General features: G+C 46.1%; 1 protein-coding gene across 1 annotated transcript; it reads right to left on the bottom strand.

Annotated features, from left to right (window-relative positions):
• Window positions 1–13,582: 13,582 nt before the first annotated feature.
• Window positions 13,583–51,098, bottom strand: CATSPERG (cation channel sperm associated auxiliary subunit gamma). The gene is made up of 28 exons (XM_080644179.1): window positions 50,827–51,098; window positions 50,686–50,739; window positions 43,994–44,138; window positions 43,569–43,695; window positions 43,317–43,389; window positions 41,771–41,926; window positions 37,705–37,876; window positions 35,819–35,956; window positions 34,522–34,581; window positions 34,174–34,293; window positions 33,600–33,650; window positions 33,375–33,504; window positions 32,763–32,874; window positions 31,618–31,776; window positions 31,414–31,526; window positions 30,456–30,669; window positions 30,051–30,113; window positions 29,740–29,938; window positions 29,506–29,624; window positions 29,289–29,369; window positions 29,143–29,199; window positions 16,925–17,081; window positions 16,664–16,727; window positions 16,449–16,544; window positions 15,947–16,033; window positions 14,292–14,384; window positions 14,101–14,200; window positions 13,583–14,011 (listed from the first exon to the last, which is right to left on the bottom strand). The coding sequence occupies exons 1-28, from the start codon at window positions 51,073–51,075 to the stop codon at window positions 13,748–13,750; spliced, it is 3,453 nt and encodes a 1,150-aa protein (XP_080500305.1). The 5' UTR covers window positions 51,076–51,098; the 3' UTR covers window positions 13,583–13,747.
• Between the last annotated feature and the right edge of the window lie 2,557 nt (window positions 51,099–53,655).

Here is a 53,655-nt window from a genome sequence, read left to right as displayed (position 1 = left end):
AACTCCCTTTAACATTTCTTGTAGGGCAAGTCTTTTGGTAAAGAACACCTCACCTTTTGTTTATCTAGAAATGTTTTAATTTCATTCCTTGGTTGTTGTTTTTTTTCTTTTTTAAAATGATGTTTTATTTTTAAATTACAGTTGACAAAGCATATTATACTAGAGGCCTGATGCACGAAGATTCATGCAAGAATGGGCCTTCCTTGCCCTGGCTGCTGGCAGCATTCACTCTGGCCAGAGCCGCCTTTCCGCTCCGGCCCAGAGCCGCCTTTCCACCTTCCCATGCTGCCCAGAGGCCTGGAGCAGCTGGGGTGGCCCCATCTTTGTTGGGTTAATTTGCATACTCACTCCTGATTGGCTGGTGGGTGTCGCGAAGGTACAGTCAATGAGCATGTTACTCTTTTATTAGGTAGATTAATTTCAGTTGTACAAAATAGTCATTAGGCATTTATAGAACTTATGAAGTGATCACCTCAATATGTCTATTACCTCATCTGACACCATACAAAGTTATTACAATACTATTGACTATATTCCCTGTGCTGTACTTTACATCCTCTAACTGTTTTTATAACTGGTGATTTGCACATATTAATCCATCCCCTTTTTCGCCCATCCCCCCAACACCTCTCTCATCTGGCAACCATCAAAATGTTCTCTGTGTTTATGAGTTTGTTTTATTTGTTCCTTTATTTTAGCTGCCACATGTAAGTGAAATTATACAGTATTTATCTTTCTCTAGCTGACTTATTTCACCTACTAAGTGTATCAGATGTATCATTATGTATCATCCTATATAGTAAAGAGGTAATATGCTAATTGGTCCTAACGGTGTCCAAGTCACGACCAGTCAACCGGTTGCGCACACACAGGAGCTGGTGGGCGTGGATGGGGGCGGGGACTTCTGCCCCCAGTGGAGGCACGCCCAGGCCTGCCCAGTGCTAATATACTGCCCAGTGCTGAGGTGAAGCTGCCTGCCTGCATCCCTGGCCAGGAATGTGACACTGCCTGCCTGTGTCCCCGCCCAGCACTGAGGTGAAGCTGCCTGCCTGTGTCCCTGACCTGGGACGTGGTGCTGCCTGCATGCATCCCCGCCCAGTGCTGAGGTGAAGCTGCCTGTGGATTGGAGAGGGTACATGTCAGGCTGAGGGACCCCCCTGCACAAATTTTGTGCACTGGGCCTCTAGTTATGGTATATAATACCCTCTAGGTCAGCCGTGGGCAAACTACAGCCCGCGGGCCGGATCCGGCCCTTTTGGCTGTTCTATCTGGCCCGCGGAGCCGAAAGAGCGGAGGGTTCTCTTGCTCTCCCCTCCGCTCCTTTACTTTGAATTTATATTAGTTCACACAAACACTCCATCCATGCTTTTGTTCCAGCCCTCCGGTCCAGTTTAAGAACCCATTGTGGCCCTCGAGTCAAAAAGTTTGCCCACCCCTGCTCTAGGTTCATAAATGCTGTTGCAGATGACAAGATTTCATTCTTATTTAGGGCTGAGTAATATTCCATTGTGTATATGTCCATTCATCTATCAGTGGACATATAGGTTGTTTCTATATCTTGGCTATTGTAAAAATGCTGCAATGAACATAGGAATGCATGTATCTTTTCAAATTCGTGTTTCTGGTTTCTTTGGATAAATACCCAGAAGTGGAATTGCTGAGTCCTTCTTAGTCTCCTGTTATAGCCTTTTAAAAAATAATTCTTTATTGTTGAAATATTACATATGTACACTTTTTTCCCATATAGACCTCCTCCAGCCCACCCCATCTCCCCTTCCTGTCCCAGGGTTTCAGCATCCTATTGTCTGTGTCCATGGGTTATGCATTCAAGGTCTTTGGTTGATTACCTCCCATCCACTCACCCGCGCCCACCATCCCTCTGAGATTCCACACTCTGTTCCATGCCTCCATGTCTCTGGGTCCAATCCATTCATCAGTTTATTTTGTTACTTAGATTTCACATATGAGTGCGATAATGGGATACTTGTCTTTCTCTGACTGACTTATTTCACTTAGCATGATTCTCTCCAGGTCCATCCATGCTGTCTCAAGGGTAAGAGATTCGTCTTTTATACTGCTGCATAGTATTCCATGGTGTAAATGTACCACAGCTATTTTATCCACTCATCTACTGATGGGCACTTGGGCTGTTTCTAGATTTTAGCTATTGTAAATTGTGCTGCTATGATAATAGGGGTACATAGATTTTTTCTGATTGGTGCTTCGGGTTTTTTAGGATATATTCCTAGAAGTGGGATCACTGGGTCATATGGCAGATCCATATTTAATTTTTTTGAGTAAATTCCATACTGTTTTCCATAATGGCTACACCAGTCTGCATTCCCACCAGCAGTGTACTAGAGTTCCCTTTTCTCCACATCCTCGCCAGCACTTGTCATTTGTTGATTTGTCAATGGTAGCCAACCTGATAGGTGTGAGATGGTACCTCATTGTCGTTTTGATTTGCATCTCTCTGATGACCAGTGACTTTGAGCATTTTTTCAAATGTCTCTTTGGAGAAGTGTCTATTTAGGTCCTTTGCTCATTTTTTAATCAGATTGTTTGTCTTCCTTTTGTTAAGTTGTATGAATTCCTTATATATTTTGGACATTAGCCCTTTATCAGATGTTTCATTGCCAAATACGTTCTCCCATACAATGGGCTCCCTTTCATTTTGTTGATGTTTCTTTTGCTGTGCAGAAGCTTTTTATTTTGTTGTAGTCCCATTTGTTTATTTTCTCCTTAGTTTCCTTTGCCCTAGGAGTTGTATCTGTAAACATATTGCTATTGAGAGATGTCTGTGATTTTGCTGCCTATGGTTTCTTGTAGGATTTTTATGGTTTCCCAACTTACATTTAAGTCTTTTATCCATTTTGAGTTTATTCTTGTGTATGGTGTAAGTTGGTCCAGTTTCATTTTTTTGCATGTATCTGTCCTATTTTCCCAACACCATTTCTTAAAGAGACTCTCTTGACTCCATGGTATGTTCTTGCCTCCTTTGCCAAATACTAGTTGAGCATAATGGCTTGAGTCAATTTCTGGGTTCTCTGTTCTGTTCGATTGATTTATATGCCTGTTCTTGTGCCAGTACCAGGCTGTTTTGAATACTGTGGCTTTGTAGTATACCTTGAAATCTGGTATTGTGATTCTTCCAACCTTGTTCTTCTTTCTCAAGATTGCTGCAGCTCTTCAGGGTCTTTTTTGATTCCATGTAAGTTTTTGGAGTATTTGTTATAGGTCTGTGAAATATGCCATTGGTATTGTAATAGGGATTGCATTGAATCTGTAGATTGCTTTGGGTAGTATGGACATTTTAAACATGTTGATTCTACCATACCATGAACACAGTATATTCTTCTACTTGTTCCTATCTTCTTCTGTTTTTTCAATGTCTTGTAGTTTTCCAAGTACAGGTCTTTTGCTTTCTTGGTTAAGTTTATTCCTAAGTATCTCAATTTTTTTGTTGCAATGGTAAATGGGATTGTTTGTTTAGTTTCTCTTTCTGAGAATTCATTATTAGTGTATAACAAAGCCATTGATTTTTGGGTGCTGATTTTGTATCCTGCTACATTGCCAAATTCATTTATAAAATGTAGTCGTTTTTTTGTGAGCCTTTAGGGTTTTCTATGTACAATATAATGTCACCAGCAAATAATGAGAGTTTAACTTCCTCCTTTCCAATTTGGATGCCTTTTATTTTCATCTTCTTGTCTGATTGCTGTGGCTAGGACTTCCAGTACTATCTATACTAATAAAAGGGTAATATGCAAATGGTTGGGATGCCCTCATGCGTAACGACTGATCAGCTGGAGGTTGTGTGCGCAGCAGGTGCAGGTGGGCAGGGACTTGCAGCGTTGGGGACGGGGGCAGGGCATGGCGGAGGCCTCTCCATGCCTGCTTCGGGGGTCTGCAGGCCTCCCCGGCTCCGGCCTACCTCTTTGGGTCAATCCATCGAGGAGCCCTGGATGGGTGGGCGGGGCCTACCTCTTTGGGGCGATGGATTGCGGGGCACCCACACTGTGACAGGGTGCAGGCCAGGCTGGGGAGACCCCCCCACCCCAAGTGCACAAATTTCGTGCACTGGGCCACTAGTGTTGAATAAGCGTGGTGAAAGTGGACATCCGTGTCTTATTCCTGTTCTTAGGGGAAATGCTTTTAGTTTATGCCCATTGAGTATGTTGTTGCCTGTAGGTTTGTCATATATGATTTTTGTCATGTTGAAATATGCTCCCTCTATTCCCACTTTGCTGAGAGTTTTTATCAAAAATAGGTGTTGGATTTTGTCGAATGCTTTTTCTGCATCAGTTGATATGATCATGTGAATTTTTTTGATTATGTGATTTTTGTCTTTCAATTTGTTTATTGATTTGAGAATATTGTACCAACCTTGCATCCCTGGAGTAAATCCCACTTGATCATGGTGTATGATCTTTTTAATATATTGCTGGATGTGTTTGCTAATATTTTGTTGAGGATTTTAGCAACCATATTCATCAGGGATATTAGCCTGTAATTCTCTTTCAGGGATATTAGCCTATAGTGTCTTTATCTGGTTTTGGAATTAGGGGAGTGCCGGCCTCATAAAAAGAGCTTGTAAGTGTTCCTTCCTCTTGGATTTTTTGGAATAGTTTGAGGAGTATACGTGTTAGTTCTCTTTGAATGTTTGGTAAAACTCCCCTGTGAAGCCATCCAGACCTGGGCTTTTGTTTGGTGGGAGTTTTTTTGTTTGTTTGTTTGTTTTTACTGCTTCTATTTCATAAGTTGTTATTGGCCTATTCAGGTTTTCTGATTCTTCCTAATTGAGTTTTGGGAGATTATATTTTTCTAGGAATTTGTCCATTTTATCCACATTGTCTAGCTTGTTGGCATAGAGTTGTTCATAGTATTTTCTTACAATCCTTTGTATTTCTGTGGCGTCAGTGGTTACTTCTTCACTTTTGTTTCTGATTTTATTTATTTGGGTCCTCTCTCTTTGTTTCTTGATGAATCTCGCTAATGGTTTATCAATCTTATTTATCCTTTTAAAGAACCAGCTCTTGGTTTCATTGATTTTTTTGTATTTTTTTTTTTTTAGTCTCTATGTTATTTATTTCTGCTCTAATCTTTATTATTTCCTTCTTTCTACTTACTCTGGGCTTTTCTTGTTGTTCTCTTTCTAGTTCTTTAAGTTGTAGGGTTAAATAGTTTATTGCTGATTTTTCTTTCTTTCTTTCCTTTTTTTTTTTTTTTTTTTTTGAGGTATGCTTGTAGTACTGTGACCTCCCCTCTCAGGACTACTTTTGCTGTGTTCCAGAGATTTTTGGTTGTTGTATGCTCATTTTCATTTGTTTCCAGGGAGTTTTTTTAAATTTCTTTCTTGATCTTATTGGTAACCCAATCATTGTTTAATAACATGCTATTTAGCCTCCATGTGTTTGAATGTTTTTGGGTGTTTTTACTGTAGTTGATTTCTAATTTCATTCCACTGTGATCTGATTTCAATTTTCTTGAACTTGTAAGAGACTTGTTTTATGCCCTAACATGTGGTCTATCTTTATGAATGATCCATGTGTACTTTAGAAGAATGTATATTCTACAGCTTTGGGATGAAATGTTGTATAAATGTCAATTAAATCCATCTGATCCAGTATGTCCTTTAGAGTCTCTGTTTCCTTATTAAGTTTTTGTCTGGAAGATCTGTCCAGTGAAGTCAGAGGGGTGTTAAAGTCCCCTACTATGACTGTATTGTTATCTATCTCTCCCTTAACATCCTCTAGAAGGTTTTTTTAAAAATATATTTAGGTGCTCCTATATAGGGTGCATAAATGTTTACCAGGGTTATATCCTCTTGTTGGATTGATCCCTTTAGTATTATGTAGTGACCTTTGTTGTCTCTTGTAATGGCCTTCATTTTGTAGTCTATTTTTTTTTTGGATATGAGTATTGCTACTCCAGCATTTTTTTCTTTTCCATTTGCATGGAAAAATTTTTTCCATCTCTTAACTCTCCTCCTGTGTTTGTCTTTTGTTCTGAGTTGGGTCTCTTGTAGACAGCATATAGTTGTGTCATGTTTTTGTATTCATTTAGCTACCCTATACCTTTTGATTGGATCATTTAATCCATTTACATTTAGGGTTATTATTTATGTTTTCAAATATATTTTTATTGATTTCAGAGAGGAAGGGAGAGGAAGAGAGAGATAGAAACATCAATGATAAGAGGGAATCATTGATTAGCTGCCTGCTGCACGTTGGGCCAAGCCCGCAACCTAGGCATGTGCGCTTGACCAGAATCAGACCTGGGACCCTTGGGTCCACAGGCTGACACTCTATTCACTGAGCTAAACCAGCTAGGGCTAGGGTTATTATTGAGAAGTACTTATTTATTGCCACTTTAATTATGTATGGCTAGGTGTCTCTCTCTGTTTCTTCTTCTCGTTGCAGCATTTTTTTTTTTTTTTAGCATTTTCTGTAATGCTGGCCTGGTGGTGATGTACTCCTTTAGCCTTTTTTGTGTCTGGGAAGCTCTTTATTTGACCATCTATTTTGAATGATAGCCTTGCTGCATATGGTAATCTTGGTTTCAGGTCCTTGCTTTCCATAATAGTGAGTACTTAATGCCATTCCCTCTGGCCTGTATAGTTCTGATGAAAAATCAGGTGTCAGCCTATGGGAGCTCATTTGTAGGTAACAGTTTGCTTTTCTCTTGCTGCCTTTAAGATTCTCTCTTTGTCTTTCATTTTTGGCATTTTTATTATAGGCCTGTTTGGGTTCTTCTTGCATGGGGTTCTCTGTGCCTCCTGAACTTGTGTTACATTTTCCTTTACTAGATTATGGAAGTTTTCTGCCACTATTTTTTCAAACATGTTCTCTATCTCTTTCTCCCTTTCTGCCTCTTCTGGCACACCTGCTATTTGAATATTGTTACATTTCAGGTTTTCCCACAGCTCTCTTAAGCTATCCTCCTTTTTCTAAAATTTTTTTTCTTTTTGGTTCTCTGATTGAATGATATTTTCAACTCTCTCTTCTAATTCACTGATTCAATCCTCAGCTTCCCTTAATCTGCTGTGTATTCCTTCCAATGTGTTCTTAATTTGTGTTATGTCATTCTTTATTTCAGACTGTTCTTTCTTCATAGTTACTATATCATTTTTCATGCTGTTGAGCATCTTTACCATCATTACTCTGAACTCTGTTTCAGATAAATTTCTTATATCTGCTTATTTATTTATTCTTCTGGAGAGTTCTCTAGTTCTTTCATTTGGATTTTTTCTTTGTCTCCTTATTTTGGCTGTCTGTTTGGGTTTGTGACTATGTATTAGGTAGATCCTGTATGCTTCTCAATCTCTAGTGCAGGATAGTGTTAAACACTGTTTCTTACTAAGTAGATCAGGCAAAGACTCAAAGGCTCTAGACTGCCTCTGCCCACAGACTGATAGGATTGTGACCTGAATTGCCTCCCCCCTGCCCCAGGCAATCGTTCTCAGGTGTGGTGAGAGTTTTTTTCAACAGGGTGGAGCAATTGCTTCTGCCTAGAGGCTAATTGTTATTTTTAGTTTTTTAAGTGGCCTCAGAGCAAGGTGTTTTCCAATGGGGTGTGTCAACTGTCTTCCCCCAAGGCAAGGCAACTGTCTATGTGGGAAAGATGTCCTCTGCTGCATGAGGGAATGACTCAGCCCAGCAAACTGGGGGTGTCTGCCTTCTGAGCTCTAACCCCTGAGTCCCCAATTTCTGCTCACACAGCTCCAGTTCACTTCACTCTCCCTCTGCCAGAGTATAAGGAGGGTGGCTCCAATTTTGTGTGTTGGCCCTTTAAGAGGGTGCCTGAATTTTCAGCCGTCACTTCCTGGCAGACAGTGAGATGTTATGTGGGTACCCTTTTCAGTTGTGGTGCTCTCTGCTGAGTGGCCCAGCTTGAGGATTAGACCCCAGAGTTCTCAGTGGCAACCCTCCATACCTGAGATATCTCTCCGGGACTTCAGTTTCTGTCTTTGGGTGCCCAGCCAGCCCTTTTGTGCCTCTGCCTCTCCTACCAGTCTCTATGTGGTCTCCACTTTCAGTCCTCAGATATCAGGGTTCTCTCCTGTGAGTTTTCTGTTGATTATTCAGGAAGTTTTCCTGTATTTTAGTTGTAATTCCAGTTTGTTCCTGGGAGCATGTCCGTGCAGCATCCACTTACTCTGCTGCCATTTTTAATGTCCTTAGCCTTTGCTTTAAAGTCTATTTTGTAGATATAAATATTGCTGCCCCAGCTTTTTTAAAATTGCCATTTTCCTGAAATATATTTTTCCATCCCTTTACTTTTAGTCTTTGTGTGTCTTTCAATCTGAAGTAAGTCTCTTGTAGACAGCATATGTAAGGAGCTTGTTTTCTTCTCCATTCAGCCACTTCATGTCTTTTGATTGGAGCATTTCACGTTTACATTTAAAGTAATTGTTGATAGGTATACAGTTATTGCCATTTTATTATTCATATTTCCTCCTCTGCCACCTCCATCTCTCCTTCTCCTCCTCCTCCTCCTCCTCCTCCTCCTCCTCCTCCTCCTTCTTCTGTTCCATCTTCTCCTTCTTCAAACATCCCTTTAACATTCCTTATAATACTGGTTTGGTGATGATGTAGTCCTTCAGCTTTTGTTTATCTGGGAACTTCTTTTTTTTTTTTTTTTTTTTAAATTTTTTTTTAAAATATATTTTATTGATTTTTTACAGAGAGGAAAGTAGAGGGATATAGAGCTAGAAACATCGATGAGAGAGAAACATCGATCAGCTGCCTCCTGCACACCTCCCACTGGGGATGTGCCCGCAACCAAGGTACATGCCCTTGACCGGAATCGAACCTGGGACCCTTCAGTCCGCAGGCCGACGCTCTATCCACTGAGCCAAACCGGTTTCGGCTATCTGGGAACTTCTTATCTCTCCCCTTAGAATATAAATAATAACCTTGCTGGTTAGTCCTTACTTTTCATCACTTTGAATATTTTGTGCCAATCCTTCTGTCCTGCAAAGTTTCTGTTGAGAAATCAGCTGACATTCTTATGGGAATTCCCATGTAGGTAATTAACAGCTTTTCCCTTGCTGCATTTAAGATTCTCTCTTTGTCTTTAGCCTTTGCCATTTTAATTATGATGTTTCTGGTTGTAGGCCTCTTTGGATTCATCTTGTTTGGGACTTGGCACTTCCTGGGCTTGTATATCTATTTCCTTCATCAGGTTAGGCAAGTTTTCCATCATTATTTCTTCAAATAGGTTTTTAATTCCTTGCTCTTTCTCTTCTCTTTCTGGTACTCTATGATGCAAATGTTGGTATGCTTGATGTTGTCACAGAGGCCCCTTAAATTATCCTCATTTTTTGGGATTCTTTTTCTTTTTGCTGTTTTCACTGGGTGTTTTCTGCTACCTTCTCTTCCAAATTGCAGATATTCACTATTGTTTTATCTAATTTATTGTTGTTGATTCCTTCTAATGTAGTCATCATTTCAGTTATTGTATTCTTAATTTCTGACTGGTTCTTTTTCATGTTTTCTATCTCTCTCTCTTTTTTCTTTTTTAATATTTTTATTGATTTCAAAGAGGAAGGGAGAGGGAGAAAGAGATAGAAACATCAATGATGAGAGAGAATCATTGATCAGCTTCCTTCTGCATGCCCCCTACTGGGGATCAAGCCCATAACCCCAGCATGTGCCCTTGACCAGAATCAAACCCGGGACCCTTCAGTGTACAGGCTGACAATCTATCCACCGAGCCAAACCAGCTAGGGCAGTGGTCGGCAAACTCATTAGTCAACAGAGCGAAATATCAACAGTACAACGATTGAAATCTCTTTTGAGAGCCAAATTTTTTAAACTTAAACTTCTTCTAACACCACTTCTTCAAAATAGACTTGCCCAGGCCGTGGTATTTTGTGGAAGAGCCACACTCAAGGGGTCAAAGAGTCGCATGTGGCTTGCGAGCCGCAGTTTGCCGACCACTGAGCTAGGGCATTCTATCTCTTTTTTATGTTTCTTATCTCTTTGTTAAAGTTCTCACTGAATTCATTGAGCAACCTTATAACCAATGTTTTGAACTCTGCATCTAATAGATTGCTTGTCTCCATTTTATTTAGTTCTTTTTTTAAAAAAAATATATTTTATTGATTTTTTGCAGAGTGGAAGATAGAGGCATAGAGAGTTAGAAACGTCGATGAGAGAGAAACATCTATCAGCTGCCCCCTGCACACCTCCCACTGGGGATGTGCCCGCAACCAAGGTACATGCCCTTGACTGGAATCGAACCTGGGACCCCTCAGTCCGCGGGCCGACGCTCTATCCACTGAGCCAAACCGGTCAGGGCTATTTAGTTATTTTTTTGGAGTTTTGTCCTGTTCTTTTATTTGGAACATATTTGTCTTCTCATTTTGGCTACCTCCCTGTTTTTATTTCTATGTATTATGTAGAGCTGCTATATCTCCCAGTCTTGGTAGAGTGGCCTTATGTAGTGGGGCCCAATGGCACAGTCTCCCTGGTCACCTGAGCAGGGTGCTCCAGGTATGTCCCTTGTGTGGGCTATGTGTGGCCTCCTGTTGTAGTTGAGTCTTGATTGCTGTTAGTATGTCAGTGTGAAGGACTGATCCTCAGACTAATTAGTTGTAAGGACTGGCCATGACTGTAGCAGAACAGCTGTTGTGCAGTGGCTGACCTCACAGAGCTGGATTTGCTCTAGTAGGGCTCTGATGCCTGGCAAGTCTGCCCTTTGGATATGTCATTTGTGGAAGTGGTTGAGTGGTGCTCTGGAGTGGTCTGAAACTGGCTACTGGGTGTGTTGGTTTTGGGGCATCTTAGGGAGGCTCTGGACAAGCCAAGGTCAGCAGCTGCCTTTGCTCTGCCTGGGGCTACCTGGTATGAACTTCAAAGTAGTTTGCAAATGGTTTCCATTTGTGCTGAACTTGGAGACATCTGGGAGAAGCTGTGCCATGAACTGAGGCTTGGGACTACTTAGCAAGAGGTATAGGGCACGCTGAAGCCAGATGCTACTAGTTTGGGGTTTGTGAACTTTTGAGAGATTTTAGGAAACTCTGCAGCATGAGCCAAGATGGGCAATTTGTATGGAAAAAGCCACTGGAAATGGCGTGGGTGGGCCCTAGTTGGGTGGGAGTGGGGTTCTCAGGGAACCACCAGAACTGGGTGAACAGTGTTAGCCAGGTTGATGGAGACTCAGATATGGTGCCTGCAGGGGGAGAGATCAGAAAAGTAACAGTGAACTCTACAGAAATTCTGGGAGAAAGCTGCCCCTCCAGCCTTTGCCCTGAAGCCAGACAATTCAGTTCTCCATATGTCCTTGTGCTTTTCTTTTCTTTTTTTTTTAAAATATATATATATTTTTATTTATTTCAGAGAGGAAGAAAGAGGGAGAGATTGAAACATCAATGATAAGAGAGAATCATTGATTGGCTGCCTCCTGCACACCCTCACTGGGGATTGAGCCTGCAACTTGGGCATGTGCCCTGACTCGGAAACAAACCGTGACCTCCTGGTTCATAGGTCAATGCTCAACCACTGAGCCATGCTGGCTGGGCTCCCTTGAGCTTTTTGAGCTGCTGCTCCAGTGTTGGAGCTCAGAGTGAGTAAGTCCATCTGCAAGTAAGTCCATGAGCGGGCCCTTTAAGAGGAATGCCTGGGATTCTAGGAGCTCTCTATCTCATTTAGCTGCAATCCCCTTTAGTTTTCACAGACTTCTCTTCCTGGCATTGTAACCCTGGGCTGGGGAACCTGGTGTGGTTATCCCTCCAGATTTTTAACTGCCACACATGGGTGTGGGACTACTCCATTCTGCATCTCCGCCCCTCTTACCACTCAAGTGGCTTCTTTTGTATATCCTTAATTATAGGAGTTCTGGTCAGCTAGACTTCAGGGGGTTCTGTAGTTTTGTTGTAATTTTGATGTTGTGGGGGAAAGCAAGTACAACATTTACCTCCTCTTTCATTTTTGTTTTCTTTCACAACTTAAAATATTTTATTCCAGTAACTACCTACTAGTGTCCATGGATTCTGGTTGAAATCACCCTGAATGGTCAAAACAGGATGTTATTTCATTACATTCTCCATAATTGAATCAATGCAATTAATTTTGTTGATAGATGAATTTGTACTGCTCACTATTATTTTATACTGCTTGACTATCCTTGACTTTCCTCCTGAGCCCCAGATCAGAGGTTCCTGCAGCCTCCTGGATAGCCTTTTCTAGAAGTCTCTCAGACCTCCTACACCCACCATGACCCCAAACTGGTCTCAGTGTCTCTCCAAAACCTGCTCTTTCTCCCTGGTCCTCATTTCAGGGACAGTTTCTTTGTCCCTCAAACCTAGGACAGAGTCCTGGACCTTTTCTTAAATTCTCCCTTGCTCCTATTTCTTACATGGGCCACCACCCCCACAGTGGGTTCACTAGGCCTCCTGAGCATCTCTCCCACCTGCCCCCTCCTCTCCTTTCTCAACCAGGCTTTGGTCCAGCACCATCCTCTTCTGCCCAGGTCCCTGGCCTACTGCCTCCTGGGATCTCTGTCTCCAGTCTTGAGCCATTCCCCACACGGAAACCAGAACATCTTTGTAATATCTGACCACATCCTTCAGCTTCTAAGTTCTGAGTGCTCCTCTGATAATTTTCAAGCTCGATATCATATCCTTAGTAGCCTTGCCTGCTCCTGGAGCTATCTCATCATGGACAAGCTGGTCTTGCTGTATTCTCTGGTGTCCCTTCAGAGTGTATGTCCCCTGGGCCTCTACTCCTAGAGTCAGGGAGGAAATGGGGGTGGTCAGAGGACTTCCAGAGTCACTTCACCTGCAAGCTCTGGGGAGGGGCTGTAATTGAGTCCACTGGGGAGACAGGAAGTGGAGTACAAAGGTGCATTTGCTTTTTGCCTTTCAGCTTCTTTCCCCACTTCTTGATAAGAAGAACTGCCATTACACATACTCATAGACAAGCATGAGATTAGGGTAAGACTGACTGCCCTCAGATACAGGAGTGTGCTCTAATTGGTTTAAGCCACTCAAAGTCGAATCCCTCTGGCAGTGTAAGAGGTAAAGTGGTGAGCTTATGACCCAACCCCATCCAATACAGTGACTGACAGCCGGGGCATGTTAGACTGCAGGCCTTTCTTCCTCTGGACAATAAGACACATGGATGTGTACACTCAGACTGTGAGGGGGGCTGGCCTGAGGCCAGAGACCACACTCAGAGGAGGTCAGAGGAAGGAAAGCTACAGAGAAATGGAGTGAGAATCCTGTGGATATTGAAGACTTCTAGATATTGAAGCCATACCTGAAACTTATCTTGACAAAACCCATATATTATCATTTTCATTTGGACTATTTGAGTGAATTTTTTGCTACTTATAACTAAAAAAAAAAAGATCCTAACCTCTCCAGAGTCCCCTCCTTGAGCTAAACACCAGGTAGGTGTTGACATCCGAAATATTTAACCACTGGTACTAAACCTGGGCACTGAACAATCAGAACAAACTTTAGGCCATAGCAATGGGCCTGGGTCATGGAGGACTCTCCTGGACTGTAGAGAGGTCATGGGCATCCTGGGGAGGGGCTGAGTTGGCAGGCACATAGAGAAGCTATTTACCAGCTGGCACAGAAGGACTTCAGAATTTTAATGACCTATGTGGCTATGTGGTCTGAAAGAGAAATGAAAATTCAAGCAAAACAGAGAGACAGGTTTGGGATGGTGACAGTTTGCATTTCAAAGATGGCCCAGGAAGGAAGGAATGAGAGTGGATGGGGCAGGTAAGCAGCCTAGGTCAGTGACTTCTTCACAACTTCCTCAGGATCAGCCTTGTTCTCTGCCACCTTGGAGCCGACTTTGGAGCCAACACTAGATTTGGTCTCAGATGTCCTGTTGAAGCCTATAGAAGAGGAGCTGTAGGTATAGTAGGAATCTGATGTGATGATGTTGTTGATCTTCCAGCGGAGGGTGTTGCAGATCTTCAACATAAGGGGCAGCAAGAGGCAGCAGATGATGTAGAGGATCACCAGGCCAAGAAACACACTGGTTGACACCTGCACGCACCACACAACAGGTGTGGATGGGCAGCCTGGTGGGGCCTCGTCCAACTTGCAGGGCAGCTCCTGAGCAGCCAGCCACTCACCATGAGGATGAAGAGGGCTCGCTTGGCATTGAGTGGAAGCCCGTGTAGATGCAGCAGGAAGATGAGCTGGTAGTCACAGTATGTGCTCTTGTCCACACCTCTGGTGGGGGAAGGGGTTAAGGATTGGGGAGGAGTCAGGCACCCCACAGGAAGGCACCCCTGATCCCACCTGGGCCACATGCCTGACTTACCTATTGCTCACCAACACCTTGAAGAAGAATTCTGGGGCGAAGATGCTATGGGGAATGGTGTCATGGCATGGGGAGTTCTCCAGACACAGCCACCTGTGGGCCCATGTTCAGGCATTTGTGCTGCAACATCATGCATAGCACGTGCCCACCCTTGATTTCTCCCTCTACCCCAAAAACTTTTAAGTGAGCACCAATTAGGTACAATCTTATAACTTCATACCTAATTCGTTCCTTCATTCATTCACTCAATAAGGCTGGCTGAACGCCTAGAAAGTGATAGGCCATTTGTTTACTCATTCATTTCCTCCTACCTTTCCATGTCCATTTGTCAATTCCTCTATTACCATGCATTCATCTAGATCAGGAGTGGGGAATGTCCAGCCCAAGGGCTGTATAAGGCCCGTGAAATCATTTGATCTGGCCCGGCCAAGGCATTAAGGGTGAGTTAAATTTTTGCCAAATGTAGCAGGCTAGTTTTTAAGTTGATAATTTTGTATGGCCTGAGAATGATGTTATAAATATCCAAATGGCCCTTGGCAGAAAAAAGGTTCCCCACCCCTGATCTAGATTATATATTGTACACCTTTTATGTACCAACTCCTCACTTACTCCTTACTACCTTCATTCCTTCATCCTACAAATACAGCTTGACCCTACAGTTTGTGGGACCTTAGGAGCCTTGCTGTGGACAGGGGCCTGAGATACCAAGGTGGGTGAGGCTTGCAGCAACTATTAGGTACAAAGTCACATCTTTATTAATTTACTCTTTCCTTTATTCATTTATTCAACAATCATAGGTTGAATGCTGACTAGGTGCAAGTTGGTTACTTTGTTCATTCACTCACTTGTCATTTGCTCATGGCATCATTTTCTTCCTTTCATTGAATAAAAAATAGTAATTGATCCATAGTTGGTTTTGCTCAGCGGTTAGAGCATCAGCCCATGGACTGAAGGGTCTTGGGTTCCATTCTTGTCAAGGGCATGGTTGTAGGCTCTATCCCTGGCCCTGGTCTGGGCATGTGTGGGAGGCAACCAATCAATATGTCTCTTTCATATCAATGTTTTTCTCTCTCTGCCTCTTCCCCTCCCTTCCACTCTCTCTAAAAATCAATGGAAAAAATATTCTTGAGTGAGGATTAACAACACAACAAAAAAAAGTAATTGAGCTCCTATATACTAACTTACTCCTCCATTGTTTAATTCATCATTAAGACCTCTACTCAAATGTCAATAATGCCTACCATGAATTAATTAACCTTGTTCATTGTCTCATTCCACAGATACTATGTTGAGTTTATTTGAATCTGGGCCTATATAGGAGACAGACCCCATAGGAGACAGGGCTGGGATGGGAAACACAGGCAGAGGGTCAAGGCTGGAATGGGGTAGCACAGAAGGATGGAAACCAAATGTCCCATCTAGAACTGCCAGAAAAATCCTCCTAGGTGAAGAGTCATCTGAACTAAGGCCTGAAGAAGAAGGAAGAGGGACTAGCACTGCAGACAGAGGGTCCAGCTTATGTAAAGATCAGCTCCATTTGAGGAACACAAAGGCAGTCAGTGTGGCTTGCTCTCCTAGAAGCAGAAGGGATGGATCGGCTGACAGATGATGGGCATGTGGGGGATAAAGGGCTGACAGCCAGGATATGCACTCACTCAATGCCCATGTTCTGGGACATGATGTTGAAAACCAAGTCGTTGGTGGTCGTTGAGTTATTGGTGGTCCAGATGAGGCTGTAGGTGCTGTGGAGGACCGCCGTAACCTCAGTAGAGGACCATGGAACCTCAGTGGGAGGGGTGGGGGTGGGGTTGGCCTGGGCTGCCGTAGCAGAGGGAGGCCAGCAATGTGAGCAGTGGTGGTGGCGGGGGGGGGGGGGGGGGTCGAGGTTGAAGCCTTTAGTGGGCGGGGGTGGGGTTGGGGTTGGGGTAGAGGTTGGAACCTTTGGTGGGAAGGGCACGGGGCCTCACATTGTGGAAGGGGCAAGCGTTTGTGGGACTTTAGGGGCCTTGCTGTGGACAGGGGCCTGAGATGCCAAAGTGGGTGAGGCTTGCAGCAAGAGCAAGGGTGAGATCTGTGGCTGGGAAGCCTGAGGGATCTGCAGGGAAAGGAAGGCCCAATTACGGGGGGGGGGGGGGGCCTGGGTCCCACAGGGATTACTTGTCCAGGGGGCTGTTGAAGCGGTAAATCTCCTCCTCACTGTATTCCTTGATGGTGTCCATGGTGGGCCCGCCGCCCACCACCTTCAGTACATAGCTGCCAGGAGCAGAGGTGCACACCAACTGGCCTCAGTTTCCTGAGCCCTGCATCATATCTACACCCCCAACTTTACCCCTTACCGCCTCCCATCAGCCCTGGATTGGATATGCCTTTACCTGCCCTGAAAACTGCCAGACTCTCCGGTCACCAAATCTTGGATCAAGAAGAAGGGGTGGAAGACTGTGGGGTTGGAGGGGGTTGAGGCCAGGAGGAGGAGAAATTAGCTTGGCTCGAGAAATGGAGGATGGTGAGGGGAGAAAAGAGAGAGAGGACCAAGGGGAAGAGCAGAGAGTGGGTGGAAGGTAAGGGGGCAGGGAGGGCAAAGTGGTGGGGGCAGAGGACAGTGAACAATGCAGAGGAGGAGACTGGACACGCACTGTCACGGAAGAGAAAGCAGGGCATCTCGGGGTCTATGTGAACGCAGTCAAAATAGTGTCTGTTCTGTAGGCGGTTGTACTCCAGGGTGTAGGTGATGTCAAAGGCCAGGCGCTTTCCAGGTGGACAGCCTATAAGCACTGGCACCACCAAGTTCCCCTGAGTGGGAGGAGAAAAGCCTCACTTGGGAAGTGGGAAGGGGAGGACACCCCTTCTCCCACACACACCATCACTACCTGCCAGGCTCACCCTCACCAGGGGGCAATCTGATTACTATTTTCCTTAAACCAATACTCTAATAACTGCAAATACTTATATAGCTTTTACTGTATGCAAAGCACTGGTGTTCTAAGCACTTTACATATTCAAATTTGATTCTCCAAACAGCTTTGCAAGATTGAGGATATCATACATTTTATTTATTTTTTAAATATATTTTGATCGATTTCAAAGAGGGAGGGAGAGGGAGAGAGATAGAAACATCAATGATGGGAGAGAATCATTGATCAGTTGCCTCCTGCATGCCCCCATCTGGGGATAGAGCCCCCAACCTGGGCATGTGCCTTGACTGGGCATTGAATTGTGACCTCCTGATTCATAGGTCAATGTTCAACCACTGAGCCATGCCGGCTGGGCAATAGTACATTTTAGAGATGGCAAAAGTGAGGCACAGAAAAGTCAAGCAACTTATTAACTATCCAAAGCCACATAGCTGTTAAGTGGTAGAGCTGGAACCCAAACTGGGCCATGTAGCTTCCAGCTGCCTCCAGGAAAACACATATAAAACAATAAAGCCTACACCTATGGAGCAGCTAACACCTAGTCAGACTTTATAGGGTTGAAGTTGGGCCTGAATTCTCAAACAATTGACCTGGTGGAGCATGGGGTATATGAGGAAAGTGCAGCCAGGTGGGACAGGGGTGAGGAAATCCCTGTGACATTGTCTACAGAATGAATGACCCCTGGCCCATTTCGGGGGTAAGTCTCAAGGGTTTCACCCAATTATCAAAGGGACATGGGCATCCAGAAACTGTGGTCTGGGCTTGACAGTGACTGTGGAGAGGAGTTAGCAGTCATAGTTTAAGCACTTCTTATGCTGGACTTGGGCCAAAGACTACACCTATCAGCCACTCACTTACTGGGAGTCTAATGGGCATCTTCAATTCAATATATCCACAACCCATCTCTACTAATGGTACCTCATCTCTCCATGTGCAGGCTAAAAGCCTTGGTCTCATCCTGGAAACCTTTCTCTCTCTCACCCCCATATCCAGTCCATTCAGATAGCCTATGTCCCTTGACTTCAAAATAGAGCCATTCTCTGCTCCCACCTTTCAGCTCCTTTGCCCCACACTTGCCTGCCTAACTTTGTTACCTCCCTGGCTCCCCCACCCCCCCGCCGCCAACATTGCCCATATGTCTTCCACATACAGTCAGAGGGACCCTGTGAACACTCGAGTCACTCCTCTACTTAGAGCCCTCCCCATTAGATGTCACATGATCTGCCCCATCACCACTTTGACCTCATTTCTCATCACTTTCCTCTTTGCTCACCCTAATCCAATCACACTTGCCCGTCCATGTTCCTTTAGTCTAACACATGAAACATACTCTCACTTTCAGGCCTTTTTACCATCCATTCCCTCTCACTGGCATGCCTTTCTGGCACATAAAACATGACTCACTTCCTCCCCTCCAAGTTTTTGCTCAAATGTTTCCTCCTCGGCCAGGTCTTCCCTGAGCCATCCTGTAGCAAATACTGACCTACCCCATGCACCTTGCCTGCCTTTTTCCTCCTAGCACTCATCACCTCTTAACACACAATATCATTTTTTAAAAATAATTCTTGGTTTAGCTCAGTGGATAGAGCGTCGGCCTGGGGACTAAAGGGTCCCAGGTTCGATTCCAGCCAAGGGCGTATGCCCAGGTTGTGGGCACAGTCCTCCCCAATGCAGGAGGCAGCCAATCAATGATACTCTCTCATCATTGATGTTTCTATCTCTCTATCTCCTTTCCTCTCTGAAATCAGTAAGAAATATATTTTAAAAAATAATAATTAGTTATTGTTGAAAGTATTACATATGTCCTTCTTTTCCCCTTTTGTCCCCTTCCAGCCCATCCCTGCCCCCTGCCCCAGGCCTTCATGTCTGTGTCCATAGGCCATGCATATATGCATACAAGGTCTTGCATTGATTACCTCCCACCCACCCGCCCCGCTTTCACTCCGAGATTCCACACTCTGTTCCATGCTTCCATGTCTCTGGGTCCAATCCATTCATCAGTTTATTTTGTTACTTAGATTCCACATATGAGTGAGATCATGTGATACTTGTCATTCTATCACTGACTTATTTCACTTAGCATGATACTCTCCAGGTCCCTCCATACTATCTCAAAGGGTAAGAGATTTCCTTTTGTACTGCTGCATAATATTCCATGGTATAAATGTACCACAGCTATTTTATCCATTCATCTACTGATGGGCACTTGGGCTGTTTCCAGATCTTAGTTATTGTAAATTGTGCTGCTATGAACATAGAGCTGCAAACATTCTTTCTGATTGGTGTTTTGGGTTTCTAAGGATATATTCCTAGAAGTGGAATTCCATATTAAATTTTTTTGAGGAAACTCCATACTGTTTTCCATAATGGCTACACCAGTCTGCATTCCCACTAGCAGTGTACTAGAGTTCCCTTTTCTCCACATCCTCGCCAGCACTTGTCATTTGTTGATTTGTCAATGGTAGCCAACCTGACAGGTGAGAGATGGTACTTCATTGTCGTTTTGATTTGCATCTCTCTGATGACCAGTGACTTTGAGCATTTTTTCAAATGTCTCTTTGGAGAAGTGTCTATTTAGGTCCTTTGCTCATTTTTTAATCAGATTGTTTGTCTTCCTTTTGTTAAGTTGTATGAATTCCTTATATATTTTGGACATTAGCCCTTTATCAGATGTTTCATTGCCAAATACGTTCTCCCATACAATGGGCTCCCTTTCATTTTGTTGATGTTTCTTTTGCTGTGCAGAAGCTTTTTATTTTGATGTAGTCCCATTTGTTTATTTTCTCCTTAGTTTCCTTTGCCCTAGGAGTTGTATCTGTAAACATATTGCTATTGAGAGATGTCTGTGATTTCTTGTAGGATTTTTATGGTTTCCCAACTTACATTTAAGTCTTTTATCCATTTTTTAAAAATATATATTTTATTGATTTTTTTTACAGAGAGGAAGGGAGAAGGATAGAGAGCTAGAAACATCGATTAGCTGCCTCCTGCACACCCCCAACTGGGGATGTGCCCGCAACCAAGGTACATGCCCTTGACCGGAATCGAACCTGGGACCCTTCAGTCCACAGGCCGACGCTCTATCCACTGAGCCAAACCAGTTAGGGCTCTTTCATCCATTTTGAGTTTATTCTTGTGTATGGTGTAAGTTGGTCCAGTTTCATTTTTTTGCATGTATCTGTCCTATTTTCCCAACACCATTTCTTAAAGAGACTCTCTTGACTCCATGGTATGTTCTTGCCTCCTTTGCCAAATACTAATTGAGCATAATGGCCTGGGTCAATTTCTGGGTTCTCTGTTCTGTTCGATTGATCTATATGCCTGTTCTTGTGCCAGTATCAGGCTGTTTTGAATACTGTGGCTTTGTAGTATACCTTGAAATCTGGTATTGTGATTCTTCCAACCTTGTTCTTCTTTCTCAAGATTGCTGCAGCTCTTCAGGGTCTTTTTTGATTCCATGTAAGTTTTTGGAGTATTTGTTATAGGTCTGTGAAATATGCCATTGGTATTGTAATAGGGATTGCATTGAATCTGTAGATTGCTTTGGGTAGTATGGACATTTTAATGATGTTGATTCTACCAATCCATGAACACGGTATATTCTTCCACTTGTTTATATCTTCTCTTTTTTCAATGTCCTGTAGTTTTCCAAGTACAGGTCTTTTGCTTTCTTGGTTAAGTTTATTCCTAAGTATCTTAAAGTTTTTTATTTCAATGGTAAATGGGATTGTTTAGTTTCTCTTTCTGAGAAATAATATTGGTGTATAAGAAAACCATAGATGTTGGGGTGCTGCTTTATATCCTGCTACATTGCCAAATTCATTTATTAAACCCAGTGGGATTTTTTTTGGTGGAATCTTTAGGGTTTTCTATGTACAATATCATATCATCTGCGAATAATGAGAGTTTTACGTCCTCCTTTCCAATTTGGATGCCTTTTATTTCGTCTTCTTGTCTGATCACTGGGGCTAGGACTTCCAGTACTGTGTTGAATAAGAGTGGTGAAAGTGGGCATCCCTGTCTTGTTCCTGTTCTTACGGGGAATGGTTTTAGTTTTTGCCCACTGAGTATGATGTTGGCTGTAGGTTTGTTGTATATGGCCTTTATCATGTTGAGATATGCTCCCTCTATTCTCACTTCGCTGAGAGTTTTTTTATCGAAAAAGGGTGTTGGCCCTAGCTGGTTTGGCTTAGTGAATAGAACCCTGGCCTGCAGACTGAAGGGTGCCAAGTTCAAATCCGGTCAAGGTCACATGCCAGGTTGCTGGCTCATTTCCTAGTGGGGTGTGTGCAGGAGGCAGCTGACCAATGATTCTCTCTCATCATTGATGCTTCTATCTCTCTCTCTCCCCTCTCCCTTCCTCTCTGAAATCTAAAAAATAGGTGTTGGATTTTGTTGAATGTTTTTTCTGCATCTATTGATATGATCATGTGATTTTTGTCTTTCAATTTGTTTATGTGATGTATCACGTTTATTGATTTGCAAATATATTGTACCAGCATTGCATCCCTGGAATAAATCCCACTTGGTCATGGTGTATAATCTTTTTCATATATTACTGGATCTGATTTGCTACTATTTTGTTGGGGATTTTAGCATCTATGTCCATCAGGGATATTGGCCTGTAATTCTCTTTCTTTGTAGTGTCTTTATCTGGTTTTGGAATTAGGAGAGTGCTGGCCTCATAAAAAGAGCTTGGAAGTGTTCCTTCCTCTTGGGTTTTTTGGAATAGTTTGAAGAATATAGGTGTTAGTTCTTCATTGAATGTTTGTTAAAACTCCCCTGTGAAGTCATCTGGACCTGAGCTTTTGTTTCCTGGGAGTATTTTGATTACTGCTTATATTCCATCTGTTGTGATTGGCCTATTCAGGTTTTTTTTTATTCTTCCTGATTCAGTTTTGAAAGATTGTATTTTTCTAGGAATTTGTCCATTTCATCCACATTGTCCAGCTTGTTGGCATATAGTTGTTCATAGTATTTTCTTCCAATCCTTTGTATTTCTGTGGTATCAGTGATTACTTCTCCACTTTTGTTTCTGATTTATTTGGGTCCTCTCTCTTTGTTTCTTGATGAATCTGGCTAATGGTTCATCAATCTTGTTTATCCTTTCAAAGAACCAGCTCTTGATTTCATTGAATACACACACACACACACACACACACACACACACAAACACACACTAGTGGCCCAGTTACACGCCCCCATTGGGTGAGGGTCCCCACTGGGGGGGCATGGCCAGCCTGTGTGAGGGGCTGAGGGATGTTTTCAGGCTGGCCACACCCCCTTCAGGGTAGGGGTCCCCACTGGGGTGCCTGGCCAGCCTGGGTGAGGGGCTGATGGCTGTTTTCAGGCTGGCCACAGCCCTTCAGGGTGGGGGTCCCCACTGGGGTGCCTGGCCAGCCTGGGTGAGGGGCTGATGGCTGTTTGGAGGCTGGCCATGCCCCCTGGTGACCCAAGCTCCCAGCCCCTCCCCTTTTTTTTTTTTCAGCGCCTCCTTGAGCGGAGGCCAGGGCCGGCTGGAAGCAAGTATCTGGGATTTATTTATCTTCTATAATTGAAACTTTATAGCCTTGAGCGGAGGCCAGGGCCAGCCAGGGCAGGTGGGAAGCTTAGCTTCCTCCATCGCCGGGGGCAACCCAAGCCTCCTGCTCGCTCCAGCTCCATGGCTGCCCACCATATTTGTTGGGTTAATTTGCATACTCGCTGATTGGCTGGTGGGCGTAGCGGAGGTACAGTCAATTTGCATGTTTCTCTTTTATTAGATAGGATATATATATGGTCTCTATGTCATTTACTTCTGCTCTGATCTTTATTATTTCCTTCCTTCTACTTACCCTGGGCTTTTCTTATTGTTCTCTTTCTAGTTCTTTAAGTTGTAGAGTTAAATAGCTTATGTTGATTTTTCTTGTTTTTTGAGGTATGCCTGTAGTACTATGACCTTCCCTCTCAGGACTACTTTTGCTGTGTTCCAGAGATTTTGGGTTGTTGTGTGTTCATTTTCATTTGTTTCCAGTAAATTTTTGCTTTCTTTCTTGATCTTCTTGGTAATCCATTCATTGTTTAGTAACATGCTATTTAGCCTCCATGTGTTTGAATGTTTTTGGGTGTTTTTACTGTAGTTGATTTCTAATTTCATTCCACTGTGATCTGAGAAGATGCTTGATATGATTTCAATTTTCTTGAATTTGTAGAGACTTGTTTTGTGTCCTAACATGCGGTCTATCTTTGTGAATGATTCATGTGCACTTGGGAAGAATGCACATTCTGCAGCTTTGAGGTGAAATGTTGTATAAATGTCAATTAAATCCATTTGATCCAGTGTGTCCTTTAGAGTCTCTGTTTCCTTATTAAGTTTTTGTCTGGAAGATCTGTCCAGTGAAGTCAGCAGGGTGTTAAATTTCCCTACTATGACTGTATTGTTATCTATCTCTCCCTTAAAGTCCTTTAGAAGGTTTTTAAAAATATATTTAGGTGCTCCTATACTGGGCGCATATATGTTTACCAGGGTTATATCCTCTTATTGGACTGATCCCTTTAGTATTATATAGTGACCTTTGTTGTCTCCTGTGATGGCCTTCATTTTGAAGTTTATTTTGTTGGATATGAGTATTGCTACTCCAGGTTTTTTTTTTCTTTTCCATTCCCTTGGAAAACTGTTTTTCATCCTTTCACTCTCATCCTGTGTGTGTCTTTTGTTCTAAGATAGGTCTCTTGTAGACAGCATATAGTTGGGTCATGTTTTTGTATTCATTCAGCTACTCTATACATTTTAGTTAGTGCATTTAATTCATTTTCATTTAGGGTTATTATTGATAGGTACTTATTTATTACCATTTTAATTTTGTATGCCCAGGTTTCTCTTTCTATCTCTTCTTCTCATTACAGCAGTTCCTTTAGCATTTCTTGTAGGGCTGTGTTGGTGGTGATAAACTCTGTTAGCTTTTTTTTTTTTTTTTTTTTTTGGTCTGGGAAGCTCTTTATTTCACCAGCTATTTTGAATGATAGCCTTGCTGGATATAGTAATCTTGGTCTCAGATTTTTGCTTTCCATACCTTGAGTACTTCATGCCATTTCTTTCTGGCCTATATAGTTTCTGATGAGAAATCAGGGTCAGCCTTCTGGGAGCTCCTTTGTAGGTAACAGTTTGCTTTTCTCTTGCTACCTTTAAGATTCTCTCTTTTTGTTTCATTTTTGGCATTTTAATTGTGATGTGTCTTGGCATGGGCCTGTTTGGGTTCTTCTTGCTTGGGACTCTCTGTGCCTCCTGGACTTATGTGACTTTTTCCTTTACCATGTTAGGAAGTTTTCTGCCATTACATTCAAACACATTCTCTATCCCTTTTTCCCTTTCTGCCTCTTCTGGCACACCTGCTATTCTAATATTGTTACATTTCACATTGTCCCATAGCTCCCTTAAGCTGTCCTCCTGTTCTTTGTTTTGTTTTTTGGTTCTCTGATTTATTTTTTTCAACCCTGTCTTCTAATTCACTGATTAAATCTTCAGCTCCCCCTAATTTGCTGTGTATTTCTTCCAATGTGTTCTTTATTTGTGCTGTCATGCTTTATTTGTTTCCATAGTTACTATTTCTTTCTCATGCTGTTGAGCATCTTTACCATCATTTTTCTGAACTGTATATCAGATAAATTTCTTATCTCCATTTTACTTATCTCTTCTTCTGGAGAATTCTCTAGTTCTTTCATTTGTGAGTTGTTTCATTGTCTCCTAATTTTGGCTTCCTGTTTGGGTTTGTGACTGTGTATTAGGTAGATCTGCTACAACTCTCAATCTCTGGTGCAGGACAGTGTCAAATGCTGTTTCTGACTAATTAGATCAGGCAGAGACTTAAATCCTCCAGAGATTACCCCTGATGGGATTCTGTCTTGAATTGCCCTCAGGCCATTGTCTTCATCTGTAGCGAGAGTTTTTTTCCAACAGTGTGGGGCAATTGCTTCTGCCTGGAGGCTATTATTCTCAGTCTCTTAATGAGTATCAGAAATTCCACACAGTGAGGCAAGGTGTTTTCCAATAGGGTGGGTCAGCTGTCTTCCCCCCAGGCAAGGCTGCCTGTGTAGCAATTATCTGCATGAGAAAGATGACCTCCACAGTGTGAAGGAATGACTCAGCACAGCAAACCAGGATGTCTGCTTTCCAAGCTCTAACCTGAGAGTTCCCTTTCCTGGCTTCTGCTCTCACAACTCCAGTCCACTCTGCTCTCTCTTGCTGGAACACAAGGTGAGTGGCTGCATAGGGAATTTTGTGCATTGACCCTTTAAGAGGGTGCCTACATTTCCAGACATCTCTCCCAGGCAGACAGCAAGCCTTGTGCTTTTCACAGCCAGATTTTATTTGGGCACCTTTCTCAGTTCTGGTGCTCTCTGCTGGGGGGCCCAGCTTGGGGATTATACCCCAAGGTTCTTGGTGGCAACCCCTCACAGCTGAGATATCTCTCCAGAACTTCAGTTGCTGTCTGTTGGAGCCTGCCAGCCCTTTCTTGCCTCTGCCCTTCCTACCAGTCTCTATGCAGTCACCACTATCCATCCTCAGTTATCAGGTTTCTCTCCAGCAAGTCTTCCACTGATTATTCAGGAAGTTTTTCTGTATTTTTGTTGTAATTCCAGTTTGTTTCTGGGAGCATGTCCATACAGCATCCACTTACTCCACTGCCATTTTTAATTCCCACAATATCTTTTATTTATCTTATTATCTGACTCTGTTGTGGATGAACTGTGCATCCCAAAGATGTGTTGAAGTCCTAAATCCCTGGTAACTGCTAATGTGACCTAATTTGAAATAGGGTCTTTACAGATATAATCAAGTTAAGATGAAGTCAGCCCTAGCTGGTTTGGCTCAGTGGATAGAGTGTCAGCCTATGGGCTGAAGGGTCCCAGGTTTGATTCCGGTCAAGGGCACATGCCCAGGTTACGGGCTTGATTCTTGATCCCCAATTGGTGGGGCATTCAGGAGGCATCCAATCAATGATTCTCTCTCATCGTTGATGTTTCTATCTCTCTCTCCCTCTCCCTTCCTCTATGAAATCAATTAAAAAACTAGTTAAGAAGAAATCATACTGGATTAGGCTGGGCCCTAATCCAATGACTGGTGTGTCCTTATAACATGAGGGAAATTTGGACACTGACTTACAGGGAAAAGGCCTTGTGAAGATGAAGGCAGAGATTTCAGTGATGCATCTATAACCCCAGGAATTTCAATGATTGTCAATAATCATTAGAACCCAGAAGAGAGGCCTGGAACAGATTCTCCCTCAGAACCTGCATAAGGACCAACCCTGATTTTAGACTTCTGTCCTCCATAACTGGGAGAGAATAAACTTCCCAGTTTGTGGTAATTTGTTATGGCAGACTTAGGAATGAATACACATCCCCCATTGGAACATCAGCTTCACAAGGGCAGAAATTGTTTCGTTTGTTCACTGCTATAACTCTAGCCCCTAAAACAATGCTGGAATGTAGTAGGCACTCAGTAAATATTGGTTGAATAAATGAGTAAGCTTTGGATACAGAGAGTGAAGTCTATTCCTGGTCCATCCCCCATGTTTGGATCTGGCCTGCTAAAAGACCCTCCAAGCCTTTATTCATCTAACCAAATTTGATTGAGCACCTATTATGTGTAAATTCATTTCTTGCTTCCTTCACCCAAGATATTTACAAATTGAAAACCCACTGTTCATCAATTAGTTCCAGTTTCCATTTTTCTTCCAGAATGGGGAGCCAGAGAGAGGCTCCAGGCCTTCTAAATACACATGCCTCTTGATCTGGTAATGTGGGGTTAGGGAGAGAGAGAGGGGCTAGATAGAAACTGAAAAGGCCACAGTCTAAGAATACAAAGACAGAGAAGCTCAGGCTACCTTTAGCACCTCTGTTTCCCTATCTATTTAAAAGTCATTTGCTTTTTTAAAAAATTGATTTTTAGAGAAAGGGAGAGAAACATCAATGTAAGAAACATTGAGTGGTTGCCTCCCACATGCACCTTGACTGGGATCAAATCCACAACCTGGGTATGTGCCCTGAACCTTTTAGTGTATAGGACGACAATCCAACCAACTTAGCCACACTGGCCAGAGCAAATCATTGGCTTTTTTTAAACTTCATTTTTAGATGGATAACATGGTCACATCCTATATAAAAAGAGGTGATATGCAAATTGACCCTCATGCCATCACAAGATGGCTGCTATGACCAGGCCGGCAGGGGGGGTTAGTGAGGGATGACCAAATGACTGAACAGCAGGCTGTGTGAGGCAACCAGGCCAGCAGGGGGGTTAGTGTGGGACGACCAAACGACTGAACAGCAGGCTGCGTGGGGCGAACAGGCCAGCAGGGGCGTTAGTGAGGGACAACCAAACGACTGAACAGCAGGCTGTGTGGGGCGACCAGGCTGGCAGGGGGGCAGTTGGGGGTGATCAGGCCAGCAGGGGTGGGGGGCAGTAAGAGGTGACCAGGCTGGTAGGGGGGACAGAAAGAGGTGACCAGGCCAGTGGGGGGGGGCAGTTAGGGGCAACCAGGCCAGCGGGGGGGTGCAGTTGGGGGCAACCAGGCCGGCAGGGGGAGCAGTTGGGGGCAATTAGGCTGGCAGGGGGGGCAGTGAGGGACGATCAGGCCGGCGGGGGGGGGGGGGGACAGTTAAGGGTGACCAGGCAGGCAGGCAGGTGAGCAATTAGGAGCCAGTGGTCCAGGATTGTGAGAAGGATGTCCCCCAAGGGGTCCTGGATTGGAGAGGGTGCAGGCTGGGCTGAGGGGACCCCCCCATGCATGAATTTCGTGCACTGGGCCTCTAATATGAATATATGTAGTTACACACACACACACACATAGACACACACAGTGAAAGTTTCCATTTCCATCCTCTAACTATCCTGCCTCTCCTCTATCACCAGAGTAGAGAACCACCCTGAGTATTTTTTGCCCATTTCCTTGATGTTTCTTCATGCAAATAAAAGCAAACATGAGTATATGTTCTCAATGAACCTATTTCATGCTGTTTTGTATATACTGTTGTGTACCCTGCTTTTTTCTCTTAAGAATAAAATACACTTTGGAGACCATTCCATGCCAGTATATGGAGATCTTCCTTTTTTATAGCTGCATAGTTTTTCATTGCATGAATGTACTGTAATTTATTTAACCACTCCCATATTCATGGACATTAGGTTGTTTTCTACCCTTTGCTATGTGTTATAGATTAGATTCCCAGAAGGAATCTGCCAGATCAAAATGGGGATGTTAACTTTGACCTTTTGAGGTTATGATAAATAATGCATATCACTAAGCATAGCAAGAAACACTTATGGAGACTGAGGTGAGTCACTCTACCCTGCACTTGACTCGAATTGCCTCATGTAATCCAAGGTGTTGGGGTTGTTATAACCATTTTTATTGCCCTCGGGCATATCAAGTCAGGAGGGAGGAGCACCAGGGTCTGTCTGCTGGTTAGTGTGCAGGGAGGTGGGTGACAACAATGCCTCTGGGTCACGTACCTCCTCTACCACTTGTTAGCTCCCTGAGTTACTCTGAGCAGATGTCTGCATCTGTTTGAGGCTCAGTTTCTGCCTCTGTGCAAAGGGGATATTGCACGTGTAAGTGAAGAACCAAAGGAGTGATCAAAGCACATAAGTGGGCACATGAAGAGCAACATGTGGGAAAAGGGCCAAGCTGGCCCACATGGTGCCTGTGTGCCAATTGGAAAAGGAAGCCCATGTCACAGGTACTTTACTTCCCCTTGCAGAAAAGTATTAGAAGGAACATACAAACTTGGATGCAATCTACATAACTATAAAGGCAGCCCTTTCTGAAAACAGAAATGGATGAAAGGAGTGGGTGGATGGGTGGGACTCCCTGGGGAGCACATAGAATCAGCCCTGTTTCCACTCTGCCCAACCCTTTCCCACCCAGCACAGGGCCCAATACCCCAAGGTTCAATACTTGCATGCGCGGCCCCTGGATCGTGTTCTGGAAGCAGTGTCCAGCTGACCCCACCACCTGTGGGTGGGATCAGGTAATGAGGGTGGGTCCCATGGGACCAGCCTTTCCCCTTATCCTGTTTCCCTCCTCTCCAGACTTTACCGTACCTTGACCAGTATGGATGTCTTCATGAAGTGATGGCCACTAATGCCCTGGTCAAAGCAAACCCTTTTATCACGGAGCATAACCTGGGGTTGGGGGCGAAAATGAAGGGGTCGACAGGCATGCCCAAAGATCTAGGAACGGTTTAAGGAACCACGAGCTTCCAACAAGTCTACTGCCTGGGTAAATCTGTCCCTACACCTCCTCACCGCCTGTCCTCACCCAGAAAAGCACTGAGTTGCGGTTAATAAGGACCTTCTGCCTCACCACCGCCTCAATGCAGCTGGGGTCGGCCAGCACCACGCCCAGGTCCACCTGGCTTAGCAGCTGGAAGATGTTGCCTGCTCGGGCACAGAAGGGGTTAAGGCCTAGAACCAGACCCGCCCCAGAATGGTGCCCAGGTCCCAGCCACCCCGACCCCACCACTCTGATTCCACTCAGGCCCTGCCCACAGACCGGGCTCCAGCTCAGACTTGAACGAGTGGCCCCGGGCGGTCAGGAAAATAGAGAAGCTGTAGCTGGTGCCCTTATCCAGGAAGATGCGCTCCGGCAGCTGGTACTCAGCCTTGACGTCGTAGATCTTTTTGTAGTTGGCCATGTCAATATGCACGTTACCCGCGCTCTTCCCGTTGCTCGCCAGGTAGTAGTAGTAGTCCTGGAGCAGGGGAGGCAGGGAAAGGCAGCACCCTGAGTGAGCAGCCGGACAGTGTGAGGCGGAGTGGGAAGTGGGGAAGCCCCTCCACAGACTCGCGACTCTCTCCACGCACCTGGTCCTGTTTCTTGTTCTTCCACCAACGCCAGGTGGAGTCGTGCACCGGGTCGGCATAAGGCTGCAGAGACCACCAGCACCGTGAGGGGGCGGAGAGGTGCGTCCACAAGCAGACGACATTCCCAGACCCCTTCCCAGCCTCAGTCCCAGCCCCTAACGGTAACCCAAAGCAAAATATCACAACCTGGCCCGCCCTGCATCCAGCCCAAGGGCTAGGCCGGAAAGCCATCTCCCAGAGCCCTGCTCAAGCCCCCGCCCCAGTCCCCGCTTAGCCTCAGACACGAGGCTGCTCCGCTCTGTTCCACCCTCCGCGGCGTTCTTCCCGCTCCACAGACGTAGCCTTGTGGGCCTCCGCAGTTCCGTCTCAAAGCCCGGGCGGGGACAGGCCTGCCCAGGCGCCCACCTTGTCGTACTTGGAGTGCAGCCAGAGCAGGTAGTACACGAGGCCCTGATAGACAGCGAGTGAGTTCTCGGTGTGGAAGCCGGAGGGCTCCAGCACCCGCGGCGGCTGCGCCCGGTAGCGTTCCTGGCGCGTGTAGATCTTCTGGTCGGGCAGGTCCCGCAGGCGCATCACCGTGAAGGGGCAGAAGTTGGTGAAGGAGAGCTTCAGATGACTCCTGCGCGGTGGTAGTGGGGGGTGGCAGCTTACTTTTCTGTGCCCCGCGCCCCAAGAGCCTCCACAGGCCTGTTTGCCACCCCTGCGCTGCAGACTCCCCAAATCCAATCCAGTCCTGCTCTTCCTCTCAGCCCCTGACCAGAGTCTTGGATCTCATCCTAGAGACTCTTCTCCTCTTCCTAAGAGTCCTTCCACCTCCCCCTTTCTTCCCGCCCCCCCATCCCCAGGCTCCTCAGCAGTTGACCAGAGGGTTATTATTAAACTCAGTAAAATCAGACCAGGCAGTCCCTCTCCTTAATCTCAGCATAGCATTCCAGGGCCCTCAAGATGAAGTTCCTCCCTATGACCACTGGCTCACCTTGTCTGCCCTGCCGCCACCACGGCACTCTGTCTGTACTACACTTTCTCTCAGTTCTCAAAAACCCAATCTCTTTTCCTTCTCAGGGCCTTTGAACATAGGATTCCCCGTTTGGAACAACGTCCTCCACCTTATTATCTGGCCAATCCTTCCACACAGCTCACAGCTCATGCACATCTTTCTCTTTGAAGCCCTCCCTGGTGCTCCCTCCCTCCCTGTCTGGGTTAAACCCCTTCTCTGAGCTTCCATGCACCCTGACCTCCCACATCAGAGCACTAAGGTTGTTAGTTGGGGATGGTTTGGCCTCCCTCCAAGCCCCTGTGGAAGGGGGGCTTTGTGTGGGCAGTGCTTGGGGCTCTCTGACTGCTGCACCCAGCGTCTTCTCACGTTTGCTGCTGCAGGGAGTGGTGGCTGTCGAGCTGCTGGTACCTCAGGAGTTGCTCCACAGGCACAAGCCTCTTGATGAGCTGGCCCTGCTGGTGGTTCACAAGGTACACCAGCTGCAGCGGGAAGGCAGGGCCAGATGAGCTAGTGCAGCCGCCCTTCTGCGCCCCCCCCACCCCACGTCTCTCCGTAGCTCCTGACTGGCACCTGGTACAGATGGCTGTCTTCATAGAAGAGGGTGACCATGGTCTCATTGGAGGCATAGAGAGAAGACTGCTGCATCACCTGGAGGCTGACGTACACATCCCAGCCCATGGATGGGAACAACTTGTATACATGATAGCTGCCCTCCAGGAGGTACCAGATCTGGAGGTACAACAGCTGTGTGTGTGAGGGCCATGGGAACTCTGGCCCCCTCTTCCTCTGCCAAGTGTGATGGCCCCATTCCTTGAGGGGTGAGGCTTGGGAGCTCACCTCCAGCTGGAATCAGGTGAGCTCACACCCCTTCTTTCTGTAGTGCCACCTCTCTACTTCCCAGAACCCACCATTTCTGCTTCCAGCTCCCACTCACCATGATTTCTTTGGTGTTTCTGTCTGCTACAGTTTCTATTATTTGCAACTTAAGCCTTCCTAATACATATTCTCTCTAATGGATGGGGTTCCTAGGGCTGAGCTTTCCTTTTTTCTTCTCACTCTCCAGGGTCTCAATTTCGCCTTGGCCTTAATTTCCCATCTCTGCACTGATGCCCAGCCCCCAGGCCCCCAGTACATTTGACTCTGGATCTCACCTCCTCCTGAACCTCAGCTTCCAGGATGTCCCCCGTCTATGTGGCCTCTTCTGTGAGGCCATTCTTGACACACACACATACCCAGACTGGGTCGGGCCCCTTCTCTGAATATCCATAGGTGATTTCCCCTGCTGCAGCCTGACTACTCTCAACTGTCACTGTCTGGGAACGACTCTGTCTTCCCCAACTGGCCTGACACCCTGTGAGGGCAAGGCCCAGGGCTAACTCGGTTGCCACTGTGCCCCAGCACTGGGCCAGGCATCCAGTAAGTGCTGCATGTTTATGAAAGGAACACCTGCATGGTGAAATAAAAGAGGGCACCCTCTGGAAATCAGATCATATGACTCTGAGCACAGGTCTCTCACTCTGCTGAGGAACTTGGGAAGACACTTAGCCTCTTTGAGCTCCAGTGTTCTCAGCTGTAAATGGAGCTTCTGCTGCCCTTCCCCACCGCCCTGAGAGCGTTCCTTCCCTTTGGCCCCTTTACACTGGCAGGGGGAGAAGGGAGACCTCTGGGCTTTGGGGTGGGCAGAGAGGAAGTGGGGAGAGGAGCAGGCAGCCCACCTCCTCGGTCTCTGTGACAATAGCTATGTCTCCATGGAATGAGTTGACCATGTACTTGATGGACAGCTCCTTGGGGAAGTCCGCCAGGTAAATGAAGTTTTCACTGTCATAACTGCAGGGGTAGAGATGGAAGCTAGGAGCACTCAGGCAAGGCTCCTGGAAGATATGTTTTCCCCAGTCCAAGCTAAACATAACACAAGAGCTGTTTTCTCACTTCTCCACTAGTTTTGTGAGAACATGAAAAGGAAACCTGGGATTTCAGCTTCTGCCCCTGATTCCAAATCCTCTGGGGGACCTGTCCATCTGTAAACAGGAGGATTCGGTCAACCTGGCATGTTGCCAACCGCCCATGGAGTTGACTCAGGGACTCCTAGGTTCTTGAGGGGTGAAAAGTGCCTTAACCTTCCCCAGACAATGCTTTCTATTGCTCACATAGGTTGGGACCTCACATGAGGGCTCCCCTAGTTCCCCCCATTCTAGCCCTTGCCACCCCAGCCTATGTTTTCCCCATTACAGTCCTCATAACATCAGGACTTGGGCAAACTGAAAACTTGGTGACTTTGGAAAGGACCCCCACCCTCATGGGGCTGGGGAGGCAGAATATGCCCCTACCTCTGCAAGAGGAAGTTACCCCAGATGAACAGCATGTTGTTAAATGAGTTGTAGGACATGCCCTTGGGCACCATCGGGAAGTTGGTGTAAGACTCTGTCCCGAGGATCATCAGGAACTCCAGGCCTTGAGCTGGCCAGGGAAGAGGCAGAGTGGACACAGCAGTGAGGTGGGATCCCTCCTGGCCCCCACCCACCTTTGAGGCCCCCTCCACCTTCCCCTCCTACCATCAGGAATGAATTCCGGGATGGTGTAGAGAATGGACAGGTAATCACTGACTATGTGAAGAGAACACAGCAAAATCTCCTGAGGCCTTGAGCTTTCAAAAACCTGAAACTAGGCAAGTCACCAGCTTCCCAAATTCCTTCCAAAAAGCCTGCAATGGCTTCCTCTCGGGCTCTTGGTCCTCACTGTTTCTTCACGTGGACTCTAAGAAGGCACTGCCTCTGGGCAGACACATCCAGTCAGGGCACAGGGTTTGTCTCCTGAAGCTCCTTGGCAGGGGAGTGCGGTGCACAGCCTGTTCAGCGGCACATGGCGCCCTATTCTCAGCTCAGGTGAAATAAAACCAACCTCCTTACTGTGAGCCACAGGCCCTTCCTTATCTGGCTTCTGCTCATGTCTTCATCTCCCTCCTTTCCCTTACCTGCTCTGTTCTAGTCACACTGACTTCCTCTCAGTTCCTCCAACCCACCAAGCCTGTTCGCCACCACCACCCCTTACCTAGGAGTGACACGAGCAACATTTCCGTCCCATTGTCTGCTGTGCACTCAAGCCCCCCACCCGTAGTACCCCAATTACCCAGGTCATAGCGGACCACCTGGAAATACTTCCTGGCAGCAGTGTCTTCAATCTCCACCAGCAGCAGTAGATTGTAGTTACCCTCAGTGTACACAGCCCAGGTTATGGAGCAGATGGCAACTGGAAGGGAAGGGGAGGTCCAGAGCAGCCTGAGCCCACCCCTCTCCATCACCTCCTCCCTCTCTAAGACTGCCACCCCATCTCATCCCTGTAACTCTCCACCTCTTCCCACGACACTGCCCATTGCCCGTCCTTTTCCTTCCTCGTGACCTCTCCCACCCTTCTCTGCTTTCCCATACCCTAGATCCCCACACCCACCCACTGCAGACCCATTTGGGACATGGGTACCTTGTATCCTTTCGCACACCGACTGCTGCCTGGGCAGCCTCTGGAAGGAAACAAGGCCATCTGCGGAGCAGGGAAGTTCCATGTTCAGGCCCTTCCCATTCTCAGCCCAACAGGCATCCCACCACAGTAGAATGCCGGTGCCCCACCCACTTCCTCCAGTCTATGGATTTCAGGGGACAGGTCTCACCCCCTGACCTTTCAGTCACTCACACCTTGCCTATCAGCATGTCTGTCTCTGGTCACAGTAATTGGTTCAGGTCCAGGCAGGTGACTAAGAATCAGCCAATCAGAGTGTATCCTTAGGGCTAATGAGGAAGAGGCTGCTCTCATTCTCTTGGGTGACTCAAGCGGGTGGGAGAAGAATCCTCAAGCTCCTGGGAGCCCTCCTTAACCCCCACAAGAGGATCATCTACCTGAAGATGAAGCTAAATCACAGGGCTCATAATAGTAAACCCTTTCCCAGCACTCACCATGTCCCTAGCACTATTCTAAGACTTTTATGGATGCCAACATATTTAATCTTTATATCAACACAGAGAAGCAAGTACTAGTAGTATTATTGACCCAATTTTTCTGATTAAATGAGGCCAAAAAGAGAGGGTAAGTCACCTGTCCACACCACAGGTGACTTGGGTTGGGTTAGCAGTGTTGGAGCAGTTTCTCTCTGGACCTGTGCCATAATCACTGTGCTATACTATCTTGCCAAGAGACAGAGTCTTGACAATATACCCTGTGAGCCCCTGGATCCAGCCATGCCTGAAGTTGGCACGTTGTCTTTTCACTTATAAGTCCACAAATTCTTTATGCCTAAATGATTTTTGAATTGAACTTATGCCCTTTGAAACCAAACAATACAAGATACATAATATACCCCAGGCACTATCCCTACAAATGCCTAAGTCCTAGGGCCAACCTCCAGCATGGGACTCCTTTTTTTGTTTGTTTGTTTGTTTGTTTTTGTTTATTCTCACCAGAGGATATTTTCCCATTGATTTTTAGAGAGAGTGGAAGCGAGGGGAAGAGAGACAAAGAGAGAAACATAGATGTGAGAGACTCCCACACACGCCCATACAGCGGCCAGGGATCGAGCCTGAAACCGAGGTGCATGCCCTTGACCAGGAATCAAACCAGAGACCCCTCAGTCCTCGGGCTGATACTCTATCCACTGAGCCAAACTGGCTAGGCCATGGGACTCCTTCTGAAGATACATAGTGAGGGGTTAGAGCCCAAGGTCAGACTTCTTGGAGGTGAGAGGGAATGGAGGAGTCTCTTGGCTGCCAGAGGCCCCCACCCTTACCTGTAATAGTCCCAAAGTGGACATAACCTTCATGCTTCCCAGTGGTGAGGGCCATGATGTACTCGGAGCCATTTCCATGAAAATGCACGGGGCACAGCTTCTTGATGCACTCGTTGGGCAGTACACGAACCCAGCTCTCTGCAGTGGGCAGCATGGGGCCTCAAACCCAGGCGTTTGGACCTGGGCCCTGCATCCACATTTCCCTGGCCTTAATGAACCTGTTGTCATCCTCTCCCCCTGGAGCAGCTGCTCAGTGTGGTGACTGAGGGACCTTTAGCATAGGGTTCCAGCTGCGTTTGAGAAAATCCTCCTGACTTACATTCTGTCCCTGAGGTTCCAATTGGGCTTGACCCCACCCTTGCATTCCCCTGGCCAGAGCCATTGGTTCTAAGCTGGGCTGTGACCAATCGGGGCAAATCAGAGACAGTCTGAGTTTGCAACCACTAACAAAGAGATGCTCTTTCCTGGGCCCCTGGGGGTATAAAAGTCTGCAGTTGCTGGGAGTCACCATGGCCATCACAAGAGGGGCCTGTCTAACAGCTAAAGTGAGTCCCTAGATCCAACTATACCTGAAACAAACATGTTTCTGGTTTGTTTTGTATTTTAGCTATCTAAGCTGAGAAAACACCCCCTTTTTTTCAGCTTGAGCCCATTTTAATTTGGTTCTTCCCACTGGCCAAGTGTCCTAAGTAAGAAAGGAAGAAAAACGAGCTGTTGAGAACATGCATTAACTAATGAAATATAGGCAGCACCAAGTTCCTGTGACCCTGTAAGTCCAAGTGACCCTAAGTCTAAATGACATCTTTCATTTGAATTGGGGAGAAACCTAGAAGAACTAAGAGAGCTCCCATTTAAAACAGGGGTGGGGAATGTCCAGCCCTCAGGCCTCTGAAATCATTTGGTCTGGCCCTGCTACAGTATTAGGGGTGAGCTAATTGAATGTTTGACCAAATATAGCAGGCTAATTTTAAAAAAATATATTTTAAAATATATTTTTATTGATTTAGAGAGGAAGGGGGAGAGAGAGAGACATCAATGATGGGAGAGAATCATTAATTAGCTGCCTCCTGCACGCCTCCTACTGGAGATCAAGCCTGCAACCCACACATGTGCCCTTGACTAGAAATGAACCCACATCCCTTCAGTCTGCAGGTTGATGCTCTATCCACTGAGCCAAACCAGCTAGGGCAGCAGGCTAGTTTTGAAGTTGATAATTTTGTATGGCCCACAAATAATGTTATAAATATCCAAATGGCCCTTGGCAGAAAAAGTCCCCCCCTCCCCGATTTAAAGGATGTGGCTGAGTCAAAGTCTTTCCTTTTTCTCTCTGATCAGTCTCCTTCATGACTTTGCCTGTCTCTGTTTCTCTCTCTCTCTCTCTCTCTCTCTCTCTCTCTCTCTCTCTCTCTCTCTCTCTTTCTCTCTGACCCCTATGCCTCTCCCATCTCCACACCCAATTCCTCTCTTAGTATGCCTTTCTCAGTATGTCTTTCCGACACTGTGTGTGTGTGAGTCTCTCTCTCTCTCTCTTTCTCTCTCTCTCTCTCTCTCTCTCTCTCTCTCTCCCCTCCCTTTCTCTCTCTCTCTCTCTCCCCTCCTTTCCTTCACTCTCAACCTCCCCCAGCTGACTCACACTTCCTGGGAAGCTCTGGATGAAGGCCCCACCCCAGCATATAGAGAGTGGGAAAATGCCCTCCAGGATGGGCAGGGTGATTCAGGACCTTGGAGAGTTCCTCCAACACTCCCTCCTCCCCCATTGGCAATCCCAGCCCCCGGTGCCACAGTGGATGGATTCATTAAGGCGGCCCCTGGGGCTCCAACAGGCAGTTCCCTTGTCCAAGATGCCACAGACCCCTAGGCACATGGCCCAGTCCCAACCCTCTCACCGCTGCCATGGTCGCTCTCGTGGAGTATGATATAGTTGCCTGTAAAATAGTAGACGAGCTGGTTCTGCCGAATGAAGAGGGTGCTCTCTGTGGCGATGGCATCGTAGATGGTGGCGGTGAAGTTACCCTGGGGGCAGTAGAAGGAGCCTACCCAGCAACTGTCAATGCTCAACTGCAGAGGAGTACAGCCAGTGGTGAGCAGGTGGCCTTTGCCTCGGCCCCCACACCCTGCCTTGCGGGGGGAGGGGGGTCCTGCTCTGATAACTGCTCCAGATGAACTCATGCAGCTGTCTGCTCATTCTGCAGCAGCACCTTAAGTGGCCAAACTTCTTCTTCAACATAGACAAGGGAAGGAGGTGACCAGGCAGGCGCCTGGAGCTTTGTGTGTTCCCTAAATTTAAACAGTGTACAGAGTGTTCAATGGCCCCTGAGTGTTGTACCCATGTAGACCCAAAAGATCCAATGCTTGACCCAAGGCACATACTTAATAATTCTATTCTAACTTGAACACAATTGACTGTCAGGCTGACACTTTCTGAACTTACTGACTGATCACTAACACTGGCAATATCACCAACAGTGGGAAAGCACCAGCAATGCAGGTTCTCGCCTATAAGATTGAATCTAAATTTAATCAAGCTTTTAGATTGGCAATATGTTGTGTTATAGACTAATTGTGTTCCCCTCCCCAATTTATATGTTCAAGCCCTAACCGCTCATGTGACTGTACTGTATTTGAAGATAGGACCTTTACGGAGATAATTAAGGTACAATGAGGTCATTTGGTGGGGCCCTAATCCTATTAGACTGGTGTTCTTATAAGAAGAGGAAGGCACGCCAGAAAACTCTCTCCACTCATGCACACAGAGAAAAGACCAGGTGAGGATACTTTATGCAAACCATGGAGAGAGGTCTCACCAGAAACTAAATCTGCTGGCACCTCGATCTTGGACTTCTAGCCTCCAGAACTGTGAGAATATAAATTTCTGTTGTTTAAGCCACCCAGTCTTATTATGGCAGCCTGAGCCAACAAATACACAGGGTCAGAGGAACAAGTGAATTGACTCTATGAAGAAGCAAGCAGCCAAATACTATAGGATACAAAGGCCTGGAGCAGACGTATAGGTGAGAAGGGCTTTAAGAGACTTAACAACCAAATGCAGTGTATTGATCCTGATTCAAACAAAGAAACTTTAAAAGACATTTTTAGATAATTGGGGAAAATTGACTATATTTCCCAGCCTCCCTTGCAGTTGTGTTAGATAGGAAAGGGTCTCAAGATCTGGTTCTTGCTACTCTTGCTAAATGTTAAGATGTAGCACAGTATTTTGCAGACTAGCTGTATACAGGATGAGCTTGACAAGAACCTAACCAGATAAGTGTAGCCAACTGCTAAGGAGAAACTGACATTTAATTGACCAAATCGTGTATATAAGCAATGGCTAAAGCCTCCCTTTAGGGAGACAGAGCCTTGGATTTGTATCCTTTACTTTATGAAAGCAAATAAAACTACCTTGCTACAACCACGTCTTGTTCTTCAATAGAACATGTCAAGCAGCAAAGCCCTTGAGTTAGTTAACAGTTGGGCACAGCCAATTGACTAATTCCTCACTAATGGAATGTAAGTGGAAGTGAAATTTGCTTAAAAGAAAAACGCTTGCTCTCTGCTTCTGCTCTTTCCCTTTCCCATTGGCTGGAATATGGACAGGGGCAGGACCCATCTTCCATCATACAGATGTGATCAGCACCTGGGACCTAGGGGATGGTGAAGCAAGAAAAGGGAAGGAACTATTTAAGCTATTCCCTTTCTGTCAGGGTCTGTTTGTTATAGCATCTAAACCTGACCAACACATTGATGAGGAGAACAGCACAGAAGGGGAATTTCTATGGAATCCCAGGGGCAATCTGGGAGTGGTGAAGTAAACAGGAAGAAGGAAAGAAGAGGAGACAGCAGCATGGGAGAAACCCCCATGATTAGAGAATGAGAATAAATGGACGTTTATTTTGGAGTGACAGAAATTTTTTAGAACTGGATAGAGATGGTGGTTGCATGATATGAATGTACTAAATGCCACTAAATTGTTCACTTTGAAGTGGTTAATTTTATGATTTCACCATGATAAAATTTTTTAAATCCTATATAATAAAAACCTAATATGCAAATCAACCGAATGGCAGAATGATTGACTGGTGGCTATGACATGCACTGACCACCAGGGGGCAGATGCTTAATGCAGGAGCTGCCTCTGGTGGTCAGTGTGCTCCTACAGGGGGAGCACTGCTCTGTCAGAAGCCGCGCGAATGCAATGGCAGTGGTGGCAGTGCTAAGGAGCAGCGAGCAGGCAGGCGGTAAGGAGTGAGGGGTCCTGGGGAGTGGGCCTAAGCCAGCAGTTGGACAGCCCCTGAGGGGTTCCAGACTGTGAGAGGGCACAGACTGGGCTGAGGGACAACCCCCCCCCCCCAGTGCACAAATTTCATGCACCGGGGCTCTAGTACAATTATAAGGATGTCTGAAGTTAAAATTGAACTCTTCATTCCTGTGACGTAAACCTCCTTCTTTGCCCTCCAAATCTCTTCAGCAGAATCTCTATCAACTACATATCCCCTGTGGGTGTCTTTGGAGCAGGAATGAGAAAACAGCATGTCTGGAAAGACTTGGCCCAGATGGGAGAAAGCTGACACAGGACAGGGAGATGGTCTATAAATTGAACAAATTCAGTAAAGCAGGAATTTAGAGCCAGAGGGAACTAGAATGTTAATCTATATGGGCTTCTCAGACATCAAGGGTGAGGCTTTCAACTTGATGGAAAGAGGTTGAGGAAAACTTTTGTGGTTGCTATGGAGCACAGTTGTTATCTTGGCCACCATTAACAACCAGCATCTTCTCCCCTCAACTTGTGGTAAAGCTACCTTGATTTCATTCTGGGGAGCCATTCTTTCTCTGCCTCTTGTCTCAGGTGCTCTCCTCAGAAAGACGGAGATCATGACCTGTGCTAAGCCAGCTGGCATATTCCATTATTTTGGGACACATGACCCAAATTGGACCAATCAGGACCAAGGAGATACATTTCAGGATTTTTGAAAGGCTATTTAGGAAAGTGATGCTCCTGTTCTCAATCAGGGAAGTTGGAATCTGAGCCACTTTGAGGACAGAGCTAATCCAGAAGAAATGGAGCAGAAGTCTTCATTTGAAGGCCCGTGTCAAGCCAGGCCTGAAGCCTCCTCTGTGTGGGCTTTGCAGTTAGGTGCACCTACTAAATCCATTCCTCTGCTTAAACCAAACTGGGTTGGAACTCTGCCTACAGCTGTACCAATTCCAATGTGTTTCTCACACCAAAAGGACCTTGCTTCAGCACTCCTTCCCCATTCTGGGAATAATATAGGCACACAAAGCTGAATTAAAAACCCTGGGGGTCAGATGTATATTGCGGTTCAGAATTCTCAGTGTTTAGAAGGTAGTATGGCACATATATAGCATTCATATGTAAACCAGTAGGGTCTGGGGCAGCACCCCATAAGCAAACACCTTAAGATTTCTGCAGGGCAGAATCTGAATATTAAGACTACATGGGATGCAAAAAGACTAAGTAGCCTTTGTTAGCTCAGGTCAGAGTTTCTTGACAAATGAATTTGAGCCCTAAATTTGTGAAAATGCCATTTTCAAAGCTTTTTGTATTTCAGAATTACAAATGATGGACCTACAAATAATAATAGCTTTCACTTACATAGTGCTCATTGGTGTCCAGCTAATATTAACCTATATCATCCTCACACTGATTCTATAAGGTAAATATAATTCCCATTTTACAGAAGGGAAATCTGAGACCGGGGTGGGTGAGATGACTTGCCCAAGGTCACACGGCTAGAAGGTAGCAGAACCAGGATTTGAACCCAGGTTGTCTAGCTGCAGAGTCATATGTCCTTCCTTCATGCTATCTGCCACTAATGGGGATGGTAATGTCTTTGGGGATCCCCCTCCAAAGCCCAAGGCTTCACCCTACTTGAGGGGCTGAGGGCCAGTACCCTTCCAAAGTTCCCAGCCCACTGCCTGCCTTTCACCTCTCACCTCCACAAGAAAAAAGTCGGTAAAGCTGGTGTCAGTCAGCAGAACTGACTTCTCCTCAGGAATTCCACCCAGGATGAGCACTGGTGTCTGGTCCACAGTGTACCACAGGGGCCTCGATGGGACATTCACAAAGTACCGGGGTATCAGATTGAAGAGCTGCCAGGGGAAGGGGCAGGAGGACTGCTCAACATCCCCCCCCCCCCCAAGGCTCCATCTCACTTAGGGCAAACGCCAAAGTCTTCTCCCTGACCAAAGGCCCCACGCAATTTGCCCCGCCACACACCTCTCTGACCTCATCCCCCTTACTCTCCCCCTTGCTCACTCTTTCCCAGATACATGGGCCTCCTGCTTCTCAGACTGCCCAGAACATTCCCGCCTCAGAGCCTTTGCACTGGCTATTCCCTCTGTGTACAATGCTCTTCCCCTAGGATCCACGTGATTCCCTCCCCTTCTCCTTCAAGGCTTTACTCAAATGTCAACCTTTTCAATTCTGCCTTTCTTTTTCATTAATCTTCACCAGAGGATATTTTTTCCATTGATTTTTAGAGAGAGTGGAAGGGAAGGAGGGAAGGAGAGAGAGAGAGAGGGAGGAGAGAGAGAGAGAGAGAGAGAGAGAGAGAGAGAGAGAGAGAGAGAGAGAGAGAGAGAGAAATATCAGTGTGTGGGAGAGACATCAATTGGTTGCCTCCCGCACATGCCCTGACCAGGGCAGGAATAGAACCTGCAACCCAGGTACATGCCCTAGACTGGGAATCAAACCTGAGACCCTTTGGTGCACAGGTGACACTCTACCACTGAGCCACACCGGTCAGGGCTCAATTCTGCCTTTCTTGACTATTCCATCAAACACTGCAGTCCCCTCCTGCACAGACCCTATCCACTGCCCTCTGTCTGCTTCTATCCAGACTACTTCCCACCTCTTCACCTACCATAGAATTTACTTGATTTCATGTTTACTGGTTTGCTGTATGTCTCTCCCACTAGAATGTCAGCTCTAAGAGGTCAGGGACTTGGGTCTGTGTGTCCACTGTTTTGTTCGCATGGGGACAACCTTGTGCTCAGTAAGTGCCTGCTGAATGACTGAATGAATGCACCCTGATTAAGAATATGGGTGCAGGAGTCAGGCAGACACAGCTTCAGGTCTTGTTCCATATGTACATGCTGAGAGACTGCGCAAATGGCCCCATCCCTTTCAAGCCTCAGTTTTATTCTCTCTAAAATGGGTAAGAGTACCTTCCCACACAGGATCAGTGTTGAAGATGTAATGTGATTGTGCATTTAGTAGAACACTTCACCTGGGCCTGGCACAAAGAAAGTGCTCTAAGTCAGCGGTTGCCAACTGGTGGACCGTGGGCCACTGGTGGTCCGAAAGGTTGGCGACCGCTGGTTTAAGGAAACCTTTGGAGCAGTAGTCACCGTGAGGTCCAAAAGATTGGCGACTGCTGCTCTAAGTGGAGCGTGCCACTTGTGTGGGGAGTAATCAGAGCCCTGGCCCACTGTCTTTAACCCACGCCTTCTGCTGTGCCCACTGTCCAGGCCCCCTTACCTCATTTCCCACAGTGAACTGGAGCCTGTTGTCTTGCTGTCTCTTCAAGAAGCCATTGATGTTCACCTGAAACCTGGCAGCAGTGTGAGGCAGGCACAGGCGAGAGTTTGGGTTCAGGGACTCCTGCCTCAGCTCATAGCCACATCCCCACTCTACTCCCTCCCATTGGTCTCCTCCTGGTTTCTTTGGGAATCTGGAGATAAGGAAGTCCCTCCCAGAATCCACCCTTAACCCGGGTGTGGGGAAGGGCACCTTTTATTGGGGATGAAGGGCCCGAGGCCATTGCTGCTGACATCCACACGCATGACCACACTGCCATTCTTGACGGGCATGGGTGTGTACCAGCTCATGACACACACTTCCTCTGCACTGCACTGCTCTGCTGGTAAGCAGGGGGCACTGAGGCGACTGGGATCTCCCTGCAACTTCCCATGTCCTGCTCTACACCATGAACCCCACTGGGGCCTCTGTGTAGCCCCATCTAGGCCATGAAACCTGCTGAAGCCTCCTCCCCATACCCTCCTCCAGATCACAGACCTTACTGAGGATCCCCAACAAACCCCACATTTCCACCAGGTCATGGACTCCTCTGATGACCCCAACCTCCCCCTCCAAGTCATGACTCCCTCCAAGGCCCCCAGAAATCCCACACCCCTCCAAGCACCCTGCAGGCCCACCTTTGCTGCGGAAGGGGGCTGCCTCCATCTGGATCTGCAGCTGTTCTAACTTCCAGCGATTGAAGTTAACTGGGGACTGGAAGATGACCAGCACCACAGGCTTCAGCCCCGTCAGGTGGCCCTTGCGGACCAGAGCCTCGGAGGACTGAGGGTGAGATGGCCCCACAGGTGTGTCTTTAAGATAACCTCTGGGCCCCCTGCCTTGACCCCACCTTTAGTAGCCTGTTTTCCTGGGCTGGGTAGGGAGAACAGAATCTCTACCAGAGGAAGGTCAGAAAACATGGTCTAGGTTTGGAGCTGGGATGGCGGACAGACCAGGCTAGGAGAGGGGGAGAGGGGCTAGGAACTGTGGAGGCAGTCAGGAGGTCTTCCTGGAGGAGGTGAGTCCAGGGCCACGGTCTTCAGATAGAATTTGAATGTAGGGAACACATAGAGAAGGGCAGCCTGGGATAAGCAAAATTGTGATGGCCGGAATGAACCTGGCACCCAGAACTGTTAATAGCTTCTCCCTCCCTTAGGGCATCCCGGCCCCCTCTTGAGGTTTCCACTTTCCCTCCAGAAATGAAACTCTCTGCCACCCTCGAAAGTCAAAAGATAACCAGGTTGGGGCTGGGACCTGGTGTAAAGGTGGGATGGGACAGTGGACAGAGAAGACTGGGGAAGAGGGTGAGGGGGCAGCCAGACAACTTCTCAGAGATGCCAGAATCCTGGCTGGGCCGAGAGGGGCAGGCAGAGCTTAGGATGGAAATGGAAGGAGGAAGGAAGTGTGTGGAACAAGCATATGCAAATTGGGTGGATCCTGAGGAGAAGGCTGCACTCAGGCCAGAGTGGGCTTCGAGACCAGGGTGAGACACTTAACAGTCTAATCCCCTTTGCACAGGCTTTCCTCTCTGCATGGATTACCCTTCATAAATATTGTATGTATGTACTTACTGGTCGCTCTCCTGATGGGCTAAATCCATAAGAAAAAACTGTCTGTGTTGTTTATCACTGTACCCCCACTCCATTGTAAAAGAGAATCTGACCCATAGTAAGTGTTGCATAAACGAATAAAGGTATTATTACCATACTTTTACACGTAAGGAGAGATGGTTCATGGAGTAAAACTCTATGCCCAGGGTCATGCTCTAGAAGCTTGTTGCTAGCATTCACTGCACCCCTTCTGTGAACCAGACACTGTGCCGAGAGCTTCACACATAGTTAACCATTTTATGAAGTTGGCATGATCATTGCCTTACCCTTGATAAGGATGAGGAAACTTTGGTACAGAGAAGTTAAGTAACTTGCCTAAGATCACAGCTATTACGGTATAGGATCTGAACCCCAGACAGCCTGGCTCCAAGTGTTAACAATCATGCTATTCTTCCTCCAAGTAAATGTTAATCAGTGGCAGATTAAACCCAAGTCTACAGCCTCCAGAACTTCACTTCTAGACCACAACATTCCATTGTCTTCAAAAAGCTTACTTGAGCCAAAACAATCTTGAAAAAGAACAAAGTTTGAAGACTCAAACTTCCCAATTTGAAAACTTACTACAAAGCTATAGTAATGAAGACCATGTGATACCAGCATATGGATAGACATATAGAACAATGAAATAGAATTATACCCAAAAACAAACCCTTACATTTATGGTCAATTGATTTTTGACAAGGGTGCCAAGACATTTCACTGGGGTAAGGAATGATATTTTCAACAAATGGTACTGGGATAATTGGGTATTTACATATCAAAGTTGGATTCTTTTTTTATTATTTTATTTTATTTTTTAAAATAGATTTTTATTGATTTCAGAGAGGAAGGGAGAGGGAGAGAGAGATTGAAATATTAATGATGAGAGAATCATTGATGGGCTGCCTCCTGCACACCCCCTACTGGGGATCGAGCCTGCAACCCAGGCACATGCCCTTGGCTAGAATTGAACCCAGGACCCTTCAGTCCTCAGGCCGACGCTCTATCCGCAAAGCCAAACCAGCTAGGGCCAAAGTTGGATTCTTACCACACACCACATACAAAAATTAACTCCAAATTAATTTTGGAATTACTGAGGATCCCTGTCTTGAAGACCTAAATGTAAGAGTTAAAACTTAAAAACTCTTAGTAAAAACCACAGGAGTAAATCTTCATGACCTTTGGTTAGGCAAAGCCTTCTTAGACAACACCAAAAGCACAAGCAACAATAACAAAAAAGATAAATTGGGCTTCAGTGAAATTTAAAACTGTGCTATTTTATGGTATGTGAATTATATCTCAATAAACATAAAGCTTTTGTGCTTCAAAGGACACCATCAAAAAAGTGAAAAGACAAACTCATAAATAGAGAACAGACTGACAGCTGTCAGAGGACAGGGGGTTGGGTGAAAAAGGTGAAAGGATTAAGCAACAACAACAACAAACCTCATAGACACAAACAACAGCATGGTGATTACCAAGAGGGAAAGGTGGGGAGGTAGAAGAGAGTATAAGGGGGATACATGGTGACAGAAGGAGACTTGACTTGGGGTGGTGAACACACAATAAAATACAATACAATATAGCTGATGTATTATAGAATTGTACACCTAAAATCTAGATAGTTTTATTAACCAATGTCACCCCAATAAATTAAATTAATAAAAAAAGAAAGTGAAAAAACAACCAATGGACTGTGACAAAATATTTGCAAATCATACATCTGATAAGGAACTAGTATCAGAATATATTAAGAAATTATACAACACAACAATAAAAAGACAACCCCATTTTTAAATGAGCAAAAGATCTGAACAGACATTTCTCCAAAGGTAGATAAATGGCCAATGAGTACATGAAAAGATGCTCAAAATCATTAGTTATGAGGGAAATGCAAATCAAAACCACAATGAGATACCATTTCACACACACTAGGATGGCTATAATAAAAAAGATGGACAAAGACAATTGAGGATGAAGAGAAACAGGAACCCTCATAGATTGGAATGTAAAGTAGTACAGCTGCTTTGGAAAATAATCTGGCAGTTCCTCAGAAGTGAAAGGGAGTTAACATATAACAGAGCAATTCCATTCCTAAGTATATACGAAATAATTGAAAACATGTTTACATGTTTACACAAAAATCTGCACACAAATGTTCATAGCAGCATTATTCAGAACAGCCAAAAAAAGTGGAAATAACCCAAATGTTTATAAAGCTGGTTTGGCTCAGTGGATAGAGCGTCAGCCTGTGTACTGAAGGGTCCTGGGTTCGATTGCGGTCAAGGGCACATGCTGGGGTTATTGGCTTGATCCCCAGTAGGGGGCGTGCAGGAGACAGCCCATCAATGATTCTCTCTCATCATTGATGCTTCTATCTCCCTCTCCCTTCCTCCCTAAGATCAATAAAAATATATATATTTTTAAAAACATGTTTACGGAACATGGGAAACCAAGATGGCGGCATAGGTAAACACCTAAACTGCTGCCTCGCACAACAATTTCAAAACTACAACTAAAAGACAGAACGGACATCATCCAGAACCACAGGAAAGCTGGCTGAGTGAAAATTCTACAACTAGAAGGAAATAGAAAAGCTCACAGAGAATTGGAGGTACGGCAAAGGGGCTTTGTGCGCGCAGAGAGGAAGGGCGGCTGAGAGCCTGGCTGACTTTCTCTGGCGGAAGGGGGAAGGAAGCCTCCGACCGCACTGAACCCCAGTTCCTACTGCACTGAACCCCAGTTCCAGGCGAACCTCTGGGGACCCACGCTCTTACGGGGGGAGTCTGGACTCTCGGGCGGAGACTCGAGCTGGGAAAGGCAGAAGTCTGAAGGCGCAGCGGGCCAGTGCTAACAAAGGCTGCGGAGGTTGCCACAGGCTTTCCCTAGTGGAAGGGAGTCAGAGGATCCTGACGGCACTGAGCCCCAGTTCTGACTGCAGTGAACCCCAGTTCCAGGCGAGCCCCTGGGGACCCAAGCTCTTGTGGGGGGAGTCTGGACTCTCAGGCGGAGACTCGAGCTGGGGAAGGCGGAGGACTGAAAGCACACATGCGCGCAAGGGCAAGGCTGACAGGAAGCCAAGACTGAGACTCCACCCCATCCAAGCTGAGCACAGAGGCTATTGCAATTTGGCAAGTCTAATCCTATAAGGCTGTCTCCAGCACCGAACTTCTCCCAGCATAGACACAGCTGATCCTTACAGCCAACTGGCCTGGAGGTCAATTCTTCCCAGTGATACCAACAACAATAAAGACTTAATTACAACAAGGCTGCACACACAGTCCACAAAGGGGTGCACCAAGAGTGTCCACCTCAGGTTAACTGGGGAAGCAGACCCACTGGGCCATATTGGAAACCTAGCACAAATATCTACCTTACCAACTCAGGGAATCAGTGAAAATGCGGGGTCAAAGAATCAGATCACAAACGAAAGAAATGGAGGAAAACAAACGACTGGATATAGAATTCAAAACCACGGTTATAAGGCTTTTCAAGAATATCCTAGAAAAGGCCGATAAATATAATGAGACCCTCGAAGATATGAAAAAGGACCAACTAGAAATTAAACATACACTGACTGAAATAAAAAATATTATACAGAGACCCAAAAACAGACAAGAGGAACACAAGAATCAAGTCAAAGAATTGAAATACAAAGAAGCAAAAAACACTCAACCGAAAAAGCAAAAAGCAAAAAAAAAAATCCAAAAAGTTGAAGATAATGTAAGAAGACTCTGGGACAACTTCAAGCGTACCAACATCAGAATTATGGGGGTGCCAGAAGAAGAGAGAGAGCAAGATACTGAAAACCTATTTGAAGAAATAATGACCAAAAACTTCCCCCACCTGGTGAAAGAAATAGACTTACAAGTCCAGGAAGCCCACAGAACCCCAAACAAAAGGAATCCAAAGAGGACCACACCAAGACACATCATAATTAAAATGCCAAGAGCAAAAGACAAAGAGAGAATATTAAAAGCAGCAAGAGAAAAACAGTTAATTACCTACAAGGGAGCACCCATACGACTGTCAGCTGACTTCTCAACAGAAACTATGCAGGCCAGACGGGAGTGGCAAGAAATTTTTAATGTGATGAATAGCAAGAACCTACAACCAAGATTACTCTACCCAGCAAAGCTATCATTCAGAATTGAAGGGCAGATAAAGAGCTTCACAGATAAGAAAAAGCTGAAGGAGTTCATCACCACCAAACCAGTATTATATGAAATGCTGAAAGGTATTCTTAAAGAAGAGGAAGAAGAAAAAAGTAAAGAGAAAAATTATGAACAACAAATACATATCTATCAACAAGCAAACCTAAAAATCAAGTGAATTAAAAACCTGAGGAACAGAATAATCTGGTGAATATAATAGAATCAGGGGCATTGAAAGGGAGTGGACTGATAATTCTCAGGGGGAAAGGGGTATGGGGGGTTCATGAAGAGAATGGACAAAAATCATACACCTATGGATGAGGACAGAGGGGGGGAGGTAAGGGCAGAAGGTGGGGTGGGAAATGGGTGGAGGGGAGCTATGGGGGGGAAAAGGAGAAATAATTGTAATAATCTGAATAAAGATTTATTAAAAAAAATAAAAATAAAAAAAATAAATAAATAAAAACATGTTTACGCCGAAACCGGTTTGGCTCAGTGGATAGAGCGTCAGCCTGCGGACTGAAAGGTCCCAGGTTCGATTCCAGTCAAGGGCACGTACCTTGGTTGCGGGCACATCCCCAGTAGGAGGTGTGCAGGAGGCAGCTGATCGATGTTTCTCTCTCATCGATGTTTCTATCTCTCTATCCCTCTCCCTTCCTCTCTGTAAAATATCAATAAAATATATTTTAAAAAAAAACATGTTTACACAAAAATCTGTATACAAATGTTCATAGCAGCATTATTCAGAACAGCCAAAAAAGTGGAAATAGCCCAAATGTTTATAAATTAATGGATTAAAAAATATAACATCTATACAGTTGAATATTATTCAGCCATGAAAAGGAAATACTGATAGATGCTATAACATGGATGAGCCTTGAAAATGTATGCTTAGTGGTTAGAGCTTCAGCCCTAGGACTGAAGGGCCGTGGGTTCGATTCCCAGTCAAGGGTTCGATTCCCTGTCAAGGTTCATGTACCTGGGTTACAGGTTGATCCAAGGTATATGTAGGTGTCAACTAATGGATGTGTTTTTTTCACATGGATGTTCCCTCTCTATTCCTCTCTCCCCCCTCTTCCCTCTCTTCCTTCCACTCTCTCTAAAAATCAATGGAAAAAAAATATCCTGCAGTGAGGATTAACAAAAACAAACAAACATGCTAAGTGAAAGAAGCCAGACATAAAAGGCTACATATTGTACTGCCTGAAATGAGCAAAGTCAGAGGGACAGAATGTAGATTAGTGGTCTCCAGAGTCTGGAGGGGAAGGGGTACAGGGTTTCTTTTTGAGGTGATAAAAATGTTCTAGAATTAGTGGTGATGGTTGCACAAGTTTGTGAATACACTAAAATTATTGGCATGTACATTTTCAATGATGACTTTTATGGCAGGTGAATTATATCTTAATTTTTTAATGGAAAAAAAACCACGCTTACTTGAGCACTTACTATGTGCCGGGTGGGGCACTGGCAATCGTTGTGACTCCTTAAGGGCTCCCAGGGTTTGGTGGTGCCACTACCATGATAAAGTTAGAAAAGGGGAAACTGAGGTTCACACAGAATGAGCCCGCTCGAGCTGCACTCACTCACCTCTCCTTTGCAGGAATAGTTGATCTTCAGGTAGTAAGGGAAGCCCAGGTATTTCTGCAAGGAGAGGTTGGGCAAATGCCCAGAGCCCAATCGGATGCACTTCCAGGACCTCTCCCATTCACCTGACCCCAACCCCCTCACCTCCTCCGGGTCGATAGGCGCGTCCACCAGAAGGCCAAACAAACTGTCCACTGTGTCCAGGGGCTCTTGCTCAAAGAAGCGGTCACTCCCATGGTTCTTGCCTACCGTCTCGAACTTGTTCAGGACAACCTGCCAGGTGCACTCCTGGTTATCCTCGATAGCCCACAGCCTCCACGGTGACAACAGCACCGCCGTCAGTGACCACAGCACCCACAGTCTCGGCCACGAAGGGCCAGCAGGGTTCATCATGGGGCAGCGCACAGCGTGGCTGGAACCTGGAGAATGCGGGGGTCAACACCCGCTAGCAAGACTGCGCTCCGGGGCCACCTTCTGAGATCCCACCTCTGTCCTTGCTTCGCCCAGCTCCTGCATTTGGCCCCCCACCTGCTCCAGGCCTCGCCTCTGCTAGGACTTCCGGCCCCAACGCTGCTCTTGCACTGGCTCCGCTTCTGCTTCAGACCTCGCTGATGCCCCAGGTCCTGCATCTACTGGGAAAGCGAGATCTCCGGGTCCCGCCCTCATCGCCGCTCCTGGCCACGCCCCTGCTCCTGGTTTTGCTCCATCTCCTCATCTCTCCCCGCAACCTTGCGCCACCCTTGTTTTTTGCTCTACACTTGCCCTACACCCGGTCTCTGTTTCTCACTTTGGCTGCGTCCCACCTATTTTCCCCAGGCCTGCTACTCCCCGCCCCCCCCCCCCCCCCCCGATCTCGCACCTGCACCTCGCCTCATCCCCACTTCTTGGCCCGCCTGCTCACTTCTTTTTGTATCGCCCCTTTCTCCTTGTTCGAATCTAGACTGCTTACGGGATCCTGTACCTAGCCCGCCCCTCTCCCGGTCTTGGACCTTCTCCACGCCCCGCCCCACCGCTTTCCCTGTCCCCTGCCCTGTTTCTCATCCAGAGTTGCTTCCCGATTTGCTTTTGCTACCTGTTCCTCGACCTGCATATCAACGCTCTGGTCCGGGACAAGCTGCTCTTCCCGAGCCTACGCCTTGCCCCGCCCCATAGGCCCGCCCCCTCGCGTGGCCCCGCCCCTTCTTAGAGACTGCCTTTCGCTCTCTCCTGGCCCTGCACCTTATCTTCATTCCATGGCGGGGCTATCTCCTCCATCTTCACCTCGCCAAACCGCGACACCTTTCCGTCTCACCGGCTCTGCTCACCACCCTTTCCATGCTCTGGACTACAATGGGCTCCACGCCCGGCCTCTTCTCGCCCGCCCCTATTCGGCTCGCTGCTTCTCGCCCCGCCCTTTCTCCGCATCTCCCCGCCTCCACGCGGTCTCTCTACGCGCCTCCCTTTCCTTGCCTCCCTCTCCCCCCTTCCTCCCCGTTCGCCCGCATCCCTCCCTAGGATGGCACTAGGCACCTCTCTTTTCTCCCCACCCCGAAGTACCAGTCACTTCGGTAAAACCGGCCAACCGTCACTTGGCAGCTCCAGGACCGCTCGTTTTTGCCCGCACTTCCTCAACTGCCCTCCGCCTCCCGAGTTCTGTGCTGGGCGGTCTCCACGGCAACACGCATCTAACGGGCTGGCGGCGCGCGGGGACTGGCCCGCAGAGGGTGCTGGAGACAAAGTTAGTGATACCTGCGCGTGCTTCTACCCAATCAGGCTTTTGTATTAAAAATGCTACACCTAAAAAAAGTTTGGTCTCCTTGTGGAAATTAATCTGACTGCAGTTTAACACTCTCCTCAACAATGCAGAACAGAGGCGGCCATCGTGTAGAGTTATTGTGGGAAGTCAATAAGGTGACACGTGAAGAGTGCCTGGCATAAGTAAATAAATATTCAGGTTAACAATTTTCATTTATATCCTGATGCCTAACAAGGATTCAGTCCATAACTTTTTTTAATCCTCACCTGAGGATGTTTTATTATTATTATTATTATTATTATTATTATTATTACTAGAGGCCCCATGCATGGGGTCCACCCACCCACCCCCAATTGGGGTGGTAGGCGGTTGGGAAGATGGTGGTTGTGCTGGGCACCTCTCCTGGACACCTGACTGATGGTCCAGACCGTGAGCAGTTTTCCTCCTGATCAGTCATCATTGAGGTTCCTGGTCTATGAAGGCTGGAGAGCGTTTACTTACTTAGAACCACTGTTTGGAGGGGGTGGTGTAGGGGGGAGGGGCCACCCCCTATAGGCCTGTTGGGCCGCAGTTCGTGTCATAGCCACTGGTCATTCTGGTCATTCCGCTGTTCAGTCACTTGGCTTTTATATATATTTATATAAATTATTATTGATTTGAGAGAGAGGAGACATCCATATTAGAGAGAACCCTGGGTTGGTTGCCTTCCTTAGGCGATCTCACTGGGAGCAAATCCAAAACCTAGGTATGTGTCCTGACTGGGAATTGAACCTGCAACCCTTTTGATGTATGGAAGACGCTCCAACCAACTGAGCCACTATGCAGACCATTACTTCTTGATGAACTGCAGAGCTGACTTTACGCTAAACCAGTAGTTTTCCAACTTATGGTGTATTAGACTTGCTGGAAGAACTTGTTCAAATAGGTTGTTGGGATCCAACTCCTGAGTTTTTGATTCAGTAAGTCTGAGGTTGTTACAGAAGACTGGAGAAAAACCAAGCAATGCTTAGAGAAAGGGGAGTTACATTTTATTATAATTACTAGAGGCCCAGTGCACTGTGGGGGGTGGGCATCCCTCAGCCCAGCCTGCACTCTCTTCAATCTGGGACCCCTCTCACAACCCGGGACTGCTGGCTCCTAACTGCTTGCCTGCCTGCCAGCCTGATCACTCCCTAACCACTCCCCTGCCAGCCTGATCAATGCCTGTTCCCCTGCCAGCCTGGTTGCCCCTAACTGCC

Source organism: Plecotus auritus (genome assembly GCF_963455305.1).
Source record: "Plecotus auritus genome assembly, chromosome: 10".
In the NCBI taxonomy this organism is placed as follows: domain Eukaryota; kingdom Metazoa; phylum Chordata; class Mammalia; order Chiroptera; family Vespertilionidae; genus Plecotus; species Plecotus auritus.
The sequence above is the reverse complement of the archived record's forward strand: the minus strand, read 5'-3'. Positions and strand labels throughout refer to the sequence as shown.

Excerpts from the sequence above, each read along its gene's own strand:
- CATSPERG (XM_080644179.1), bottom strand. The coding sequence starts at position 51,075 with ATGATGAACCCTGCTGGCCCTTCGTGGCCGAGACTGTGGGTGCTGTGG. Across the intron at positions 50,740-50,826 it reads CGCCTATCGACCCGGAGGAG|AAATACCTGGGCTTCCCTTA; the intron begins GTGAGGGGGTTG and ends CTCTCCTTGCAG. Across the intron at positions 16,034-16,448 it reads TTCAACAGCCCCCTGGACAA|CACCTACAGCCTCATCTGGA; the intron begins GTAATCCCTGTG and ends GGTCCTCCACAG.